The following is a 72089-nucleotide window of genomic DNA, read 5'->3' on the forward strand; positions in this document are numbered from 1 at the left end:
ACCCCTATGCTTGCCGGGCGTGGTCGTTTCCCGATACAGAGTTTCCATGGATTTTATCAGCGACTCCTACCACCTTCTTGGGCGGCTTAACCGGGCAATCTCGTAGAAAGTGTCCAGAGGACCCACAATAAAGGCATAATTGCATCTGTCGTCTTCTTCCCTGTTCTTTTTGAGTTAGGGGTCCTTTAACCTCTCCGATTTGCATAGGCTCTGAGCCATCAGCCCCCTTGGGGTTAGCGTGGGTCTTGGCCAACCCCCAGGTTTCAAACTTGGACCAATCTGCTTTTCTGTTTTGCAGCCTGTGATCCAATTGGACCACTAAGTCTATATATTCAGTGCATTCTTGGGGCAGATTTACAACTTGTGCCAGGACATCTTTAAGTTCTCCACGTAGACCTCGATAGAATAACGTGATTCTTTTATCCTCTGGCCAACCAGTTTCCACAATTAGTCTATTGAAGGTGGCAATGTAGGATAGAAGGTCTTGCTTGTCGCAGAGATAGAAGTTCGTCATCCAGAGCCTGTCCGTGGGAGTGTCGAGCAAATAACCTTTCCATGCTTGTTTGAAATCCTTGAAAATCACGAAGAATCGGGTCATCTTGAGTTACCGTGGGACTGACCAATCGGCAGCACAGCCGCTGAGATATGACAACACAAAGGCTACCTTGGTCTGATCATTAGGGAAGGCCCCAGGTCTGCATAGGAAGTGCAAACGACACTGATTCATGAATACGGCGAATCGTTTGGGGTCCCCAGCAAAGTGTTCAGGTGGGGCCAGCGGCATGTTTCCAGGTAGATTAATCTGCACCGGGTTACTGGAAACCACAGGAACGGGGTACCCCCCGGAACCGGGTAAAGGAGTTTGTCCAGCTTGACCTTGCAAAAGCTGTCTAGCCAGGTCATCAGCTCTATCCTTTATTACAATCACATCCCTCCTGAGGGCACTAGTCTCTTGACGAGCGGCGTGTACTTCGGCCCGTAATTCCCCCAGTAATTGGGCAAACTGGTCAGTTTCTGAAGTTTCCATAGCGCCTGGGTGGGAATTTGTAGGAAGGCTTTGCGTTCTGTAACGCTCACCTGGTTCCCACGGGGGCGCTGGTCTAGTCTGGATTGCTGTGGCCTCTTCTAGCGTGATGCGCAGGACCCGGAACACCGATTGGACAGGACCTCCAAATCGTGCTTGCCTGGCCCGTAGGAATATCCTTCTGCAGATGAGAAAGGGGATTAACAGTCTGCAGAATAGTGTGCTAGCTCCCCCCTTCCCCCCTTCGTTCCTCTCTAACTTCCTCCAAACCCCGGTTTAAGCTCACCTTATGGTTTGGAAGGATGAACTCTCCATCCTGCTTCTGGTGCAGGGGCGCGCGTTCGTCCAGTTACTTCACTGGTTTTCCGAATGGTGCTGGCAAAATCCACTTGACTTTCCTGAGCGATGCGCCGTAAGTATGAAAGTTCAAAGTTCAAGTGAGGCCCCCTTTATGTTGTCTTTCTAATCTGTGATCTGTCCTTTATTTCAGGTGCAGAATGAAGGCGATGCGTCGAGGGGTTAAACTGCTGAGGTGATTAGTGATGAGGGCGATCCCTCTAAATGTCCTTATCATTCCCCAGAAATGTCTCTTGTCCTTTCCCCATAGGGGCCGGGGTACGGTACCTGCCAACGGGGCGGCGCCGACCCGAAATGTGGAAGAAAAGCCGGTAAGTATTATGGCTGTTAATCAGGCTTTCCTTCTGTGTTCCTTCTGCTCACCTTTTGTTTCTTCCTCTCTCCCCTAGGTGCAGAGATGTGGTGTCCGATGCTGACAGCCGCGATGGAGCCGGGAGATGTCTCGAGGACAGGTGAGTGAAGCGTGGCGCTGCAGCGAGCAACGCGATGCTTTTAAATGGAAGTCTTTCTTCAGGGATGCTGGCGAGAAGATTCCGGATGCAGGTAAGAAGTTTGAAATAGTCCTTGGTTTTCACCTTTCTCTTCTCTTCCTTCCTTGCAGGTCTTCCAGGTTCGAGGCGGGCGTGGCTGGAGTCCAGGAGCAGGAGCAGACACAGTGGCCCTCATTACGACCCTGGCGGAAAGTGACTGACCGGACCGCCACAGCGTGAATAGCGTTTCCGCCATTGCACGATGGAGCAAAGTGCGGCCCATTCCGACCCATCGGGCACGAGCACCACGGCATGGCGGAAGTGCAAAGTCCGCGATGGCGGAAATGAACCCAAAACGGCCCACACCGCCGCCGTACGGCGCCCTAGGTGCAATACCGCCACCCATCTTAGCGGACACCGCAGTGAGCGCCTACCGGAAAGTACGGTGACCGGAAATATACGGAAACGGAAGTTAAAACATGGGCCCGGAACGGGAAACATCCCGCCGTACACCTATAAAACCACTAAAACCACACAACCACTAAAATCACTACCCTGAGACACACCCCAACCCGTCATCCACCCTAGTGAAACCAAGAAAAATGGGAAAAGTAGCGAAGAAAGCGTGCGACCGCAAGCGGCAGGTCCAATTCTCCCGTGAGGAACTCACCGTGCTAACAGAGACCCTCCAGGAGAATGCTGCCGTCGTCTTCTGCACGCAAATGACCAGGACGGCACTTGCAAACAAGAAGGCCATATGGGCTCTGGTGGCACAGCGGGTAAGTGCGGTGGGGACCGCACCCCGCACCCCACAGCAATGCCGGAAGCGATGGGACGACCTGCGGATACGCGTCCGCAGCATACTCTCTGCCAACCGCAACATTGCCACAGCCACCGGGGGAGGTCCTGAATCACCCATCAAGTTGACCCCCTGGGAAGAAATCTGTGCCTCCACCATCGGAATGGAGAGCATAGAGGGAGTCGGAGGGATGGAGAAAGGAGTGCAGACATCCGAAGATTCAGGTAGGTGGGCCAAATAAAACAATGCCAAATCCACAAAGTCCATCCATGTGAAGTACCATGCGTCCACATAGTGCAACAGAAACACATGTCCAGGAGAACGGCCACACACATCGGCCTGATAGCGCACGTTAAAACCCACAATAAATACATAAATAATTAAAAACCCCTAAAACACGCACTACACGTGCAGCAGGCACACCCTAACTGCAGGCTGCCAAACAACTGCACCCTCACTCCACACACAAATGAAAGCACCTCCAAGGCCCCGACCCAAATCACCCTCAGGTACCACCCCAATGCATGTGATACAATGTCATTCCAATTCCCACAGACCCATCAATAACCCTCGCCCTCCTTTACTCCACCACAGGGTCCGATCCAAACGACGAGCTTCAGGACACCCCTACCAGCACACCTGCAAAGAGGGCCAAGACCAACGGCCAAAGACCCTCCACCTCAGCTGCACGCATCAAGACACGGCAGCAGCACAAATCAGGTGGCAGCACAGAGGAGGGAACATCAACAGGCACCCCAGCAGCCAGCATGCCCACAACATCACCACCACAGGTCCCCCCAACGGATGCCACAGAAGGCACTGCCTCCGGTGGCAGCAGCACCATAGGTGACACCCCATTGATGGCAGCATGCTCCGACACAGAAGACGGGGATGTCGAAGTCAGATCCATCCATGACCTGTCCCAATCCCCCTGTCTGTCCCATCCCGTACAACATGAGGATACCACGCAGGGGCACCCACAAGACGACGACTGGCCATCCCCCACAAGCCCTGTGGCAGGGCAACATGAGGACAACAGCCCCTCTGTGACACCCCCGCAAATGGCCATGGCCCAGCAGAGGCAACAGTCCCTCGACCAGTTAATCGTGCAACAGCAGCAACTGGCCACGCTCCTCAAGGACCATGCCGATGAATGTGGGGGCACTAAGGCAGACATAGAAACATCAACTGAGACACTTAGGGCACAAATGGAGAGAGGTACAGAGACACTAAGGGCACAAATGGAGAGAAGCACCGAGAGCCTGAGGGGGGAACTGCATGCGACGTCCAAGGACGTATGTGCCGAACTTGCCGCAGTGCGCCGTGTGCTCACTGAGCTCTCGCAAACCCTTAGGGACATGCATGGACGTGAGCAGGCAGAGACATCATCCGTTGCAAGTTCCGTCCAGGGCAGCCCCCAACGTAGATCTGGGAGGAACCTGCGCTCCACAGGCAGGGGTGCCCCTGATACCCGCAGAGGGGGCTTGCAATAGCGACTGCCCACTGACAATGAGCATCTTTGGACACTGGTGTTCGGGGGGGAGGTAGGAGGGTGGAGGGGGTGTGTTGGGCTCACTTGGGTGGCGGGTCGATAGGGTGTACAACATGATATCACATATGCCATAAAAAGTGCACGATCAACCAATGAGATGTGTGGACATTGATCTTTGTGTACTAGGCCATCATAGGCGTACAGTCCATATTGTGCATGTCCCAGACACACACAGTGCCACGAGTCCCGTGTCCATGTATCAGCCACCAGGCGTGAGTGCTAGAAGCATACATCAATGAGATGCTGACGAATGTCACGGCCCTCCGGTGCCTCGCAGACTCCTTGAGGTGCTGCCACATCCCCACCCTCATCATGACCATCATCAGGTGCTTGCAGTTCTGCGTCAGGGGGCATGGGCACATTTCTACGTACGCACATGTTGTGGAGCATGACACATGCCATCACCATCTTTGCAACCTTCTCATGGCGGTACAGGAGTGCCCCGCCAGACCTGCTGAGGCAGCGGAAACGACCCTTCAGTAGGCCGAATGCCTGTTCAATGACTACACGGGTACGTGAGTGGGCATGGTTGTACTCCTCCTCATGCTGGTCCCGTGGGTTCCGGACTGGTGTGAGGAGCCATCTCTTCAGTGGATATCCGGCATCACCTGTATGTGGACGATAAACGAATTATGTGGAATGCCATTGCTACGTACGCACACCCCCCCCCCTTCCTGCCAGGTCATTGCCGAATCACATACCCCACATTATCATGCATGAAATGAGACTCACCGAGTAGCCAGGATCTGTTCCCTGCGTGTCGCTCCATGTAGCGTGGTATTGTAGAGTTCCTCAAGACCATAGAATCATGGGTTGATCCAGGGAATCGGGCACAACAATGTGTAATGATCCTGTTGGAGTCACACACCATTTGTACATTCAGAGAATGAAATTGTTTTCGGTTGCAGTACTGGGCCTCCATGGCATGTGGGACGACCAATTCCACATGGGTGCAGTCGATGGCACCAATGCAACTCGGTATGCCGGCAAGTGCATGGAATCCCACTTTTGTGTTGGTAATTTCCTGCTCCGAGCGTGGTAGGGAGATGTAGTCGTCTGCGTGCTGCAGGAGGGCATCGAGCACTTGCAATAGTGTCCGTGAGAACAGTGGCTGAGAAATGCCATGCAACTGTCCGACTGTGTGCTGGTAGGTGCCTGTGGCCAGGAAGTGGAGTACAGACACCACCTTCAGTAGGGGTGGGATGGCGGTTGGGCTATCTATCATGCTGACAAGGTCAGCCTGTGTCATGTCCACAATGGCGGCTATGGTGTCCCGGTCCAGACGGTAGAGGGTGTGGATCTGCTCATCAGTGAGGTTGAACGGATGTGCTCGGAGGCGTGGGATTGCGGGCTGCCTGCGTGGTGGTAGTGGCTGTGCTGGCGGCCCTTGCTGGCCCTGCCTTGGCCTCCTCCTCCTCCTGCGTCTCCTCCGTGCGGCCGGTTGTAGTTGGTGTTCGTCTTCTTCTTGGAGTTGGAGTACTTGCAGTGCTATCAGGTCCCCCAGGGCCAACATCGCGAGTCCTGCCGGTAGCATTTCGGTGTGGTTGTGGGAGGAGACTGGGTGTGCAATTTATGTGTTTTCAGGCTGAATGGCCTCCACCTGTGGTGATTCATTCCACCTGTGCAAACTGCTCTCCCCTTTGGCCGAGCACGTCCCGCGCACAATGCTGCAATTCGTGGAATGGCATCTTGCTATTGCAATCATGTATTTGTACCCGATGGCCGTGTAACATTGGTTGATATGTTCATTCTGCTGTGGTCCCATTGTTTCACATACTATCTGTGCAGTCGCGAACAGAGTTGTGAAGGGTCAGTGGAACGTAGTACTCGAGTGACGGTGGGCCCTCATTCATCACTGTACCGAGTTGCAACGACGGGCGGGGCGTCCCATTCGTGGGTGAAGGCAGTTGCCATTTTCACACACAGCCGCACTCGATGGATTAATTAGTGTTTTCAAACGGCCACAGATGCCTCTTCGACGTGATGTTGCAAATGAGGAATTCGAAGGGCGGCGCTTTCGGTTTTCAGCTAGCGGCGAGGAAATGCCCACAGGTCTGACTGCAAATATAACGTTCTATTGTTCAATGTCCTTGAGACAGGGGCCATGGCGAGAATGCAATGATTGATATGAATGGTTTGGGATGCGCAATAGCGACGTGGGCGATGAGGCCGGACGTTCCCAAATACATGTTACTTCACTACACTGGAATTACGGGCTGGGGCACTGTGGATTTTGCAGGCTGCATAACGCACAGACTCAATGGATATTTCTAATGTTATGTGAGTAAATATTCAGGCGTTTTAATCCCGGGATGAGGGAATGATGAATGGATGCATGGGCAGGTGATTTGATACAGAGTTTGCCATGTACAGGGCTTCTTGGGATCTATCCGCCTCCCCTACGCTATGTGATGCAGGGCTGCCATAGTGGGACCATCGTCTATCTGGCCTTGTTGAGCCCTCCCTGTCTCGACGCGCCCTCAGACACTTGTGTCCATGCACGTTACCAATCCCATCAGATGGATTCTGTTTTCACAGGCGCATGCACAGGTACACTCGTTTGTGATGGTGTTTACACCTCGATATAGATAGTTATGAGTCGCAAGTGGTTTTTGGGTGGTGATGGACCTTTGGAGTGGGCTAGCATGCATGTGGCTGTGGATTTAGTGTGATCATTGCAGTGAGTTGTTGGAATGTAGTACTGATGGCCATTCTGTTCTTTTTCTTTTCTTTTGGTTGACAGGTATCTCCTCCCCTTTTGCCACTGCCATCTGTATGCCACTCCTGCAGATGGGTTTTACTCCCGACACCTGCTGCTTCGTGTTAATCAGTGGAGCAGCATTACGATCTTATGGGACGATCGCCAATGGGCCACATGCCCTCACGCAGTACTGGTGGCTCGGAGCAACATTTCGGCCTTTCAGCTGGACTAGTGCCTCCCCATTGGGACGGCCCTGCGGTTCTGTGCGCTTCCATGTTGCCTTTTCGTACGTGAATGTGGCTCTGTGTACCATGAGGGAACAGGGCGTCACACAAGTAGTGGCTGGTCATTTCTTGCGGATGCAGCCCACAATGGTGAAATGTGTTTTGGAGTTCATGGCCTGATGGCTGTATGGGCTTGGTGATTTTGATGTGCATTAAATTTCTATTCTGATTTGGCCCGTGTAGCGTTCTTCTTTGCAAGTGATGTGGCATATGCCTATTTGGGGGGCGATGTATTGTGAGGAGATCTGCACTGGGTTCCAGCTTCGGAGTTTGGTTGCGTGGTACTGTACTGGGCGCGTTTGCCTACGAAGCCCGTGAGGTCAGGGATGGGGGCTGCCAATATGACTGTTTGAATGATGTCATGCTCAGGGGCGGGGGATTGGGTTTTGTGTAACAGATGCCGGTCAGCCAGGTGGATTGGTGGAATGATGTGATTATCGGAATATTGCTGGTCACAGGTGCCTGTGTTTGCGTGCGTTTCTTGGTGGGAGACTGAGGTCATGTCCATTGGTATAGCTTCTGTATTCGTGCCATCTGTGCCCTGCAGCTCCCATTGGCCCCTGTTGTGTTTCTATTGTTCGTTGGCATGCATGGGTGACTTGTACATTTCACTGGTTGCATTGTGGCTTCGTTGCACCTACGGGGAGTTGTACTTTGTGGGCAGGGAGCGGTGTACGGGCACTCAGTGGGGCCGTTTACGGTTGATTCGCGATGCCGTACTTCTCACCATGGCGGAATGGTGCATTCCGCCATGCTTGATGGCGTTAGGTACATGTCCGCTAGGGTCGGAATTGGCGTACCGTTGCGCCATGGTGGTGTTTACGGTTTGGCATGGCGCGCGCGCGCGTGCTTGGTGCAGTTAGCGTTGGCGTTCACTACGGTGTCGCTAATGGCATCGTACTTTGCGGTGACGGGTCATAGTCGCACCGAGCGCTATTCGATGGCGGTATTGCATTTCCGCCATCGTTTTCCGAATTCCGCCAGGGTCGTAATGAGGGCCAGTGAGTGTTAAGCTGCAGGAAGCAGAACAACGCGAAGCATGAGCTGCTGTCTGGGCGTGGCTTAAATAGCCTCCAAAGAAGTCCCAGGTATGCATCCTTCCCCAACTAGGTATGTATCCTTCCCTGGCCACGCCCGAGTGAAAAAATAGTCCCTATGAAAAAATAGTCCCTTTCAGGTCTCAGGGAGGCCTGAAGCGTACAGCATGGTCTGCATCAGGTAAGTGCACAAAACACCTCCCTTTATGAGCCTGGCGCCTATGGCGCCAGGACTGATGTCCAACATGAGCCTGGCGCCAAAGGCGCCAGGACTGAGCACAAAGAGCCCCTATAAGGGGCCGCTGGGCTTTTACCTGAGGGCATGATGCCTGCTTCCGGGGGTGCTGGGCCTGGCCTGGTGCTCCGGGGGTAGGCATCCTGACAATAAGCAATTTATTATTAAATTAGCATTGACCCGTACTGTATTTCCATCGTCCAACTTAACTCTAAAAGGAATTAGATGTTAGCCAGGGTGGTCTACCATGCCCTGTGCAAGGCACTCTTGCAACAAAGGTTTTATTTATAAACCAACATTAACATTAGCTGATCAAGAGCCCTCCAAAATTGTATGAAATCACGCCCCCACTGCACAACCAAAGGCAAACGACTGGATCTTCCTGTGCTTTACCAAGAAAATTAGACAATCATCTATGAACAAAAACAGTACATGAAGGAAAAGGAACATGAATTTGGAGCAACCATTTTGACAAATGCACCCCCCTGTGAAAATGCATCTCAAACGCACCCCAAACTCCCCAATTCAACCATTCTCCTTGATCCCACCTCTCTCCCCAACCAATCCCTTCTTCCAGTGGTTCATCACCCTCTGCAGCAAAAAGGCCACAGCATTGGCAACAAAGTTGTCCAGCCCACACTGCCTAGCCTACACTCTCCCTCAAGGTGCAATTGTGCCAGTGCCCTCAGAGAGGTCCGACCACCCAGTAGTTGTCTCTTCCAAACATTTGGATAAACAACATTACACTGATAATGAGCCTCTATTGCCAACTTAACATCTAGAAGGCAACTCTGGATTGGCTCTAGGAACAAGCTGCTTTTCGCCTACAGGCATGTTCTCAGATGTTTCAACAGTGCTATCATCCCTGTGGCATGAGGAGAGGTCCTGACAACCACAGGATCGGTCATCCAATAGCTCTCCTCACTCAAAAACATACCACTTTGTAAGGAAACAACATGATCTGAAATCCCCTACATGCCAAGAGATCAATACCCCTTCTGATCGCCTAAAGGTGAATGACACGAGATTGCGCAGGCACCAATGTTTCTGTTTGTATCTGTCTAAAGCACAAAACAATGGCAGACCATATGCCACTTCCTCTGAAACCTCTGCAGTCTCCACCTTGGCAACTAATCCGCAAATGCGAGCACCACCTCTATTCACAAGGGAAACAGCAACTGCTGCAAACACACAAAGTGGGAAAAAAACACTGAACAGGTTATCATGCAACGTTTTTTCTGGAGAGGGGCGCATGCTGCCATTTTGAAAAATGTTGCAAGGAACTTGGGGATGGTCACCCTGAGTTACCTGGGGGAACCCAGACGTGTACTCCCTGCTCACTGTGCTCAGAGATGCACAGCTCTACCTCACTGATGAGGCCCAACAAGGCTGCAATACGTGTATGGGGTTGCTGTTGGTACTCTTGTTCAGAAGGCGATTGCTATAGCATTTTCATGCTGGACTGCCCATTTGGGTGGGACAAAGACTGATATGCAAATGTTTTTTTCCCATCTGGTACAGTGAGCAAAAAGCAATGGCTGCGAACTCTCAAAGTGCGAAAAAACCACAGAACAGGTTATCATGCCATGTTCTTTCTGGAGAGGGGCGCATGTTGCCATTTTGTAAAGATAAATCCTCATATCTTACAACATTAGGGAGGCATTCTGCAGCCAAACAAAACATCAGCAATCTGGGCGAGAGTATCCGAATGGGAACTGATCATGGCGTTAAAGTTGTGACATTTTGTTATTACTTCCCTTAACATGGCCACAAAAGCCACACATTGGGAACAAGAAGAATCCGAATCTAGAGAAGACAATAAAGTGTTGGATGTGTACTCAATCAGAATATTGCTTTCACACAGGGTACCAACTCCCCTAATAGTTGATATCAGCGATGGAGTAGATGATGTGCCTATTATGCTACCATTCAACAGTTCAGCACTAGGACCGTGGATTTGGGCAATGACAATCACGGGGTCCTTGATTGGCAAAGGCCCCACAGGACCAAGCAACGCCAATTTAATCTGCTCTGTTGGGATAAAATAAGCAGCAATTACCTCAGAGTCTGTTAATTCAGCACCAGGTACATCCACAGCAATACATTGTGAGTCAGTTAATTCAGCAATAGGGACATCCGTTAATGCAAAACAAATGTGTTCCATCATTTATGTGCCAAGACAACTTTTTGATGGCACAAGTTGAGTATTCAAGTCAGTAGGGAGGTCAGAATCGCTTGCTGCTCGGGCCGGTAAGAAACAAGTGATTTTGGAAGAAGCGTTTCAGCCCACAGTCAATGTAACAGAGGGAGCTTTGATTATTTTAGGTCGGCCTTTTGTCATGAGGTCATATGTATGCCCAATCTAGTATTAGCTGCGTAATTCTGTGTGCTTACCTGGTCATCCGCAGCCAAGAGGGCCTCTTCGGAGGGAATGCCCAAGTTGGGCTCCTGGTACAGAGTGTAGCAGCCGCTAAGCCCAATGATGGTGTGTTGGGGACACACTTAGTGTGCCCCACGCGCAATGCTGTTGTGCCACTTCAGCGCCGGTGACATGCTGAAATAGTCCTCAGGCGGGTTCAAAGGGCAGGAGGCCCAACAGTCTCCTGCCAGGTATGCTGGTAATAGTAGTGTAAAAAGTCTGACACAGCGGTCCGAATACAGCATCAAATATCAGTTTGCGAAGTAGAGTGCCACCCCCTTTGGAACTAGGGAGGCAAGGCTGCTAAAGAGACAATCCCCTAAGGGACAGGACACATGGAATATCACTGGGGGTAACACCCTCTGTTGGACATACAATCCCCAGAAAGGGATTTTGTTCATCCTCGTCCATGCAAAAAAGTTCCAAGTGTTTGTTGGCTGTATGGGGATTAACACATGCAATTGTACTTACGAACCTTTAGAAATGGATGTTGTGGTTTCTGGACTGCTCATCAGACACCTGTTATGAGAAACACAGAATCAATGGATCACACAATCTAAATTCAGTTTGGGACGTAAAGATGCCAAAGGAGCAACACAGAAGAGGGAGGAGCAGAACAAAAAGGAAGCACTGCAGAGAGAGAGAGCATCTCCTCGTGGGTGGCAGAGACATGTGAGAGCTTGATGCAGAGGAAGCAAGGAGTGGAATGCTGCTCACACAAGACCAGCCTTGAGCCAGTTTAACACAACTGATCGAACAAAGGAGAACTGCACGGACCTAAAGCAGTTAACCGGCACCCATAGTTCACGACGCCGACAAACCAAAGAGTCTACCACTGACGAAAAGGCCCACGCAGGAACACTGGAATAAGTTGAACCGTAGTTCTGTAGCCCCAGGTGAGACCACCTCCATTGACTAAAACTGCCACAACACAGAGGTATCAGCCGTTCTGGGGAGCAGGAAGGAGGTTGGAGAGAGGCAGCAAAACCCCACTGCAGGGTGAGAAACCAAGAGACTCATGGTAGGATAAAAGCCCTGCAACCACAAGTAGGGGTAAGAGATAGAAATCACCATGGCAGGGTGAGACATAGAATTATCCTTGTCAGGGTGAAAGCCATACTACCAGAAAAAGGGGTAAGAAAATGAATACCTGACAGCGGAGTGACAGACCAAGAAACCCTTGGCAGGGAGAAAGCTCAAATACTCCAATCAGGGGTAAGAGAAACACATTCCCATGGTGGGGTGAGAAACAGGAAGGCTCACAGCAGGGTGAAATCAATAAAACCACAAGTTGGGGTAATACATACAAATACCTAAGGCGTGATGGGAAACATGAAGACCCTTGGCAGGGAGAAAGCCAAAAGACCCCAATTAGGGGTAAGAGACTGAATAAGCCACAGCAGGAGTGAGAAAGCGGAAGACCCTTGGTAGGGTGAAAACCACAAACCCCAATAAGGGGTAGAATAAGTATGACAAGAAGGTGGCAAGAGAAAGACAGATGACCCCTGGTTTTGACGGAAACCCATCATGCTCCAGAGTGGAGGAATCCACATTTTATGAACAACGTCATAGAATGTTCAACAAGAAAAAAAGAAAGACTTAACTGACATTTATTTTGGAATTCTGAACTAATCTGCTTGGCACAAGACCTGGAAACTTACAGAGTAGCATTTGGAAGGGGGTCTTTTGCCAACCACCATTTCGACTACTAAGGAAGAAATCCTTTCGAGAACTGGTCTGGTAACATTTTTGTTAGAGCGTTGTATTAGTGGTAGCGTGAGTTTGGTTAGATTAGGCTTTTGGGACATAGGACTGTTTTAGGTTTGTAAGATTTACTGATGAACACTAGTTATTCTTCTTTCTTTTTAGATAGTGCCAAGATACACTTTAGAAACAGGGTTAGAGTAGGCATTCTTCGTAGGTTCAATAAAATACAAGTATTAAACAATGACCTCTTGTCCACCTCCAAAGTCTGAACTACCACAGGCTCTACTTCTCTGCCCATTATAACCTTATGCACTCTCCCACTGCTTCCTTTCCTGTCACCTGACCTTGTCCAAAAACACTGCAGATCTATAGTACATCATTTTCTTTGTATAAAAAAGAATGTACAGTAGTCAAGGGCTATTTTGAGGAATTGTAGACAAATTTGAACCATTTTTGTGGCTGCAGATTCACATCTCAAATTGACCAAAATTCATTAAAATAGCCTTTGACCACTGGCAATTATTTATCAAAAAGATTGTACCATGGATTTTTTTGGTCTCTTTTTGCTTCCCCCGATCCTCTTTTTTCCCCTCCCTCAAATGTGGGGTTTGAATAAGACATGCCCAGACACCATAACATGTATAGTGCATGTTTATTTTTGTAAAAGAAAGTATCTGTCAGTGGGCAGATGTTATAACCAATTGTAGCCAATCCTGGACTTCTTTTATGTGACCATAATTTTTCCTCAATTCCTCAAAATCGCCTCCAACTAGTGACACATATTTTTTTAATCAAACAAGGATGTGACATACATTTGTCAGCACACATATTTTTGCACCAGGCTGTGTTTGTGGCTTTCCATGATACCACCAAGTATCAAAAGCCTCACATCACTTCCTGTAGCATAATTTTCTGTGATTTCAGAATGATGTCAATACCTAGGAAGCTTAGGGACCTCTGCTCCTTCTTTGTCACATAAGCCCTCATACATCATAGAACCTCACCTGGATATTGATGAAGGGCATATTTCTGTATCCTTTCCAGGGGCAGCATCTCACTGACATCCATTACCATCATTCTCAGCAGACGCGTGTTGGCTACCACTTTTGAGAGACTGTTCCCCCAATACCCTGTCCTTTGAGAGCATTGTCGATCCCATGATAGTTCTACTCCAAAAAGTATGTATGTTCATAAACAAAACATGTTCTCCATTATAGAAGGAACTGTTCCTCTTTACAGGGCTATGATGCACAAGCAGCGGACCTAACTCAGCAACTACCCACACGGGGTACCCCAAGAAAGTAATACACCATGCTTGAAAACGATCAAGACACATTCCTAGAGACATCTCCCTAGCCTAGCATGCGGAAACAGAGATCATTCACTAACTGTAACAACAGTGACATCATTTATCTTATCACATGCCGATGTGGCCTTAAATATGTGGGAATGACCACCCACCCAGTTAAGATCAGAAATGGGGAACAAATATCTTGCATCCGCACACAAAAATTGGCAGCACACATGGTGAAACACTTTATGAACCAAAAACACACATTTTCAGACTTAACATGGACTGTGCTGGAAAATTAAGATGCCTCAATGTGGTGGAAATATTGCAGCATTTCTTTTTTAAAAGGGAACAATTGTGGATTTCTCGCCTCATAACACATTCTATAGGCCTCAATGAACACACTCGTTTGCAGGTCCTTCGTATATTATGATTATATATGGGTTGCACTGCTCTGGCATATAACCATCTGACTATCAGCTAATCTCACACAGCAGACATGTATCTTATAATGCAGAGGAGTAGCAACTCGAGCCTTTGCATAATGCATCAAGTGAATGATTATATGCAAACCGAAATGCAAGATTATGTTGTGAATATTTTCAAAATCTTGCCATTAAAGCCTCTACAGAGTCCTGCAAGACAGCTTTCTAAACACCTCATTTAAAAAAAACTGCCCATGTGAGTCTTGCTCACACTGGGAAATATTCAGTTAACCTTTGCACCATATGGCACTTGTTCAATATGACTTGCCTTGCACTCAGTAATGGTGACCACCACGACACTAGGGATTGGACCCCGCTACTCTCTGAGTTTACTAGCCTTCATCAGTAGGTCTGCGCAAGGAAAGCATCACTTTACCACTTGCAGTGTACATTCATCACAAATTGGCAGTGCAGTATGTTTAAAAAATACAGCGGAAAAAAGGTTCTGGGTTGGAATAAAATACACATTTTTGATAATACATGACAATATAAAAAATACAACCTTGTTGGAAGAAGCCCATGCACCGATGCACCTAGGATGGTGTTCAGAGCAGAGACGAGTTGACATGCACTCCCAAACATGAACTTGGTGGTCTCTATTACCACGTAGACCTGTTAATTTCAAGAATGAGCACACTGGACCAGTGAAGCTGAAGAGACCCATTTTTCAATTACGTCTCCAGTGCACACGGCAAGACCAGTGAACTGTCACAGCACCAAGCAACGATGCTAGTTACATCAGTAGGACATTGCGGGATTACACTGAGGTAAAACGGGACCGCCATATTATATAAATAAGGGCAGGTTGCTGTTAAATACTTAGCAGGATATAATACATTAAAGCAGGCCCAATCAAATAAAACACGGAGCCATCAGATGTTTGTGTAATCTCTTTATTACACAAACGGCAACTGCCGAAACTTTGGCAGTAATCCTGCCTTCCCATGCCGAGCCTAGGCGATTGTCATGGACAGAGGACTGTGTCCTCTCTTAATGTGAGGGATAAAGAAAGAGGACGCTACATGTCTCCTTCACTTTAACAATGAACTTCTAACTTTAACCCATTTCTTCCATCCATCTTTTGGGTCTTCGTATTGGTCTTTTAGATGGACTGCGAGTCTCTAGGAGGTAGTCGTCCCTCTCAGTGTCACTGTCTGTGTCCACATCAGCATGATATGATATGATATGAGATGATATGATATGATATGATAGTTTATTTATATACCACCTATACACAATGGGCCTCATTACGAGGTAGGCGGTAAGGGATTACTGGGACCAGTAAGGGGACCGGTGCTGGTAGGGCGGTAAGGGATTACCGGCACCGGTGCCCTTACTGGTGCCAGTAATCCCTTACCGCCCACGAGTTCCCTTTGCGGGTCCTTCCTTAACACCTGTTTTTTTCAGGCGTTAAGAACGGGACCCGCAAAGGGACTCTAGAGCTAATAACGGTACCGCAATTTGCGGTACCGTTATTAGCAACTTCCCCATTCCCATTGAGCCCTATGGGGGCTCAAATGGAAATGGGGAATGGCCCTGGTGAATGGGGAATTACCGTTCCCGCCAACCTTGGAATGGACCAGTAATTGCTCCATTCACCAGAGCGGAGTCGGAACGAGTTTGGAGGCAGCCATGGCGCTAATAGCCTCCAACCTCGTAATGAGGCCCAATGTGTTTCAAAGCGCTTCACGGCAAGGGAGGGAAGAAGGGAAAATACGATTACATTTTTACAGGACATGGACAACAAGAATGTGAAATTAACTATCGTACTCGGCCGGGGGGGCGCTGTTGTGCAGCCCGAAAATGGCTGCCTAGTTGCTGAGCTCCGTGAGGTGTGGAAAGGAATCCGGCCAAATCGGCAGTTTGCTTTGCTGACATTGGCCTATATCTGGTTGAGCTACTCCTGAACGATTGCTGCCTGCATTGCCCGAATTTCAGACTGAACCGGGCTCCGGGCAACCCGCTACGTTACATCCAACTTTGTGGCCTGACCGCGCGCGGTCTCTGGCGCGGCTCTGGGCTTCGGCGGGCCTCCCCGGCTGAGGCTCCGCCCCAAACCATTTACTGGAGCGGGCTTGGCTGTTGGCCCTCATCGCCCTGTTACTGGGCTTCGGCGCATCGCAGGGAGTGGATTTCCCCCCATCGCTGGGAGTCGCGGCCCCTCCTGTCCCTGGCTGCGAGGGGCGGGGGACTTGGATCTCGTCCGCGGCCTCCTTGGAGAGCTCTCGGCGTGTGTGCTGTGGCGTCGTGCCCCGGCCGGGCCGCGGCGCCGGGGGAGCGGCTGCAGCTGCTCATCGCCCTGCCGGCTGCCTGCGCAGGCTGGGAATACGCCCGGGGCCCAGTGATCGTGGTGCGGGGCACCGGTGCTGGAGATCTGCATACCGCGAGCAGGTGAGGAGTTGACGGGGCAGTTTTGAATCACATTGCCGGTCCATTCGGGCACTCTCCCAGCCGCAGTTTGTGCCTCCCCACCCTCCCTGGACTATACCTGCTTCTACACGGCCCGCTCCTGCCACAGAGACATAGCCTCGCATTGGGGCCCTTACACCTCTACTGGGATCACCTCGGCGCTGGGGGCTCCGGGACACGGCTAATCTGCCCAATAATCCTTAAGCAGGCCTTGTGTCACTGGCCTAAAGGCACTCACTCATAGATGTCCCGCACCTGCAGCGGCTGCACATTTCTTGCTGTTCCTGTTGGGGGCCCCAGCGGCATCACTTCTTCATCATTCCACTGCCCGACGGACAGGCGCCCGTCCAACTATGGCCCCTGATTTTACCCTGGCTGCTGCATAGTGTGACCTTTCACTACCTGCTGTATTTGCATTGTGTGCTACATCCTCAATCATCATACTGGCATCTAGGCGCTGTGGCATCCCTCTTGGAATCTCATTCTAAAGCAGCACCACAGGGGAGTGTGGGGCTGACTATTCCTCCTGGTCCTTCAGTTGGGAACTGCACCTGTTGCAGCGCGCCTGTGGCCAGCGTGGTGCCAGGTCTGAGCTAACGGGCCCCCTCCATCATATCAGTAATGCCTAACAAATCTACGGGGTCCAGCAAGATGGGCACCATGGATAAATTTACAAAAGCAACCCCCGTGCAGTGACTGGACCAGATGCACCCATTCATGAGGATCCTGACTGGGTGCCCTCCTCCAGCGCATCTGCTCCGGATCTCACGGCAATGATGGAATCTATGGCTAAAAATGTTGCATCCTTCCATGAAAAACTCGATGACATCAACGCTAATGTGGCGTCTCTCAAATCTCGTGTCGACCAGGCGGGAGCCAGGATCACGGAGGCCGAAAATCGCATTGGGGCAAATGAAGATACTTTAAACTCACTGCAAGGCGTGGTGGCCACTCTGACCCGGGACATGAAAACTGTAAAGGCAAAATGCGATGACCTCGAATCCCGCTCACGCAGGAACAACCTTCGCATTATCGGGGTTCCTGAGAACGCCCTTAAGGGGTGTTTGGAATTGGCAGTTGAGACTCTACTTAAGGATCTCCTAGGTGACCCTGCCCTGTCACCATACTTTACGGTCGAGCGAGCCCACTGTGCCTTATCACCACGCCCCAAGCCTGGGGACCTCTCCAGGCCTATAATTGATAGGATCCTTAATTATAGGGATAGAGACCTCATCCTCTGCCTGGCCCGCGAGAAAGGAGACCTTCGCCTTGATTCACACACTATCAGGATATTCCCTGACTTTTCCATCGGGGTGTAGCAGGAGAGACGCCAGTTCCTTGGCGTCAAGAAACTACTATGGGAACGTAATGTTCCCTATGCAATCCTTTTTCCGGCTCGCCTCAAGATCACCTTCAGGGACAAGCTATACTTCTTCACGGTCCCGGAGGAAGCTGTGAAATTCATAGAATCTCAAATACCACTACATAATGCAAACAAGGATCCTGATGCCTGTGACTGAATCCTAGTTGATACCTTATCATGTAGCCTAGTCATTGATGTTTATTCTTGATGTGCCGATGGTAACAACGTTACACCGCCCTAAGTGCGCATTTACACTAGATCTTCACATCAACTATGCCCGGCACTGTTTAATGGGTGGCCATCTGCGGTCCTTCCTTGGCCCCCGCGGGTTTGTCCTCAGTTACTCACGTCAGGTCTCGCATTTACCCCAGTGCTCCTCTGCTAGATGTGGCATAATGTGTCTAACATGCACACTAATGTTTACTATACCGCCTGATATTTTATGTCATCCGTATCTGTCCTGGTTCTGCCTCACGGCAACAGCGCACCCCACTGCGATTGCAATGTTCATTCTTGTTCTGCACCCCACTGCGAGTGCATTGTTGTGCTCTATGTCTTTAGTAGTTGTTGGCCCCGGCTGGGCCTTGAGGCAGGCTGGGCCAAGTTGGGGACGGCTCATCTGCACGCAGTTTAGGGTGGGTGGCGTTCGCACTGCTGATCCATGGTTGGTGGTGAGGGTGGGGGGCGGGAAAGGGGTGGTTTTTCGAAAAGGCACACAAGGTTTTGCAGCGCGCACACTGAAAGGCTGCATGCACGCCAGCAGTTCTAACTTTGGGAGCTCACACCATCACTGGAGGTGGGAGGTTCACTGAAACATGGTTATTGTGGATATTGATAGCTGCACAGGAATGTCTACTGTCATAATGTCCTGGAATATCCGGGCACTGAGCAATTACACTAAGGCCCGTAAAATTATGGCCTATGCTAGCAGACACAACTGCAAGATACTGCTTCTGCAGGAAACACACTCCAACGGACTCATTTCAAGGGCTGTTGCTCCCTCCTGGGGTCCTGCCAGATTCTTTACCTCCTACTCTACTCAATCCAGGGGCGTCCTCACGATGATCCGCAAATCAATTAAGTTTGAATTACATAAAAGCTACATCGACCCTGAAGGTCGCTATGTCATACTACATTGCACATTGGTCAATACAGAATATCTGTTAGTCAACACTTACTGTCCCAACGTAGATTCTCCAGAGTTCTTCGACACGGTAACCACCATACTGCTTGGATTTGTGGCAGTGCGGATTATATGGGGGGGAGATCTGAATCTCATCCTGGACACTGTTCTGGACAGGACTGGTACCGCTACCAGAGCTCTGTCTGGTGCGGCGCGCAAGCTGCATGGCCACATGCAATCGCTCAACATCTGTGACGCTTGGAGAACGCTTTATCCTCAGCAGAGGGACTACACTTTTTATTCGTCTGATCACGACAGCTCGTCCAGGATAGATTTGTTTTTGGTCTCCAGGGAGGTCATGGGTAGGGTGGAGGGTACTAGTATCTTGCCCCACACACTCTCTGATCACGCTCCGGTCATACTATCCTTGGGACTGGGAATTTCCATTCCGACACTCAGCACCTGGCGTTTTAAGTCCGAAGCCCTAAAAGACATTGTGTTTAAGTTTGGCATACTCGCTGACATTGAATCGTTCTTTGAACTCAACTCCCTTCAGGACACGTCCGCCGCGGTTAGATGGGACGCATTTAAGGTGTACATTAGGTGTATGTCTATCTCTCGGGAGGCTGGGGTGTTGAAATCTATTAGAGCTGCCCTTGATCGCTCTGAGATCAAGCTAAAACGGCTGGAGCAGCTATGTGCCGCGGGTGCTGACCCCAATATACTCGCCCAGATCTCCGATGAACTCCAAGTATACAACACACTAGCTACCAATGAAATTCAATACTTCAGTCGCCCACAGGCAGCCAGGAAGTACGGTGAGGGGGACAGACCCGGGAAAACCCTAGCGACACTTGTGAGAGGGGAATCGGGCCGTACGCAAATCACTTCCATTAAAGATCAATATGGCAATGCTCGATGGGCGGACCAGCAGATATTGGATATATTTGCTGAGTTCTACAGGTCCCTTTATTCTCAGCCCGCTGAGCATACCGAACATCATATGCGCAAGCTCCTTGATCAGATCCCCACTACAGAGATCTCTTCTTCTACCCGAGACCAACTAGACTCCCCGATTACACTGGACGAGATAGTGTCGGCCATCTCGGACTTACCCAAAGGCAAGGCGCCTGGCCCTGATGGCCTCACCACAGCCTTCTATCAAGAACATGTGGCCATTCTGGCCCCCCAGCTGTTTGAGGTCTGGAATGAGGCACTTCGTGCCTCTATCCTTCCCCCTTCCATGCGTGAGGCTGTTATGACGGTGTTGCTCAAACCGGGTAAACCTGATGACGATTGTGGGTCATATAGACCTCTCTCCCTCATCAATCTTGACACAAAGACTTTTGCTAAGATCATTGCTAATCGCTTTCTGCCCATTATGACACATTTGGTACATGAAGACCAGGCAGGCTTTGTCCCCGGCAGGTCCACCTCTCATAATATCAGGAGATTGTTTAATGTCATGTCCCGTGTGGATCAAGACATCCAGGCTGTAGCAGTTACGTTGGACGCTCAAAAAGCCTTTGACATGGTCTCTTGGAAATACATGTGGCTGGTGCTTGAAACAATGGGTGTTGGCCCGAACATGATTGGGTTCATCAAACTACTGTATACCTCCCCCGTGGCGCGAGTAAGGGCTAACTCACTGACGTCTGAGCTTTTCACGCTATTCAGGGGTACCAGGCAGGGTTGCCCCTTCTCCCCGATCCTCTTTGCGTTGGTGATAGAACCAATGGCGGACTTTGTCCGTGCACGGCACTCCAGTAAAGGGTTAAGGCTGGTAGAGGATCCCGAAATTATATCCGTATATGCGTACGATGTCCTATTATATGTCAGAGATCCCAAGACCCACCTTGATCCCATATTAAGAGACATCACCCGCATTGGCACCCACTCCGGATTTACAATTAATTACTCAAAATCTGAGATCTTCCCGCTCACTAAATCTACCCTACAGCCCACTACCGAATATCCCCTGCGCTGGTCCCCGGAGGGTGTTAGGTACCTGGGTGTGCAGATATCCCTCACCAAATGCACTCTGCTTGCCGATAACTACACAGCGGTGGCACGGACGGTTGAGACTAAAATCTCACGATGGCGCCCTCTTCCGTTGTCCATTGCTGGTCGGCTATCTCTTATTAAAATGATTTTGCTCCCCAAGCTCCTCTACACTTTTAGTAATATACCTATATGGCCTGGGAGGGTATATTTCACTAAATTGCATACGCTATGTGCACAATTCCTATGGCACTCTGGTGCGGTGCGCAAGAAGTGGGCTGACATGGCGCTCCCGTACAAACGGGGGGTATTGCGGCTACTGACCTGACGCTCTATTGGATTGCAGCCCAGGCCCAGTATGCCACTCATTGGTACCCCGGCTCCCCAGTGTGCCCACATGTCGGGCTGGAGCGACTAGCGTCTGCTGGTATCAACATAATGTCCTTGATTCTACATCAACACTATTCACCTGAGTCCCCTATTGACCCCGTTGCCGCGACCCTGTATGCCTGGTCACGCTTGCTAGACTCGACAGGCGGGCTTCCTCTGTACTACAAATGGCTCCCTGTGTGGGCCTTCCCTGGCCTGGAACCGACGCTGGATGAAGCTTTGGCCCGACACTGGGGCGCGCTGGGATATCGGGCACTGTCTGACTTCTATCCTGAGGGTCGATTCATAGATCCCCAAACTTGGAAACCGGGGCACACCAGATCCCCCTTAGAGATTCTCCAATACTACAGGCTCCGTGCCGCATTCCGCACCACATGGCCCTCATTTCCGGATGAACCCCCAGATATCCTGGCAATAGCTTATATCGCCAACTCAGGCGGTGCTCGGGGTGTCATCTCTTCACTGTATCAAATTCTGCAGGACACCACCCCCACTCCATCTCTGGGGGCGCGGGGTGGATGGGCGACAGAACTTGGCCTAGAAATACCCGATGAAGTCTGGGAGAATATGTGCCTTCATACCCAAAAAGTCTCTCTCAACTTCCGTTTTCGCGCCATGCAATATAAGCTCCTTAATAGGCTTTATTATACTCCACGTAGGACTTCAGGGTTTACTCGCTCCGAGGTACACCTCTGTCCGCGTTGCAAGGCGCCTGAAGCTGATCATTTACATATGTTCTGGTCCTGTAACAAATTGTCTGACTTTTGGGACGGTGTTCTGAACACACTCACTGCAGTAACTGAAACTGTAATTGACCCCGATCCTTTAGCAGTACTGTTTGGGATCTGGAAGACTGATGACACTAAGCGGTTTAAAAAGTTCTTAAACATAAGCTGTATGATTGCCAAGAAGTGTATACTTCAGAGCTGGAAGTCCTCCTCTCCCCCGATCCATAGGAAGTGGCTGGGTTTGCTCACATGGTCTCGAAACTGTGAGGAGGAATATTTGACTATACTGCCCACCCGTTCTCGCCCCAAGAACATTTGGAGCGAATTTAACACGTACCTCAACAATCAGTGTGGGAGCACGCCTGGGTCGGGCTTGTCTCTGGCATCTGACCATGCATCGTGATCTCCTTTGTGTTCTCCTTCCCCCCGATGCTCTGAAATTACTGTTGTAACTAATGTATTGCGATCATTGTGTTGCTTTATGATCTGCCTGGTTTTTGCTTGTTGCCTTGATGTTTGTGTCTTGTGAACCTCTGCCGACAAAAATAAAAGTTCTAAAAAAAACTATCGTACTCGGCCTGATGAGATTTCAGATAGTGCAAGAGCTAAAACACAGATAAGAAGGAAGCGGGAAACAGACAGGAGACTATCGTACTAGGCCTGACGATATTTCTGGTAGAGCCGGAGATTAACAAGAGGTGAGGGGGGGGACAAAGGAGGGAGAGGAACAAAACAATCGACTATCGTACTAGGCCTGACGACATTTCAGATAGTGCTGGGGGGGACAAGTAAAGGGAGGGCAGAGGAGACAAACATTTGTTGCTATCATACTAGGTCCATACTAGGACAATTCTGATAGAGTAAGTGCATAGAAAAAAGTAAAGGAGGGTAGGAAGAGAGATGGAGAAGGGAGAAGGGAGAGGGGGAGAAAACAGAGAATATAACAGTAAGAAAAAATATACATGAATATATACAACGCAGGTGCCAACCTTGAAGCTGTATTTCTGTGAAGCATCAATTCACCTGAACTTCAAAACTGCAATGTTCAGCCAGTGGGTCTGCATCACTGTTCTCATTTGAGGCTGTTCCTGGTATGGGATATGTGGAAGAAGTGCATGCCTCATTATCCCTTGAATGGCCCTCAAGGCACCAAACCATTAAGTAGCTCCTCCCACATTTTTCCAGCCATTTTCTGAGCTTGCTTAATGAGGGTTTTGAAAGATGGTTTTCTGTAGGGGAAATATTGCAACAATTAAAGTCAACGTCAGATGGAATGCAAGCTTCATTCTGCAGTGTTGTTTCATCCTCTAGCTGTTTTAAAAACAAATAATTTCTGGTGCAGTCACCATGGATTCTTTGATGTGGGTGACATTCATGGGTGTTGTGCTGAATGCTGGTATCTCTTTTGACCCTTGTTCCTGACACACAAGTACTCGATCCCCATGCATACTGCTGGGTGTTTTGCCATTCTCCTTGCATATGCGTATGTCTTCATTTTTCTTTGCTCTCTCTGTCTTTTTCTCTTGCCCTCAGTTCTGTGTCAGTGGTTGTTTCATTCGTGCTGGAGTGCGGGATGTTAGTTCTGACGATTCTGCGAAACCTATGTTCTGACGGGCACACTCCCGTAGAGCTTTGAGTGGTGTTCCAATAGTCCTGCAATACATTGCAAATCGCTCGTGTGAGTGATCCTCTGGTGATGTGACATGTTTGTAAAATGTGTTTTAGATTTGCCATTAAGTGTTCTACAGTGCCGTTTGCTTCTGGCCATAGCAGGGTGATATTTCTGTGTTGAAATCTCAGGTGTTCTGCGAACATTCTGAAGTCTTGTCCGCTGAACAGTGATCCATTATCAGACTTTACTATTGTTGGTATGCCATAGTCAGTGAAGGTTTTGTCTAGAGCTGCAATGACGGCATGCGCTGCCATGGAGTGTTCAAATGCACCTCTGGAAACCGTGACATCTCGTCCATGAAAACTAATACATGCTTGCCATTGGAAAGGGGTCCAAGCATGTCGACTGCTGCTTCACTCCATACTTGAGCCGGCATGGCTGTCACTTTTAGTGGTTCTGGGAATGTGCAGGGAGCAATTGCCTTGCATATTGTGAACTTTCCCAGGTTTACTTCCACTTTTATGTCCATTTGGGGAAACCACACTTTTGTTTGCAGTAGTCGTTTAATGGAGACTATTCCCCTGTGTCCAGTGTGAGCAATGTCAATGATTCGGTCCTGCAATGTGTGTGGAATCACTATCCGGTCTTCCTTTAGTAGCAGGCCTTCCAGGGACAGACACAGGCAATGCTTCAAAAGGGTGAATGTTCGTAGATGTTTCAGTTCTTGTTCTGACAGGGCTGGTTCCATTTGCTTTGCATCGTGCCATCTGCCACAAAGGACTCTTTCTGTCACCATAGAGAGGACTCGGTCCTTGTGTAGGTTGTGGAGTAGTTCAGGGACAGTGTGGCTTAGGCAGGCTTTGTCGATGAGATAATTCACATATTGATCTTCCTTGAGAGATTGTGATTCATCTTTTGCGGGCAGAGGTTATCTCGAGAGGAAATCGTGTGGGTTGTTTTCTTTCCCGGGTCTGGGCAGTATTTTAAAGGAATATTCTTGGAGGCAGAGTTGCCACCTGAAAATATGTGGAGGCATTTTTGCTGTTGGCTTTCCGTATATGGTCATGAGAGCTTGATGGTCCGTGATGATGAGGACGTTTTGTCCATACAGAAATAGGTGGTTGTGCTCACAGGCCCACACTACCAACAACCTCTCCTTTTCTTGCAGAGAGTATGCACAATCTGCCGGTGATAGGCTGCGGCTGGCATATGCTACAATGCAGCATGATTATGAAGAGGGAGAGCCAGGCTTGACTTGTGCAAGGATTACCTCTAAGCCGACTGGACTTGCATCAACAGGCAGTTCTGTTTCCAGGTTTGGATCATAGTAATCCATGCACGAGGCTGATGCTATTTGACATTTTATTTCCTGAAAGCAAACTCACAGTCATTTGATCACACAAATTATTGTCCCTTTCCTGTAAGATGTGTTAGCAGTGTGCTCATTGATGTGAAGTCCTGTATATATCTGGTGAGCAACTAGCCATACCCAGGGAAGAACGGATAGCTGACATGAATTTGAGTGTTGACTTCTTGAGTTCGTATTTGTCAACATTCAGGGTTAGATTTGCCTCTTCCAATGCCATGCACACATGCCATAATGCGTTGTCATGCATTTGCTATAGTTGAGACATTGTGGAATGTGTTTTATTGCCTGGTGTATCTCATTCTGGAAAATTTCCGTGGCCGATGACACCCCAAAGCTGAATCGCATTTAGCGAAATAAACCCACATAGGTGGAGAATCTGGTTATGTAACGGGATTCGGGATGTAGCTCAAGCTGATGACAGCCTTTATTGAGGTCTAATTTTGGGAATATTTATTCTCCATGTAGTAGGTGCATCATGTCCGCCATTCTCTCTGACATGTGCCTCTATCTCTCTCAATGGCCTTGTTTGTGCCCTCATGTCCAGGCAGTTGTAGATGATTTTTTCCGTTTAGATTTTTAGGGACTGGGTCCAGTGCGTACTCTATGATATCTTGATGCAGGAGAGCTTTTATTTTGTCCTCGACTTTTTTCTGGATGTTCAGGGGTATTCCTCTGTAATGTTGGGCCACAGGCTTTATGTCACGATTGAAGAGCAAAGTGACTTGTTGTCCATTAAGGCAGCCAAGTCCTGTGAATAAAGCAAGGAAGAGTTTTTGCATCATGTCTTTTGAGCTCGTGGTATATGCTGTCATTATTTGGTACATGATGTGTACACGGGCCATCTGTATAGCAGCCTTGAAACTGAGGATGCTGCCATCACGTCCCTCTCTTTGTATTACGTATATTAATATTTTTGCTATCTTTTCCTTCTATTTGCAGGTGGCCTTGAACATACCTTTACATTTTAGAGGTGTGTTTGCTCCATACGGATAAATGTCAATATCAGCTTGTTGGAGCATTTTCTTGTATTCAAGTCCTTGGTATGTTGCTTCGTTGACTACATTTTCGGCTGCCCCGGTGTCAATCAAAAATTCTCGGGGGCTGCCATTGAGTTGCAATAATAGTGTTGGGCTATAGTCTGTCGCTGTCGTGTTGCCTAAGGCGTGTACATAGCCTCGCTTCTGGTGAGCCTGATGCAGTTCTACATCTTGGTGAGACTTCAGTTTAGCGTACTTTGTGTCTTGTGGATCTCTTTTCTATGACTTCAGGAGAGAGTCTTCTTCTGGTGTCGTTTCTCCTGCCCCTTGTTTGTCTGGATCTGCACAGGGATTCCCTCCTCCTGCTTGGAGATCATTGATTTCTGCATGTCGATGATGGTAGCTAGCTGGAGCGGGGGTTGTCCCGTCTCCTGCTTGGCCCACTGTAGTGTGTAGCTTCCTGGTAGTGGCTGATGTTTGTGGAGACGGACTGGAAATAGTTCTCACCACCACACTTGTCACACGTGTGACCAACTGCCGGACACGGCCCTACATGAGGAAATTGTAGCCGCATCTGTAGCATTTCTTTTGTTCTCTGTTGCGGTCTTGGTCTGATGTTAGGATCTGGTATAGTGGTCCAGTGGACGATGTTTGCGTGATACTGATGTTTCCTAGTAATTCGTTTGCATGGAGACAGCCATGTCTGCCCTGGCTAGTTGTAATATTTCTTCTAGTGATCTGGTCCTATGTAGCAGTTTTTTATGAAATTGAGCTGACTCGCACGCAGCAATTGTTTGGGACTTTGGTGCTTCTTCAGTCGAGTAATGTTCAAGCTCACAATATTTCACTCTTTTGCTGTGTCTCATGACAAAGTTGTCATGGGTTTTCCCTATTTCCTGTGTGGTCATATGAAAAATGTGGCACTCATAATCTGTGTTGCAAGTGGGGGGAAGTAGTTGTTCAGGGCAGAAGGAAAATGTGCAATCTTGTAGGCATGTGTAGCATGTGCCAGTGAAAATATTCAGTTCTGAAGGCATGTGGAGCATGTAACATTGCAGACGAGTGAGAATGTAGGTTAGGGAGCATGTGGTAGCATGTGCCAGCGTGGCTGCAGCAGCTCAGTGTCATACGTTTCCAGATGGGTGCGTGCACATGGGCTGTCCCTCAAAGCATGAGGAATATGCCACGCGGTAATATAGCAAGATGAAAATTGCAGGCGGGGTGTTAATGCGCTCACCGTTGGCCCATAAGTATGTGTGCTGACTGTGCCCAGGGCTGCCGGTACTGCAGAGCACAGCGGCAGGACTAGTCACAGGATCTCCGTTCATTGGTGTAGACCACTAGAGACTGGGACACTGGAACACGTGTCCTCTGATGTTGCACACGTTGGATCTTGAAGAAAATTCTTGTCGCCTGTGCTGAATACAATAAAGCAGGCCCAATCAAATAAAACACGGAGCCGTCAGATGTGCGTGTAATCTCTTTATTACGCAAATAGCAACTGCCGAAACTTTGGCGGTTACCCCGGTTCCCATGCCGAGCCTAGGCACTCGCCATGGACAGAGGACTTTGTCCTCTCTTACTGTGAGGGATAACGAAAGAGGACGTTAAAGTTGCAGAAGCTTGATTTAAAGCAAAACAATTTCTTGTATGCAGGATCTTACAAAAAAAGCTGTTTTTAAACCCTTGAGCTTTCACCTTACACCTAGCCATTTGCTTTGTTTAGGTGTTTTTAAGCAGCCTGAGTTGAGATGGCTGTCTCTTTCATACAAAATTAAGCAGAGCTACAAGCAGTTGGTGAGTTAAAACCACATATCGAATACAGATGTATGCGACAAAATACACAGTTCATATAACAGTGATACAAGTCACACGTATATTGTTATTATATGTCTTGTTACAGGGAGTCAACACTCTTGTATTTAAGGTTTGGAACATAATGAGACTTTGTGGCCCAAGCCTTTGAACTATAGACCAGCTGGGTGGTATTCTCAATCTTAATTTGTACTAACTACTCATTGGGTTCTGAAAAATTGGAAAAACAAGACAATCCACTGTACCGGTCGACCAGATACGCCATGGGATGCCCAGTTTATAACTGGACACCATTGATAAAATACAGATTTCATATGTTAGTCTTGGGCTTTATAAGTAGAAGCATTAAAATAGATGGTCTTCTACTTATTAAACCTACAGTCTGGGCACTTTGTGTTCCAGACTTAATCCAATTTGACATAGACACTGTTGTCTTTGGACTTTTTCAGCCATTGTCTAAGGAGGGCTCAGTCTCCTTTCTGTCCCATAACATAGACAGGCGGCTCACCAACTTCAGCTAGGGAGAGTCCATTATACAGGGGTCAATTAGTCTTGGTTGGATCGCCATACATGCTATTTGGTAGCATCCTTTTGAATGACACAAGTACGTATATTGGTCCTGTACTTTGTGTGTGTGTGAACATATTTGGGATAGTGCAAAGGGTCTAGTTACCCAATCTTTGATTCTTTTGTGTGTTCATTGATCTGTCATAGATCCCAGGAAAGAATCATCCTCTGGCGGTTGATGAAAGAAAGGATAATGTGTTATTACTTGGCTACACTGGCATTTTGGGGCAGACAATTTAGCTATTTCTTATTGTGGCATGACATGTTTACTGCATAGCTATGATAAAACATGCTTGTTAAATGTCAGATTCTGGCTAGATGAGCATTTTGGGGCATTTTGGTGCAGCCAGTCTAGCCATCTCTTACTGTGGCATGACATGTTTAAAGAAAGCATAATATATATTATTACTTGGCTAGACTAGCATGTTGGGGAAACCAGTCTGGCCATTTCTAACTGTGCATTTATTTTATTCTGGGCATCTATGATAAAGCAAGCATGATATGTGTTACTTGGCTAAACTGTCATTTTGTGGCAGTCATTCTAGCTGATCTAGCCGTTACTTACTGTGGCTTGGCTTTTTATTCTGGACATTTATGATAAAGCAATTACGTGTCTAGACTGGATTACATTGTGCAGCCAGTTAGGACATGTTTTCTTACTTTGTCATGACATTTTTAAAGGCAAAGCCAATATGAGTACTTTGTTTTCTGAGGATATTGCCATATTTTGGCTTAGCCCATGTTTACATGTTTTCTTATAGTATCACTGCTGCCCTTATGTGCAAAGCAAACAAGATTATGTTCTTGAATAGGAGTTCTGGCATATAATGGTGCTCCCGGGATGGACATTTTTAGACACAGACAGTCTGTAATGTTTTTATACTGGCATATATTGTTGGCGACGGCATCATGAAAATGGGTTGGGAAAAGCTCCTGGGCACTGTTGGTGAATTGTAGCTATTGCATTTTTGGAGTGGGGTTACCGTACAAAACCAGTCGCAAACTGTTTGGCTTTTTATCCATTTGTTCACAGAAAGTGTGTTGTATAATCATCACATTAATCGAATATCAAAAATAAATATCGGCAGAAAACCCACCCTGGTTTGGTTGTGCTTCCTTGCTATTCTCGGTCAATCTGGAATATTTGTGTGGTATATTCACCACCCTCCAATTAAACCCCAGGAGACTCTCCCAACAGACACTTGACATCTAAATACATCCGCATCTGGACATTAGTTAAAAGGAACACCAGCCAAAATCCCCCTCGCACGGCATTCCCTGATAAAGAGGGCCACGTGAAACATGCACCCACTAGTAGTGTATCCATGCTGACGGAAGAGAGTGGCCACCAAATGATGCAAAGGAGCAGCCAGACAGAGCAAAAAGTCTGTGTCTCAAAACAATGAGAATCCCCTGGGCCTTAAACTCCCTCCTAAAACCCTTTTTTAAATTGAAGAGAAAGCATTTCAAACATGTAATTGCATGGTTTCTATTTTATTCACACCTCAATGTTCCACACATTCATTTACCGCAAAGGATAACTAGAACGAGGTATATTAAAAGACATTAATGAAACAAGCACATTTATTTTGGCTACAATATCTGTTTTACATGGCTTCAGCCAGCGTCCTCTTCACTTAATGGGCTTGATTCATAGAATTATCTACGCAGAAAATGTGGTTATTTGTGCACGCAACTACACGCAAATCCGCCTTCATCGATTCATGAAATTGAATGCGTTGCACTTTTCTGTGGCGTTTGCGGTGGCTCTGCACGTCTATGCGAGCTGTCAAGGACCTTGCGCAAGACTCTAAGCAGAGCATGGCGTGGCTTGCGCAGATGGCTAGGAAGTGGGCGTAACACCAAAAATGGAGATGAACATGCAAGAAAGTGGGCGTTCTGAGTGACAGCCTGCAGGCATACCTTGCATGCCCACAATTGCGTGGCATGGGACATATTCATGGATTCTATAGCGCAGCATCTCGGCCGGGAAATAGCCACGAAAGTCCTTAATACGATCCGCCACCCGAAGGCAGGCGTAAGTACACTTGCGCAGAAGATTTGCAGCATGCACGTGGGCTTGCAGGTCAGATTTGGGTTTGCGTGTACTCATTCGGCGTTCTGATGTAACTTATGAGTGCTCATAAGCAGTGCAGCAGGGTGCAGGAACGGTTTACGGGAGTTTGCACAATGATTTTGTGCGTTATTGCTGAGCTATGATTTTTTATATGCATGTTGTCGGGGTGCTTGATACAGTTACGGGGGACCCTGCGCAGGATCCCAGAGTCGCAGGCCTGCTTGCATTGGACACCATGCACTGTTTGAAGGGTAGATGTATTTGCGGACGGGGGAGGCGCACAGTTAGCTGATCCGGCTGTTTATGCTTTCCATGTGGGCGTGTCGGGGCCTTCCGGGGGGACTTACAAATATGTTACTTTGTGCTGTGAATTCCATGAATATGCGGTGTACGCAAATTTCTTTCTGCGCGCAGGCTCGTGCTTTGTCCTTCACGGCACGTGGCCCTTACGGGATTCCTGCACACATTTCCATGAATCAGGCCCAATAGCTCTGCAATCACATACCAGGTGAGGAAAAGGCTCTCTCATGTGGTTGAAAAGCAAGTCACTGCAAGGCATATGTGGAGAGAGGAACCATGCATGCAGCGCCTGATAGAATAATGGGTTGACAGAAGACAGTACCCAGACTTGGGTACACCTATTCCAGCAAACTCTTGAATTCTTGTATGTGGGTATATGACAATATGTGTATATTTTTACGTATACCTGTGCATGTGTGTGAGATGATAAAATGTTCGATTGGTGTGTAACAAAGAGAGCCTAATGAATTGATGGCATTTCATGTATTTCACCAAGAATGCAAAGATATATATGTAGCCTAATTTAAAAAGGGACAGTCTTTTTTTAAAGCAGCGGTCTGTGGCTGTGTAAGGGAGTAAAACCTGGGAGAGATAACTAAATGCAAAAGAGACAGTTTGCCAGAGAGGGAGACCAACGCTCTGTTAGGATTTGCACTTAAGTAAGCCATTTGCAAAACCAATTTGATTTTAGGACATTTGCAGAATATATAGACAGGTTTATTTAATGGAGCCCATGCTGAGAGAAAAACATCTGGAAAAGAAAACGTAATCATAATGACAAACCAGCTGCTTTCCACGCATGCAAAGTGGGGTTCTCAAGGACATGGGCTTCACTAAACTTTTCAGGAGCTGGACCATCATTTGCGGTTATTCGGATGTGTGATCTGTGATGGTGTACCACTTGGGAAAAGCATTTGGATTAAAACTCAGTTTAGATTGAGTAAAAAAAGATAGATTCCAGGGTTGAATAAAGGAACATAAATTCGAGAGACAGATTTGAAACATCAAGATAAATTAATATGTGTAGAGAGGGATGTGTTTGCCAGACATGATTTTCCAGCCTCTGTGAGAGAACATATAACTAGAGTATGAGAAATGATACCCCATATCTTACCTTCAAAAGCCAAGTGCTGGAGAAGTAGGAGAAAGAGTGGAGAGGGCCAGTGGTTTACTCTGCATAGAGCTGAAAATGCATGCCCTTGAGATGCATGGACTGTGTGTGGTGCTGCCAGATTGTGAATGCACTGTGTAGCCAACAGTTCATAGAACACAGATTGCAGTGGCTGCTACATTGAACGCCATAGATGAATGGGTATCTATGTAAGGAGTGGAAGAGGAATTTGCTGCTTTTTACTTTTATTTTTTATTTGTATACAATTATATAGTGCACTGAAACCCTCAGGCATCAGAGCACTCAAACCAGTAACACGGATCCCATAGGCAGAATAGCTCTTCAATTCATATTTAGACAGAGGTGCATATGGGTAGGTAAGCATGTAGGTACAATATTGACAGTGATCATTCATAGGTTACAAAGACGTGTACAGTTTTGACACTGAAAACTTAGGCAAGTGATTTATGTGAGTGATGGCAGGGTCACAACAAATGTAGGTGAATATCCAGGTTTTTAAGGCTTTTCAAAAAGCGCAGGAGCATTCTTCTGCCCTTAGTGGCTGCGGGAGGGCAATCCATTGTTTTGCCGCAACGACGGGGAAGCTGGAGCCTCCTGCTCTGGTTTGCTTGAATTTTGGCTGTACTAGTCTGCAGGTGTAGGGGGTTCTAGTTGGCCTATCTGTTTGGTGTATAACAATTCTTTGGGGTAGAAATGGTGGGGCCATTTTGGATATACACCTGTGTTTAATGGTGAGCGTCTTAAATAGGATTCTTTACTGAATAGGCAGCCATTGTACTGCTTTCCTGGCCTCTGATATTTGGTCCTGTCTGGGTAAGTTCAATGCAGCTCGCAAGACATTGTTTTGAATTGTCTGCAGTTTGTGTAAATTGTGGGAAGATATGCCAGCGAAGAGGACGTTACAATAGTTCAGCCTTGCACCTACCACCGCTCGTGCAATGGTTAAGCAGCTATCTTCAGATAGGTAGGGTCAGGCCACGATAAGGAGTACAAAAATAGTGCTCCCAGCATGCCGATCACTGACCATAATGTGAAATGGCAGATACAGTTTTATTCAGGCCAGCAGACAGAAAAGGAGGCAAGTACAACTCCAACGTGCACTGTTGAGCCAGAGGGAGAACCGCCTTTGATGGTCAGATTCAGAGTTAACGCAATTAGACACCAAACTGAGAGATATGTCTGAGCAGCCTGACACACGGGCAGGCAGGTCGAAATATGTCTACACTGATGCTATCCAAGCTATAAAACAGCACAGAGCTAAGGTAACTCCGAAGCGCGTCCATCTACACTATTTTGACCCTGAAATCAAGGTCCGTAAAGCACAACTCAGAGCTGATCTTAGGCACTTGAGGAATGCGCCTTCCCCCCAATATCAGAAATCAACGAACACGCTTAAAATGCACTACAGAAATTGGCTAAAGTCGCACCAAGCTTCCATGTTACAGGAGGATGGTTCTAGTATGTTAAAAATGCTAACCAGTTAGAATATTGTGAGAATGTGGGAGATGATAAATCAATCTATCTCTCCCCCACAGCTAGTTAGACAATCGACGGCGGTTTCGTCACAACTATGGGCTGAACATTTTAGCATGCTGTATGCTTCAGTGAAGGGAGATATATCAATAGATAATATGAAATGACTCCCTCCTTTCCATCTAGAATTTGAATGGTTGGAAATCTTAAACCTCATTAAATCTGCAAGCAATTCAAGAGCTAGTGGTCCTTATGGGTTGTCCAATTTCCAGCTAAAAGAGAATCCGGATATTTGGACGTCAATACTGTTTAAGATCTTTTCCACAGAGAATTCGACTCAGTACCTACCCGAGTCTTGGACTCAAGAAATTATAGTCCCGAAATATAAAAAGGGAGCGAGAGCGTCACCTTCGAGCTATAGACCCATCTCCCTTTTAGACATCCCGGGGAATCTATTTGCTAAAATCATCCTTAAGCAGTTACAGACTTGGGTGAGAGAAAAAGGGCTGATTGACCCTTTTGAAGCAGGTTTCATGGCTGGGCTAGGTACTATCCCGAATATTATTGCGATAAATATGATCCAAGCCCAACAATCGAATCAAAATAATCCACTATACCTGGGGTTTATTGACTTTCGAGCTGCATTTGATTCAGTGGATAGAAATTTGCTGTACAAAAAATTGAAGAAACATGATTGCCCAGACTCCCTCCTCTCATTGGTAATCTTACTTCATTCAAACACGTCAGTGAGAGTCAGGATTTCCCTCGATGGCAAATTAACTCCTGTAATTAAAACAGAGCGAGGCTTAAAGCAAGGGTGTTCCCTTGCGGCTTTTCTATTCAACTTTTTTTATTTTAGACCTGGGGCTCGAATTCAATAATTGTATTGGTGACCCGCCAAAACTAGGTGGCCAAAAAATTGCTTATTTGCTATATGCCAACGATCGTGTATTATTGTCGCAAACACCACAAGGTCTTCTAAATACGTTTACAAAGCTGGGCCTCTATGTACAAGCAAATAGGTTGGAAATTAACATCGCAAAGACCCAAATTCTAAAGTGTGGAAAACAGCAAACCACCAGGAGTAATATCTTTTCCTGTAAAATTCAGAATAAAAGCGTCTTAACTACGACCCAATATAAATACCATGGGGTGTTAATCAACAATGTTGTATGCAAACAAGCTGAAGACCTAGTAAGGAAGCAACATTTTCAACAGCTTGTTTCGCAATCACGATTGTTGATCAGGAAGTATGGGAAGTTTTCCATGAAACATGTGTTATTTTATAAAATGAAAGTTCTCCCGATATTGCTGTATGGTATTGAAGGGTTTTTGCCAAGAGAAAAGTGCTACTGGGATCAATTAGAGTCAGGTTACTGGAAACAGATCTTATGCCTGCCTAACTATGTGCCGATGGCTATTTTGCGTTATGAATTGGGATTGACATCCATGTATGCTCAAGTATCCTGGAAATAGTGTGCCATGTTAACGCAAATGCCTCCTGGAAAAGGGAAGTAACAATATACTGAAAGTGATTGCGCATCATTTGCTGAAATCTGTAAATCCCTTTGCTGTTAAATGGAGGAAACATGTATATAATGAATTAGCCCATGCTGATATCACAATAGAGTTATTACTATCAAATCCTGTTAGAGCGAAGGAAAAAGTACATCTGGCTGATTGGGTAGCAAATATGACAAGGTGCCCCCAATACAAGGACTTTGACATCTTATTTGGCATTAAAAATATGGGTTGATGTCAGATTACTTGCTGAAAAGCCCTTCTCCCAAAGTAATAATGGGATATTTAAGATTCCGGTTAAACCTATGGTACACAAGGGATGTCCTTTGTAAAAGGAAAAAGCTGGCAAAAGAACAAAACTACTGCAGATATTGTATTGTGCCTGAACAAAGAGAGACACTACAACATCTGCGCGTAGAATGTGTAGCACTCTGCGATGTACGAACCAAATGTTTTGCACACACCCAGGTAGTCCAAAGACAAATGGAGAGTGACGAAAGATGGCATGAGCTGTTCTCCAGTACCCGCCCGAAAATCCAGATTGCCAAAGTACAATTCTTTCAAATTAGCTCCCCGGGTTAGAGGTGTATAACGGGTAATGCATTATCTATAAGGCTATTAGGTAACCGGTTGGTTGAAAGAGGTAAGCTTAGCCAAGTAACCATCTAAGTGGAACCTTTGTAAATAGTATGAATTGGCATGATCATGCGTATAAAATGAACTGTTAATAATTATGTGATAATATGGGTATTGTAAGAATGTATTATCTTTTAGCCTTGTAAGATTGAAAATTATTGTAATATTGAAAATTATTGTGTTTTGTATATGAATGTTATTTATATGTTAATGAAATTTGAAAAGTTGTAATACAACTATAACAAACAAAAAAAAATAATAATGAGCCGTATGTTCCAATGCCGGCCTCACTCAAATTACGCTTAGTTACTAGAAACGAAATGTGCTTTAATAATGACCTCAAAGCGTGGAGGAGGCTTCAGCCGACAATTCTGTTGCATCATCACAGTGGGCCGGCGCTCGAGACGCATACCGTATGAGAGAGCCATAATAATGTTATGTCACATTTATTCAAAGCAGACAAGGCAGGAACAAAGTGCGTTACAACATGCACAAAGCTCCAGGTCTCTCTCTGCGGCTTCATTAGTTAAAATAAAATGATGACACCTATTTCTGTGCCTTCTGTGGGTGCAAATGGAACCTGTGCACAGAATGACGCAGAACCATCTTGTTAGGCAGTTGTTCCCTTCTTTGCCTGGATGCTAGATGTTTCAGTTACAATGTGCAAGTGTGGTGGGGAGTTGCATATCTAAATGTAGAGCTCTTTTACACATGGGGACTGTGCTTAAAGAAAAGCACTAGGAGCCACCGTAGAAAACTTCTGCTGCTAAAAACCAATGCTGATAATACCCAGTAATAACTCACAGGCCGATTCATGGAATTAATGTGCGCCGAAAATGGCAGCGCAAGTGTGAAAATCGCAGCGCAAGCGTGCCAAAGCCTTGCACATCGATTCATGGAAGTCAGTGTGCGTGTAAATCCTGGGATGTGCGCTAAAATCGTGGGTGGCGCACGCGGGCACACACGTCATCAAATGGCGTGCGCTACACACACAGCGAAAGCGCACATAGCGCAGCGCACACAACAAAAGTGGGTGGAACACGGGGCGTAACACGCGGAATGGGGAACAATGCGTGAAAATGTGGGTGTTACGGGGGAAGTACAGGAGGTAAATGCAAGCAACGCCCACACGTGTGCCTACAACACGCATTCATGGAATCGAACAGGGAAAAGGCGTGCACCAAAAAAGACGTGCTAATCCGGAAACACGTACGCCAGCAGGAAGCAGGCGTACGCGGCCCTGCGCAGCATAAACGTGCACTCAAACAACAAACAAGCTCAGACGCTACGATGAATATACCGTTCCTCGCAACAGTGGTCGTGGGACACCGCAGGAGGAGGAGGATAGCCAGGCCCTGCATTTTTTCAACCAGGACCAGCCTTTTTGGGATGCCTGAGGACCAGGTGCATGGGAGGTATAGGTTTCCACCACACATAATACTCGACCTGGTGAGTGAGTGGGAGGATGACCTCACATCACCCACTCTGTGCTCCCAAGCACTGAGCCCCTTGGAAAAGGTGCTCAATGTACTGCACTTCTTGGCTAGTGGTTCATTTCAGCTGACAAGTGCCATAATGCGGGGGGGTCACAGGCTGCCTACACCAGGTGTTGGCCATCATGACTGCACGCCCCTCAGTCCGTAGGCACATATACATGCCCAGAACACATGCAGAAAGGCAGGCTGCTGTCCAGGACTTTTACGGGGTGGCACACTTCCCCAAAGTGCTAGGAGCCATTGATTGCACTCATGTGACTCTACGTCTTCCCAGGGCAACTGAGCACATCTATAGAAACCGCAAGCACTAGCATTCCATCAATGTGCAGATAGTATGTGATGCCAAGGGAATCATCACCTCAGTATATGCCAACTATCCAGGGTCCACCCATGATAACTTTATTTTCAGAATGTCACCCCTAAACCGGGTCCTAGAAGCTGGGCGGCATGGCGATATATGGCTGATTGGTGAGTATAAATGTCTCTGCACATGCATGCATGTCAGATACTGAGTAATGTGACAACCCCACTAATGATACCCATCATCACCTCCCCAGGGGACAGTGCCTACCCTCTGAGCATCCACATGATGACGCCAATTCGGAACCCCAAAAAACCACCTGAGGTAAGATACAACACAGCCCATATTGCAACCGGGGGCATAGTGGCGTGCACATTCGGAGTGCTCAAGTCATGCTTTCGCTCCCTTGACCATTCTGGTGGGCAGCTGCTATATGCGCCCCCAGTAGTGTGCAGGATTATAGAGGCAGCATGTGTCCTGCACAACGTTGCAACTCGCCGGGGCCTGCGGGTGGACATGGTGGTGCCCCCACATCCCCAACCACATGCACGGCCGCTGCGCATGGGAGGTGAAAGGGCCTGTGGTGAGGCAGCCCGTACCCAGCTGGTGGCTAATTACTTCACCTAAAATCCTACCCCTGTGGAGTGCACACAGCCCTGGCACATACCAGCTGACAATCAATGATGATGACATAAGGGACAGTCAACTGTCACAACCATACCAGCCTGAGATAGGTCACCTGGAAGTGTTACATTGTGTGCATCCCTACCTACTTAAAGACAACCAATGCTGTGTCACAAAAACACACACGTCATGCAGCATGAATGACTACCTCCTTGCAAAATACCACAAGAAAATAGTGCCATGTCACCCAACCTCTCCCCATCTCCGCTACCCAACACATCATGGAATGTCATGCAATGTGAAAGCAACCAAATGAATGCACAACACAAGTGTCAGAAAGTGGACTGTCCCAAATGTAAACGGGCCACAGACTTGGCCTTCTTGTAAGTGACCACAGGTGCATGCCGCTAGGAATATTTGTCGATCTATTCTCCTTCTATATAGGCAGTGTTGTCACATAGAAATACTCTGATATTTGGAGCGCCTGGTGACTCCCTAATGCGTATGGGTGACTTAAAGGTCAAAATGGTGTGCGATATGCACATGAGGCTGCTATAGAGGCCATAGTGGTCGGATGTTAATTGACAGTGAGGTTTTTCTAAATTTGATTCTTACAACCCATCCTTTCCTCCACATAGGCTACTGGGTATCCCCAAGTTCGACATAACTCTGTTGCCGGACACAGTGAAGCACTGCGGTCCTGTGAGCCTGATCCTACTACCCGACAACTATTTGTTGATGAGTCACAAGGTTGGTGGTCCTCTCAATAATATAAGTGATTTAGCTGCGTTTAAATTTCAAACTCTTAGTGATTGTATTTTCTGTTACTTTTTAGAAACAAGAATTGTGGTATTCTCTAAAGAGTTTGAACAAATAGCAACCATAGCCCTGAGGATGGATTCTGTAGTAATCCGAAACGTGTTGGCAACTGTTTGAACTCAATGGTGCTGTTTGGAATTGTCTAAATGGACTTTTGATGATTCACCCAAAAAAAGTTCTAGTGTGAATGTTGTAAACACTAGCTTTTTGAAAATTGTTTTGAAGATGTCCTTTCTTCCTTTTTGAAAAATGTTGCAATTAGCGACCCTTTGTTTTGAGTTACTTTGGAAAGTGGAATTTAGAGATTCCTGTAACAAGCGTGGAGTACCTTTTGGACTCACTATTGTACTCCTCATGTTTTACTTTTCTGTATTAAAAATACGTTTGCTATAGAGGGTGCTAGAGCGCAACCAAGATGGCCGCTCTGGTGTGAGCTCCGACAGCGCACCTTATAAATCCTGCTAAAAATCACGGATCCGGGTGCCATCCGACCCCAGCGGTGGGATAGACGTCCCAACTCAAGACGCACCAGCCATCACCCCCCCCGACGGCAGGGGAAACTCCTGTGACTGCCTGCCGGAGTGGAGGAGTGGAGTGGGGAGGCCCTGATCGGCTGCGGCCCGTGGTGGCACCTGAGTCGCTGTGTTGCGGGTGTAAAAAACCAGCATCACACGCGGTCTGGAGATATAACACGGGAGGACAGCCATAAGACCCGCGGCCCCTCCCAGAGCCACCCACGAGAGCCTAGAAACACGGAGCGATGGCCTGCAGCGACCGCACTCGAGGGAAGATCCGGCGAGCTCCAGACTGCACTGTGACCCGCGGAGGCGGCCCAACCCGGCGGCCCCCTCGGCAGAGACAAAGCCGGCAGAAACAGCGCTGACTTTGAGTGCCGAGGAGGTGTCCCGACCCCCCCCCCAATGTGTATTCAGCTGATTCGGGGGCCATCCAGCCCCCCGGAGGTGAGACAGGCCTGCAGCGACTTGGCGGGCGGCGGCACAGGGAGAGGGAGGCCCGCTCCAGCTGCATTCCGCGACCTCCCTGAAGCGGGGAGAAACCACTCAAAACACAGCACGGCGGGGCAGCGGCCTTCCGGACCAAACCGCGTGGGCTGGGCGTCCACCACCGACATTCAGGTCAGTCGGGGGGACCAGACTCAAGAGGGCGCCATACTGCACTCAGCGGGCCCCGGGGCAGCAGGATGGTGGGCCAACTCTGACGACCACTTAGCGACCAAGGAACCCCCACCTTGCCGCAGGAGGACAAGAACGGGCGGCGGCGACTCCCAGCGTCCCAGGTTGTCCCCCCCTCATACCCTGGCAATTCAGGGGACAGGCAGCCCCATTATCACAGGCAGAGCGCAGAGCAACAACGGCGTGCTGACCAAAGCCTAAGGATCACCAAGCACACACCCAGGAGGGCCGCAAATAAAGGGAGAACATTTACGATCACCCCAACATATTCAGCCTAAGCACAAAGATACCACTGCTATGGGGAAACCAGACATATCTCAGCGGAAGCTAACATTCGAGGCTGGAACCATAGTTAAAACCCCAAAAGCACATGAGCGACAAGAGAACCCGGAAGAAGCCATGCCCTAGGACGATGTACCTGCCCGCGACACAGACATTAAAGAAATCCTTCTCGAATTAAAAGCGGGGATTGGCAACATAGACAGCAAGCTTGACTCCCTTTCCACCAAAGTTGACCAGCTACAACATCGTCTGGACAAACATGGGGACAGGCTCGACACTGCTGAACAACGAATTTCCGATGTAGAGGATGATGTGTCTTGCATGGCCAGCAGGGTAACAACATTGGAAACACAAATGAAATCTGTCATGGCCAAAAACAAGGACCTCGAAGGGCGATCACGCCGGAACAACATCAGGGTAAATGGGGTAAGAGAGCAGCAAACCACGAGGAAAATGGAAGACTTTATTGAAAATCTATGCAAGGAGATATTTGGAGGCCAAGCGCTGTCCAACCTATTCGTGGTAGAGTGGACTCACAGGGTGCCAACCAGCCGACCCGTTCCTGGAGTTGCCCCCCGCCCAATAATAGCAAAACTGCTCAATTATAAAGACTGAGATAAAATTCTCTGCCTGGCCAGGGAGAAAGGAAACTTGCAGTATGACGGAGACCACATCAAATTTTTTCCCGATTTCTCCCCCTCGGTCCAAGCACAGCGCACACATTCACCGGTGTGAAACGCCGACTACAGGACAACAAAATGTTGTATTCCATTCTCTACCCAGCCAAACTTCGAATTCAACACGATGGCAAGTCACAATTTTTCAACATTTCCGAGGAGGCAAATTTGTTTCTTGATAGGCTGGGGTGCAAACAAAACTTTGACAATCCAAGACCACAAAGGAGAGAACGAGCAAACGGAGACCCACCGTGAAGCCCATCTATACCCAGAAACGAGCTGCCTGCGCCGCTCGAAATGATTCCCCAGATTCAGAAAGTCACATTAGAGTCTAAGTTGCGCTGGACCTTGGAAGGTCCCTAGCGCCCCAAGCGCAGCTAAGTTATGTTAGGGGATGTTGGGAGGGGAAAGCTGATGGGCAGGTTGGTGATTGCCCATGGTTGGGAGGGAAACTGTTTAATGTTATGGAAACGTGCTTGCCAGAGTCCCGCACCCCCCCGCCGCCTCCTGGAGACACCCAACAGAAGCACCAAAACCGGCCCACATCGAAGAAAACGAGAACTCATGAACAACATAACTGGGGCATCACTCAACAAAAAAGGTCCGACATCCCGGCCAATAACCGATCAAAATTCAACTATCCACAACATTCAAACTAGCCACGTGGAACATTAAAGGGGGCAATAACCTGACCAAAACCAGGTAAATGACACAATACCTCCAGAGACACAAAGTAGATATCGCCCTGGTTCAAGAAACTCACCTCCTCCCCGGAACTGAGAACCGATGGGCCCGTGACAGGGGTTGCCACAGGTATTTTGCGTCCTACTCCACATACGCCAGGGGAGTGGCAATCCTAATAAACAGAACTCTGAAATTCAAACTGCTCACAACCAAAAGCGATGAAGAGGGGAGATCACTTCTGGTCCATGGGACTCTGGAAAACACAGAATTTATCATTATAAACTCCTACGGACCGAATATAGACGGATACAATAACTTTGATTGGGTAATGACACACCTGGGAGATACAAGATCCGCAACAATCGTATGAGCAGGGGACATGAACACCACTCTCGACCTTCAGAAGGACAGATCACACCCAATTTCCACAACTACCCCCAAAGCAGCTCTCCGGGTTCTCGAGGTCTGCAAGGCATATGACCTCGTGGACATCTGGAGGCGCAAACATGATGTGTCCCGAGACTACTCTTTCCACTCCTGGGTCCAACAAACTAGCTCTCGCCTGGACTACATCCTTGTGTCTGCACACAGCCAAGATCAATGGACAAATAGCCAAATACTGCCCAGATCCATGTCTGACCATTCAGCCGTCACAGTCGAATACACCCCACCAGACCCATCAGGAGGGAGGAGGCACTGGAGGTTTAAGCCCGGGTCCCTGCAAGATTAGGTCTTTGCCGATGAACTCCATACAGAAATCATATCCTTTCTTGAAATCAACCAGGGCTCAGTGACATCCGACGGGACCCTGTGGGAATCCCTGAAATGCTACATCAGGGGGGTGTGTCTCTCCAAAGAATAAGGTATCTTGAAACTCATTAGATGAGAACTGTCACAGAGCGAGATTAAACTGAAAGAGCTCGAGCAATTACAATTAAACTCGCCAGAACCTCAAGTGCTAGCATCTCTAACAACCGAACTCGACAAGTTTAGAGCGGCTGCTGAAAGAGAACTAAAATTCCTATCACACGGCCACCGAGTCCGCCAATACGGAGAGGGTCAGAAACCGGGCGCCCTTCTTGCGAGGCTGATAGCAGCAGACCGTAAACCCACGCAGATAGAGCAGATCCGAAACCTCCAGGGCACCCTAGTGTATACCGAACAAGAAATAGCAGAAACTTTCCGCATTTTCTACCAAAACCTATATGGAACCAACTTCAATGCCACCCAGGAGGAGCTGTCCCACTAGTTAGCAGATATAGAATTATACTGGGTGGACAGCATGCTAAGGGAACCCCTAAGCGCACCGGTCATGACAGAAGAAATCCTCCAGGCCATTAAAGACCTACTAAGCACCAAGGCTCCTGGCCCCGACAGGCTGATAGGCGCGTTCTACAAAGCGTTCACACCCATTCTCATCCCGTTATTACAACAGGTCTAGGAGGAGGCACTCAAAGCCGGATCACTACCCCGACCCTCCGAGAGGCGAACATGATATTACTACACAAAGCCGATAAACCCCCAGAGGAATGCGGCTCATACAGGCCAATATCTCTGATCAATTTAGATAAAAAAATATTGGCCAACATCCTGGCTTCAAGACTCATTCCCCTGATGCCCGCATTGGTACTAGCAGACCAGGCCGGATTTGTGCCAGGCCGCAATACCACGTTCGACATAAGACGCATGTTCGGGATCATGAAGGAACTAGATCCCTCGCACCAAGCAGTGGAGGTCCTCCTAGGCGCCGAAAAGGCGTTTGACTCCATTGAATGGCCATTTCTCTTTGAAATCCTTCAGAAAATGGGCCTTGGTAAAAGGTTCCTCCAACTAACATCCCTGCTGTATAATCAAGCCGCTCCCACATCATCCTGGGGAAAACCAGATCAATGTCAATCAGCCTCCAGAGAGGAACAAGGCAGGGGTGCCCACTTTCCACCCTGCTCTTCGCACTGGTGATGGAGCCCCTCGCCTCTGATCTTCGAGCTAGGCACTTACAAAGAGGTCTGTCCTTCGGTCCCCATGAACGAATAATATCACTATATGCTGATGATCTTGCCCTTTATATACGCGACCCGACAACAAATCTAAACCCAGTAATTTGCGATATAATAAAATTCGGCAATGTCTCCGTCTTAAAGATCAATCACAGTAAGTCAGTTATATTCCCACTCACTCCAGAGACCCACGAATTCCAAGACGATTATGGCTTCAAATGGGAACGCACAAATGTACGCTACCTAGGCATTCACTTAGCCAGAGACCATCAGACCCTGTTCCAAGACAATTACGGTAAAGTAATCCAGTCACTACAGGGGAAAGTAGACAGATGGAAATCCCTACCGCTCACCCTATGGAGCCGAGCATCGCTGGTAAAAATGGTGATACTCCCCAAACTTCTTTACTTATTCGTAAACCTCCCTCTATTAATACCCAAAAAACAATTCCAACAGCTGAGGAGCATAATCCTGGAACTACTCTGGGCGGGCAAACCAGCCAGAATGGCCTACAAGATGCTAATCCAACCAGTAAAAAAAGGCGGAATGGCACTCCCCAACATGGAACGCTATTACTGGGTGGCGCAAGCCCAATTCCTGGAGTACTGGTACGCCACGCAATTCATTCGTCCCCTGTCCAACTAGAGCGAGCTTTGGTATCCCCAAATCTGCTTAGAGCAGCTATTTTAGGCACAACGCAAACCCTGCACCAATCCCTAAACCCGGTACTCTCCACCATAGCAATATGGAAAAAATGTGCGCTGAAATGCAGCATTCAGACAGAGGTTCTCCCCCTTACTCCCGGTAAAATTCATCCCCGGAGTCCCTCTAACCGCAGAGAAAGTCTACCTGAATTGGGTAGACAAGCTAAAATTTAAAAACATAGGCGACCTCTTCGTTGATGGGCACTTCCTCACCCCCCAACAGGCCAAAACTCTCGGAGCCTCCACCGCCCTAGACACGTTCATTTACTTCCGCCTCAGAGGCACCCTACAAACCATACTACCCTCGTTTCCCCAACAACCTGCGACTTGGCAACTTCTCCACGAGGTCATCCAATCACAAGGAGAGGGTAAGCTGGTCTCAGTGCTAAATCCCTCCTAACAGACACAGCCCCAAACCCAGCAACATCAAAAGTGAGATGGGAAAGAGTCCTCCAGACCTCAACTCCAGAGGAAGATTGGGATTATATTCTAGCAAATACGCAGAAGGTATCACTAAAGGTATCACTAAACACAAGGTACAAACTAATCCACCTAAAATTCATCTCTCAGGCATACCATACCCATGCCAGAATCCACTGCTTCCACCCCTCGATGCCCCCCCCCACAATGCGGCCGCTGTGGTGCACCATCGGCGGACTTCCTCCATCTTGCATGGGCCTGCCCAGCAACACAACATTTTTGGGCATCGATATTGGAAAAGACAGCTGCAATAGTAGACACGCCCATTGATCCTGACCCCAAGATCACTCTATTGGGTCTCACCAAACACCTTCCCCCCACAATGCGCAAGCTAGGAGGGCTGCTGCTACTGTTGGCATGCAGAAGAATTGCAATATCTTGGGGAAAGGGTCCCACACCGACCACGCAGCAGTGGCTGAAAGACATATCATACTGCCAGGACACGGAAACAAACTTCATCGAGTTATTGCCCCTGCACGCTCGACCACCTGACATCTGGGGCCCGTATATCGCATACTTGCTGTCCACTGAAGTCAGTGACTCCTCCAGAAATGCAACCCCAGAACCCCAAAGGAGTCCCACGGACGCATGTCCCAACACGACCAATGCAATCGCCTGCAAACTATTACTAACTCAGGCTTGGGTGTGATCCAGTAGAGGGTGGGGGGCGGCGGGAAGGGGAGCCAGGACTAGAAGCACAGTTACTTCCATGTATGTCATTTTATGTTTTTGTTTTTTTGCAAATACCAAAAAAAAGTTTTAAAACAAAAAATATATATATGTTTGCTGCATATTTACACTCTCTTTTGAAAGTTATTACAGTCAAAACACTGACCTAAATGCCAGCTTCCCAATTGTACCACTGAAACATACCCACTCTCTGTTTGAGAGTAACACCTATTGATTGTTTGTGTAACATTTGTTCTCTAAAATAAATTGACTAGGTCAGAGTCTATACTCCCCTATACATATCCCATCATTGGGTTTGCCGGGTTGATTGACTCTTGAGTGATACCTGGGATATCTTGCCTCCTGGAGTGCATATGGGGCTATCGTGTGGCAACACACGGTGTCATTTCTCCACAGACAATATGCTCCCAGTAATCAATGAGAAACAGCACACATGAACAAATACTTACCAGCAACACAGAACAGCAACACAGGATGAAACAATTGCAATATATGACAGTCCAAAATCAAAGTAGTGCAAGTCTCACATCCTGACTAAGCCAGCACACCACCCCTTCCAACTGCAGAGTGTTGCTGTCAGACAAATGTGTCAGTGTACTGCATACAAAATGAACTGCATCTGCAAAGGAGACAGCCTTGCGAAGACATGATGAAGGTACATGTGAATAAGTTTAAAGACATAGATGCACACGCACATATCAATACACCATGCAGTGTTCAATCCAAAAACAATCCCCACTAGGGATGTGCACAGTATTGACTACAGACTGCCCACACAGCTCATGGGAGCCCAATGTCACTGTGTAAGTTACTGTCACTTGGTCACACCATTTGCAAGCCCATGGAAAGGGGAAGCAGGAGGGGTGTGTGTGTCAGGAACCCAAGCATCTAACCCAAAGACAGGACAAGCCTGCATGTGCCCAGCTGGAATACACAGTAGATGCCCATGGGAGCCACACAAGGCAACACACTGTAAAAAATAAATACAAAATAAAATAAAATAACAGAAAAATGGCCATGTGTGGACCGGGGGGGGCGGGGAGAGGCCACCCAGGAGGTTCGAGGACAGGGTGCACCCCAACACCCATATACGTGGATGTTGAGAAAAAAAAATACCTCCATGGGCTCATGACCTGCACGGCTATGCTAGAGTGGGAGAACTGCTGTCGCTCTCTTCACCCTCTGCTGCTACATCAGGAGGTGGCCGTGATATGGGAGGCAGCCCACGCAAAGCCCTGGTATGGTCCTCCACGGCAGCAAGCATGCAGGTGTGGAAGGTTTCGTTCTGCAGGATGAGGGTATGGAGATCCCCATGCAGCACCTCACGGGTAGCCCACATTTCTACCTGCATGGCCTCGCGTGATGCCCGGATCTCCGTACGGGTTGCCTGGAGCTCTGCTGAGAGTGAACATGTGAGCTGCTCCAGCTGCTGTTCTGACCTAAAATTTCGGGAAGTCTCAAGTTCACCCAGAGTATCCCTGAGGAACCTGTGTTCTAACCTCAGGGCTTCCCTGTGGGCCTGTGACTCTACAGATATGGCTTCGCGCAGAGTCTCCAGTGCCGCCCTTTGGTCCCTGTTGGACGCCAACATGTCCTCCCTGTGTGAGTGGCAAATGAAGTCTGTTGCATGCTGCTGGAGTTCCATCTGCCTTTCAGGGGGGAGAATGGAAGTGACCACCCTATCCATTGCCTGAGCCATCATTTCACACGATGCTCCCTGTTGTGCTGCTATACCGTACATGGAGTTTTCCCATACGGCATTGCCTGGTGGTGCATGGCGACCGCGTCGGCAGGCACCACACCTGTTTGGGGCAAGGCGATCTGCACTTTGCTGTGCTGTCACTGCCTGAGGCTGCAGGACTGCATTCCCCCTTTGATCTGCTGGCCCAGGAACAGGAACAAATTTTGTGGACTGTGACCCTGCATCCGTAACCGCCAAAGGCGGAGTTACCAACACTGACATCCCCATAGAGGGGTCTACCCCCAGTGCAGGTGGGTTGGACAGCACAGCATCCCTGCCAGAAACACTCACCTGCGACGGCAGATATGTCTCACTGTCCGATTCAGCACCTGAATCATAGAGGTCTCCGGAGGTGTACCCAGAGACACACGTGGACAGTATGGTCTGCAGGAGGATTGGGTTTTCACCCACCACCACCCCACGTCCTCCACTGGTGCCCGGTTGAGGCTCAGATTCACCCTGGGTCTGCACCATCTCCTCCACCTCAACAGCATCAAGTGCCTCATCAACTGCAAAAAACATGAAAGACAACAAATGGAAACAGGCATGAGCACCGTAGCACACACATAGGCCTGACAAGCCAGAGATCCAGTACATGAATTACACATGTCCCACATGACTATAACCCTGACATGCATGCACTGTCAATGAGTTGGAAGGGGAGGCAAAAAGCAGACACTGAGGACTCCAAGATGGAAAAGCAGCACATTTTCTGCATGCTGGATAGCACTGGCATCACACATTAGCCTGTGAGTGGCATGTCCAATACACATACATGACACATGCCAGCACACAGATGGCACGTAGCATAGCCATGGTACATTTGACAACTACAGCCATATGTTAGTGAATGAGTACTGTCACCCATCCATGTGAGATGGGCATGATGAGATGAAAAATGCAAAATAGTGTGACAAAATGTGCATCTGCCACACACTGCAACACACCCAGTGTTCAATTATCCAGTGATGACAGGCAGTTGGATACATCAATGGTCCCACATTCATACAGGCCCAAAAAATTAATGTGAGCAGACCATTACTCAATCAGCCTGAATGGTGAAATCATTCCCATAACAAGGTAATAAATGTGGGCCATTGTGGGTTGTAATCTATGACAGAAGCATGTCACATATGTGGCATTGGGGCAGAAAAATGCATTGTAAACATGGGAGGATTGAAACAATCAGGCTGAATGAACACTGAACATTTTGAACAATGTTGTTGCAAGATGACAGTTCAATGGAAACTGCAGTAATGTGGTGCTAATTGGCTACTGTGGTTAGAAGGGATACTGTCATACCCAAATCCAAGGCCGGTGAATGGCTGGAGGATGCACATGGGTGACCCATGCCACTCATGAGTACACACCCTCACCTGGCACTCAATCAGAACACATCTCCTAAGCAACATACACATGGATTACACACATGCATGGGCACTCACCAGACAATGCTTCATAATCTGATAGGTCTCCCATGCCTTGGATCTGTTCCTCTGTGATGAAGGTTCCAGCAACAGACTCATGTTCAGTGAGTTGGTCATCCTCTGGTGGAGACCCACCGCCAATCACCAGAGTAAAGGCATGATCGGAAGCCAGCTTGTTCTTTGCTCTGCGTTTCAGGTCATTCCATTGCTTGTAGCAATCATCAGCTGCGTGCCTCACAAATCCAAGGGCACTAATGGGGTTCACGATGGTCTGCCAGTGTGCCCTACGTTGAGCAGGCGTAGTCTTGCTGCCTGCAGTCACCACCATTTCGCGGCTACGTGCCAACACAAAGGCCACAAGTGCATCAAGTTCAGCATCATTGAAGCAAGGCTTCCATGACGTGCGGGAGTGTGTAGCCATGTCTGGGGTTCCAGCCTGTAGTGCAAGAGCACCCTTCTTCTTCTTGGAAGGTTGTGCGGATCCTGAGTGGCTTACGCCGCTCTGATCAGTAGGGACAGAAGCTCTGGTGGACTGGGTACTTGAAGCCTGTAAAGGCACAATGACCAAAGGTCTTGGTGCAGGCATTGGCTGCAGGGTGATGTTGGCAGGGCCAACGTCGGTGTGATGGACCTGGACTGACACTGTCCCGGCTGGGAGACTCGGAGCTGGGGTGGATTGAGCTGTAGCTGCCCCTGCAGCCTCCTCACCCTGGCTACTTGGGGCAGCAGATAACATTGCTGCCCGAGATCCACGTGGCCTGGTGACAGCAACTTTCACCGCCACACGTGGCTTAGACTTGGTGACCTGGAAGTCAGCCTGGGAGTCATACTGTGCTGGTTCAGATGACAACATGGGCCGGTTCAACAAGGGCTGAGCTGGGATGGTGTCAGCTACATTTCCCACAACCATTGGGGGGGCATAGGTGGCCCCGATTGGTCCTCCACACGCCGGGCTCTAGGGGCACCCTGCAAATCCTGGCCATGTCCTCTAGCGTGCCCACCACACCCACCTCTTTGAGCTCGGCCACCTTTGCCTCCCTTACTGCTTGGTCGCCTCCCAACCATGGCACTGATGTTGTTGTGCATATGGGAGTTGCAGTAAACAATTGTCCTGGGCAATTGGAGAGAAAGGGGTAGGGTACTAGATGGAATGCATACCCTAGTGCTCGAGCAAGGCTGTATGTGACCCCTGGGGGAAGATGACGGATCACGCAACTCACAGGCACCCCAAAAACAAAAGTACACGCACATGCAACCCCCGGTAGACCAAAATGAACCCGTTGTGGCACCCGGAAACACAAAAATAAGCGTATGCGTGTTACACGCAGCCTACAATGATCTCTGAAGGGGTACGCGACACACGGGTGCCACCACAGTTGGAAAATACATGCGCGACTCACCTTGAAAAAGAACGTGAAAAAGATGCGCATGTGCGCGTTGGCAACACCCCCGCCAAAAGAAGAAAGGAACGCAGTCTGAGGAAACAGGGAGTACGAACTGGAAACATTGTGAATTAATCGCGTGTGAACCGACAAGAAGTACAAGAATCACCCGCTCGCTCTCCACAAAAAGCATGTACAAGAAAATAGCGTCATACTCGTACCTTTTAAGCCAGCCGACACATGCAACGTCACTTACACGCTTACGCGCTAAGGCCCTTTCCTCCAATAGCATAGTGACGTGCAGTTTTCTCACGTGCTAATTCACTCCGTATCAAGCTGGCCACGCAACAACACACAGAAGACCATGCTCCTGCCCAGAAGGCCATATTCTGGCCCCCCAGACCCCTCAAGCATGCTCCCACCTGCCATCTGCTGCTGCCTGCCTGCTGCCCACGTGCCCTGCTATTTGGTGCCTGCATGTCAGCCAGGGGTGCAGTTGCTGTGACCAACCTGCTGGAACTGAAGACTCCCGACTGGGATACCATCGCTCCACAGCCCAGCCCCAGAACCCAGTTGCCCACCCACACCTGCCTCTGGGGTTGCCATGACGGACACAACACCATCTGGCACCACTGGCAACCCCCAGGCAGAGAGGCATGTCAAGGGTTTTGACCCATGTTGAATTATTAGACGGGGTAAATGTGGGGATGAGCTGTCACCGCCCATCATTCTATCCCAGAACAAAACTAAATCAATATACTGGGTGGATGTGGGGATGAGCTGTTGCCACCCATCATTCCATCCCAGAACCAGGGAAACCGCGCGGTTGTGCGCACACCAAAATGGTTGTCTAACCTGCCACCCACCAGTGCCAGCATGATGGACCGGAAGCGCCAGGGGTGAAAGGTGGTGTCAAAGGAAAAATAACAGTGTTGTTAGACCAAAAGCGCCTTAAAATCACCTTTGTTTTCCTGAATGCAAACTCAAAGTGCTGATTCAAACATTGCAGGATATTCAAAAATCTTACTGAACTCCAGCAGACATCTGGCAGAATTAAGTGTTGTGTGCATACAAAATCTGGGAAGATGAAGAGCCCAAAACAATGTTTATAACAAAACTGGCTGAGCTGTGGATGTCAGCAGCTTAATTGAAATTGGATTTAAAACCACTAAAATCAAAATGTTTAAATTAAATGAGTGACCTACGTTTGAGTGTCACATAGTTTGCAACTGTTAAATGTCATGGTTTTTAACTTAGAATCAGCATTCTAGCTGCATGTGTAAAAATTGTAAGTTTGATTTAAACTGGGAACAAACAGGACATTTAGCTGAAGCTTGGCTTAAAGAAATTGAATTCTGCCTGACAACTACCCCCGACAGGAGTTGAACTGGCTCAACAACTCTTCCCAGGCCTGGCTGCATCCTGCTGCCCTCACCAAAGGAGATCACACCTCTCTGATTGAATTAAGGGAGGGGTACCTGCAGACTGCAGGAAGTTGAACAAAGCCCTGTTCTGGACTCAGGCAAATGTTATATTGGGGGGGTCGTAAATGGCTTCCTCTTGGGAGAAACTGGGAGGGGCAGTGCCTGTGAGAGCCAACTGAGCTTGGGGGAAGTGGATAAACCAGTTATTCCACCATGTGATGTGGGAAGCCACACCCCTTTTTGACCAGGGCATACTTTTTAAAAGATAGATAACTCATAGTGCGGACTGGTCAAAATTATATAAATAATATCATTATTCTTGGGATTTTTCCGTGCACATTTTAAAAGGCATTAGGACTCTGTACCATGTTCTGAGGCAGAACCCCGCTATTTATTGGTATTGCAGACACTGTGTTTAAGCTAGACAAATGAAAATTTACTGGAATGTGTGTAGAAGGGGGGTGTACAGTTTTGTCAAATCTGGAAAGGTTTAAAGGTCGTTATCTGGATGAAAAGGGGCAGAATTCTGTCAAAAGTGGACACGACATCGTACAAAGACAGGGATCGGATGGTTTGGTACTACAGAAAATATGTTAACTGGACCTATAATATTAGAAAAATGGTACATAGATAAATGTGTGTTTGGATCAAATATACATTTGTGTGCAATTTGACAGGGGAAGGATCCTCGGACCATAAAACCTACAGCATCACTCTGACTCACATTTCCTTCCCCCAATCAAGGGAGAGAGGAGGAATTGGCCAATGATAAGTGAGAGGGGCAGGTTTAGTTATGACCAACGCACACACCCACTTTCTAAAGACATAAAAAAGGACCACTGAAAGACAGGCAGGATATTCACTTTCCACTTTCTTGCGGGATGCTTTGCCGGGAGACTCCAGACTTCAAATCCATCAACCTCCAGAGGCCAGAGATCCAGAGAGACCAGAGATCCAGAGAGACCGGAACTGTGCAGGGCTGAGAGCAGAACCAGAGACCAGACCGCTGTGAAGAACCGCTAGCAGAAGTCCAGCCAATCCTGACCCGATCGGTGACGAAACCATTCCTGTCCAAAAGATAGTGTGAGTACTCTAGGACTGTGCCAGACTAATCTCTTAGTTTAAAATAATCTAATTAAAACTATTTTAACCTATTTAGAACTACCTCATAGGAATCGTGTGTGCCATTCTGTCCTTTTTAAAGCTGAAAACTGTCACCTGTCATTTTGAACTTTTAAATTTCAAAGGAACCTAGAATCGACTTCCTACTCCTTATAGTGCCTCTGTTATTACGCTCGACGCACGCGATTATATTTGCCGCGATTTGACATTTTGCACAATTTCAGCCACGTGTAAAAATCAGCAGCTTCTTGCTTTCCTTTGCTAAAATTCGTTTTAACCTGCTGGTTACTCATAGAGCATTGCTAAAGTGAGCCTGAACTAATATAAACTAGATATTGCCCACCCTGAACCTCTAGAGGGAATTAAAAGCATTTTTAGCACATTTCTCACTTCATTGTCATCACATTCAAAGCATTTTGGGCCTGTGTTTTAAAATCATACATGTTTTTCTCTAAGCTTGCTAGGGGGGAACTGCGTTTCGTATTGCATTTTGTTGGGATTCTTGTAGACTGTGTGCTCTCCTTCCATTTCTTACATTGCATAGGAGGGGGGGGGGTGAATTACCAGAGAAAAAGTCATTATATTATCTTTTGCTAAAATAATATCCAGTTATTTTCTGTACTGCATTTCATTCATCATTGCATTGTCCTTGAAGCCATTAAGACATTCTCTACCACCTTATTTTTCTTTTCCTATTCATAAGTAACCAAGAACTGTGCTACTGTAGGATTACCTATTGATGATTACTGCTCCTATTCACAAGTGTGCTATGCATTATCAATTTATTTATAGAAGTGTGATATATATATATATATATATATATATATATTGTTTCATTTTTCAAATAAACCTTTTAAATTTGCAAAACAAGCCTACTTCTAGGCTCAGTGGGGTCAAGGGGGATTCTAGGACAGGGGTGTTATACAAGGGTTCATCATCCAGATTATAACTTGCCATAAAAATACATAAATAAGGGCTTCCCTTGGGCATCCCAGACAAGGCACTGACTTAGTGGGATTGCTTGATCGGAGTCACTTACAGGCAGAGGGCCACCAGCTTCAGTGCCAGTGAAGTTGGTGTCCTGGTGGAGCACGTCCTGGGGCAGTATGATGTCCTCTTTGGAAGTTCATGCGCCGACACTGAAGGACGGAAGAGGATCTGGATGGACATTGTGACTGCCATCAACGAGGAGGGGGTGGCAGTCTGCAACATTCCACATGTCTGGAAGTGCTGGGAGGACTTCAGGTCCAGGACCCTCAACAAGGCCCGGTGCCTCTTGAAGGCAGCGGATGCCAAGGGGTGCCAGGTCCGCCTATCCACCATCCAAAATAAGGGTCCTGGAACGTATACGCCCAGCGCTCCACATCCAGGTCCTTGAGAGGCGGACCCGTCTGGAGTTGAGCGGTAAGTGTACATGCCTACTGATTGGACGCTGTGCGTGTTGTGGTGTGCCAGGAGTGTGCAGGTTGAACATGTGTCTATGTAGGGCCATGTATCGATGCGTATGTACAGGGACGTGAACCTGCCACATGTGATTCCTCTCATGTGTGAGACACATCAATGGTGTATGTGTTGGCAAGCATGCTGGGCAAATGCATGTGTGGGTGCACACATGTGAATATTATGTGCATGTACTGAGGCATGGTTGTGGTGTCACACATGGATGCTGGTTCCTGCTGCATGTATCTGCACTATGTACATGTGCATGTGTGTGTATTTGACAAGTGTGCATCAGTGATGCCACATAGATGCGTGTGACACTGACATGTCGGTGGCTAATTGCCCGTTGTGACATGGATGGTGACATTATCACTGCAGTGGTGCTGATGTACAGATGCATGTTAGTCCGGTAGCGTGTGTGCATGTTTTATGCACTCCCCGTGTTGCATGTGATGTCAGGCTCACCTTCGGCTGCTCGTGCTGTTGTTTGTCTATGGATGGTGCTGCCTGGTGCAACATTCCTGTTGATTTGCTCATGTGTGCGAGTTAAAATGACATGTGTGTTGGGGAGTGCGATGCCGTGTCTGAAGTTTGACACTGCCACTCATGTACAACTGTCATGTGTGTATCAGTCCATTGTACAGTGCCCTGATGCCTGTGTTCTATCTCTCCCTGTCTGCAGCATCAACTGATGAAGAGGGCGGAGAGGTTGCTGTGGAGCAAAGCGACAGGGATCGCACCACCAGCCGGAGACGCAAGGCCCGGCTCCCCTCCCAGGTTGTTATCTCGTCGGGGAGTCTGGTGCCGCGTCCCAGGCCGCAGCTGCTCAGGGTAGGTCCAAGAGGCGGAGGTCGGAGTTGGACTCCTCGGCAGCAGAAGGGGCAGCTGAGATCCCACAGGGTACAACGGAGGAAGATTTCACGGAGTCATCCAGGTTAGTGGGGGGTTTGGTGGAGGAGTAGGCCGTGGAAGGGACAGACACAGGGTCTGGAGGTGGGGATTCCACTGGTGACACTGGTGCAGTGTAGGGGCAGGGACAGGTGGCAGCCCAGGCTGCCGCGGAGGTGCCTGTGTGTAATCCTGTCCCCGATCCTGTGTCTGGATCATCCCGCACCAGTAGGGATGCCTACGTTCAGACCCGTTTTCAGGGAGGGGATCCGCTTACAACAACTGGCCTTCCTCTCCCTGTGGACATGGCTATCCGGGACCGGGTTGAGCCTGTCCTGAGTGGGATGGCGTTGCGTCGACGGGGCATGCAAGGTGACCTGCAGTGTTTTCGTGAGGACACTGCACGTCATCTCGAATGTCTCATTGACCACATTGACCTACTGGGACGGGTCACCAGGGCCGGATTCCTCCGTTTGCTGGACCTTGTTCCAACCCCCTCCTCACCTGAACCCCCTATGCACCAGTCGTCCTCCATGCCATCTTCCCACCCATGTATCACCACAGGGTCCAACGGAGGAAGATGGCATGGAGTCATCCAGGTTGGTGGGGGGTTTGGTGGAGGAGGAGACCATGGAAGGGACACACATGGGGTCTGGAGGTGGGGATTCCACTGGTGCTAGTGGTGCAGTGCAGGGGCAGGGACAAGAGGCAGCACAGGCTGCCGCGGAGGTGCCTGTGTGTAATCCTGTCCCCGATCCAGTGACTGCATCATCCCACATCAGCAGGGATGCCTACGTCCAGGCCCCTTTTCAGGGAGGGCAATCCGGGACCGGTTTGAGCCTGTCCTGGCTGGGATAGCGTTGCGTCAACGGGGCATGCAATCTGACCTGCAGTGTTTTCGTGAAGACACTGCACGTCATCTCGGATGCCTCTTTGACCATGTTGACCTACTGGGACGGGTCACCAGTGCTGGATTCCTCAGTGTGCTGGACCTTCTTCCGACCCCCTCCTCACCTGAACCCCCTATGCGCCAGTCGTCATCCATCCCATCTTCTCACCCATTTATCACCTGGGTACCCTGTGGAGCTGCCTCTGACCCAGCAGCCAGGCTGGTGGAGGACTCATCCCTGCCACAGTCGGGAGTCAGACGTCCAGCAGGGGTGGCCACCACAAGAACTGCACCCCAGCCAGAGGAGGACGTGCAGGCAGCAGAAGGCAGGGCACAGTAGCAGCAGCATCAAGGTGGGAGTGACGATGGCTCAGGGCCATCAACATCCGAGGGGCAGGCATCGGCCAGAGGGCAGGAGGACCCATGATTGGGAGTGTCTTCCGTGTGGCAGCGGTTGGGCCAGGCCATGGGTGCAGAGCAGTGGCGGGCGGAAGAGGCACGGCTCACAATGGTCAGGGCGGAGAACTCCATGCGGAGGGCACTGAGGCGGGCCAAGTGCCTCGAGGCTATTCGCAGGGAGTTGGAGTCCAACATGGCATCGTCCCTGCGAACCCTCGGGGCCATGGAGAGGACCGCCTCCAGGACATTGAGCAGGAGTTCGATGATGCCCTGCCCCGGGACATTGTAAAGTGAGCCGTCGGACTAGCCCGCCGCCATTGTAAATAGTTTTTAGTGTTAGGTTTCATTTTCGTTTTCCTTCATTTTGTGGTGATTGGACTATTCCCCACACTTTTGTATATATTTATTTCTTAGGTAGTTTCTTTGATAGGTTTAATTTCTTTTGTTGGGCTCATAGACCCTTTGAACATTACTTGAACATAGTTGGACATTGGATTTATGTGCACATTTTCTTTGGATTTCACCATGGAGTAATGGATTTTAAATGTTCCGTTTCCTTTGGATTTGTTTTGGTGGACGGAGAGTTTGGACCATTTTTCTTTAGGATTTCTTTGGATTGGATCTACATTTCCTTTTTCATATTTTTGGACATGCATTTCATTTCATGTTTGTAATTTTTTTATGCTTTCATTTCATTACATTGATTTTGTTCATAACACATTTTGATATTTTACTTCCATGTGTGGGATTCGCTCATTGGGTTCATGCATGTCAAAATGTGGGTTTACACGATCTATGGCAACCAGTGTGTGTGTGTGAGACGGACATGTGTTGATGTACATGGTTGACTTTTGATTTGTGTCATGACATAGGCATGTCAGTGTGTGGTGGATTGGTAAAATCATTGCATATCAAGACTGGGCTGGCATGCTGTGGTATTTTGGTGCACATGAGGCCCATGATTGTGCAGCTTCATGTCGTTTTGCTGGGGGTCATGAGTCGGGGCCTGGTGGCAGGTGCCCGTCAATGCTGGGGGGTGGGGGTGCAGGGGACATGAGTCGGGGCCTGCTGGCAGGTGCTCGTCAATGCTGGGTGGAGGGGAGTGCTGGGGAACATGAGTCGGGGCCTGCTGACAGGTACCTGTCAAAGCTGGGTGGATGGGGGTGCTGGGGGACATGAGTGGGGGCCTGACCCTCAATGCTGGGTGGATGGTGGTACTGGGGAACATGAGTCGGGGCCTGCTGACAGGTGCCTGTCAAAGCTGGGTGGATGGGGGTGCTAGGGAACATGAGTCAGGGCCTGCTGACATGTGCCCGTCAATGCTGGGTGGATGGGGGTCCTGGGGAACATGAGTCGGGCCGGCTGGCAGGTGCCCGTCAATGCTGGGTGGATGGGGGTGCTGGGGAACATGAGTCTGGGCCGGCTGGCAGGCGCCCGTCAATGCTGGGTGGATGGGGTGCTGGGGAACATGAGTCGAGGCCTGCTGACAGGTGCCCGTAAATGCTGGGTGGATGGGGGTGCTGAGGGACATGAGTGGGGGCCTGACCCTCAATGCTGGGTGTATGGTGGTGCTGGGGAACATGAGTCGGGGCCTGCTGACAGGTGCCTGTCAATGCTGGGTGGATGGGGGTGCTGGAGAACATGAGTCGGGGCCTGCTGGCAGGTGCCCGTCAATGCTGGGTGGATGTGGGTGATGGGGAACATGAGTCGGGGCCTGCTGGTAGGTGCCCGTCAATGCTGGGTGGATGGGGGTGCTAGGGAACATGAGTCGGGGCCTGCTGACATGTGCCCGTCAATGCTGGGTGGCTGGGGATGCTGGGGGACATGAGTCGGGGCCTGAGCCTCAATGCTGGGTGGTTGGGGGTGCTGGGGGACATGAGTCGGGGCCTGCTGGCAGGTGCTCGTCAATGCTGGGTGGAGGGGGGTGCTGGGGAACATGAGTCGGGGCCTGCTGACAGGTACCTGTCAATGCTGGGTGGATGGGGGTGCTGGGGGACATGAGTCAGGGCCTGACCCTCAATGCTGGGTGGATGGGGGTCCTGGGGAACATGAGTCGGGGCCGGCTGGCAGGTGCCCGTCAATGCTGGGTGGATGGGGGTGCTGGGGAACATGAGTCTGGGCCTGCTGGCAGGTGCCCAGCAATGCTGGGTGGATGGGGGTGCTGTGGAACATGAGTCGAGGCCTGCTGACAGGTGCCTGTCAATGCTGGGTGGATGGGGGTGCTGAGGGACATGAGTGGGGGCCTGACCCTCAATGCTGGGTGGATGGTGGTGCTGGGGAACATGAGTCGGGGCCTGCTGACAGGTGCCTGTCAAAGCTGGGTGGATGGGGGTGCTAGGGAACATGAGTCGGGGCCTGCTGACATGTGCCCGTCAATGCTGGGTGGCTGGGGATGCTGGGGGACATGAGTCGGGGCCTGACCCTCAATGCTAGGTGGATGGGAGTGCTGGGGGACATGAGTCGGGGCCTGCTGGCAGGTGCTCGTCAATGCTGGGTGGATGGGGGTGCTGGGGAACATGAGTCGGGGCCTGCTGACAGGTGCCTGTCAATGCTGGGTGGATGGGGGTGCTGGGGGACATGAGTCGGGGCCTGACCCTCAATGCTGGGTGGATGGGGGTCCTGGGGAACATGAGTCGGGGCCTGCTGGCAGGTGCCCGTCAATGCTGGGCGGATGGGGGTGATGGGGAACATGAGTCGGGGCCTGCTGGCAGGTGCCCGTCAATGCTGGGTGGATGGGGGTGCTAGGGAACATGAGTCGGGGCCTGCTGACATGTGCCCGTCAATGCTGGGTGGCTGGGGATGCTGGGGGACATGAGTCGGGCCTGACCCTCAATGCTAGGTGGATGGGGGTGCTGGGGGACATGAGTCGGGGCCTGCTGGCAGGTGCTCGTCAATGCTGGGGGGATGGGGGTGCTGGGGAACATGAGTCGGGGCCTGCTGACAGGTGCCTGTCAATGCTGGGTGGATGGGGGTGCTGGGGGACATGAGTCGGGGCCTGACCCTCAATGCTGGGTGGATGGGGGTCCTGGGGAACATGAGTCGGGGCCTGCTGGCAGGTGCCCGTCAATGCTGGGTGGATGGGGGTGCTGGGGAACATGAGTCTGGGCCTCCTGGCAGGTGCCCGTCAATGCTGGGTGGATGGGGGTGCTGGGGAACATGAGTCGGGGCCTGCTGACAGGTGCCCGTCAATGCTGGGTGGATGGGGGTCCTGGGGGACATGAGTTGGGGTCTGACCCTCAATGCTGGGTGGATGGGGGTGCTGGGGACCATGTGTCGGGGCCTGCTGGCAGGTGCCTGTCAATGCTGGGTGGATGGGGGTGCCAGGGAACATGAGTCGGGGCCTGCTGGCAGGTGACCGTCAATGCTGGGTGGATGGGGGTGCTGGGGAACATGAGTCGGGGCCTAACCCTCAATGCTGGGTGGATGGGGGTGCTGGGGAACATGAGTCGGGGCCTGCTGACAGGTGCCTGTCAATGCTGGGTGGATGGGGGTGTTGGGGAACATGAGTCGGGGCCTGCTGACAGGTGCCTGTCAATGCTGGGTGGATGGGGGTGCTGGGGGACATAAGTCGGGGCCTGACCCTCAATGCTGGGTGGATGGGGGTCCTGGGGAACATGAGTCTGGGCCTGCTGGCAGGTGCCCGTCAATGCTGGGTGGATGGGGGTGCTGGGGAACATGAGTCGGGGCCTGCTGACAGGTGCCCGTCAATGCTGGGTGGATGGGGGTGCTGGGGGACATGAGTTGGGGCCTGACCCTCAATGCTGGGTGGATGGGGGTGCTGGGGAACATGAGTCGGGGCCTGCTGACAGGTGCCCGTCAATGCTGGGTGGCTGGGGATGCTGGGGGGCATGAGTCGGGGCCTGACCCTCAATGCTGGATGGATGGGGGTCCTGGGGGACATGAGTCGGGGCCTGCTGGCAGGTGCCCATCAATGCTGGGTGGATGGGGGTGCTGGGGAACATGAGTCGGGGCCTGCTGACAGGTGCCTGTCAATGCTCGGTGGATGGGGGTTCTGGGGGACATGAGTCGGGGCCTGACCCTCAATGCTGGGTGGTTGGGGGTGCTAGGGAACATGTGTCGGGGCCTGCTGGCAGGTGCCTGTCAATGCTGGGTGGATGGGGGTGCTGGGGAACATGAGTCGGGGCCTGCTGGCTGGTGCCCGTCAATGCTGGGTGGATGGGGGGGCTGGGGAACATGAGTCGGGTCCTGCTGACAGGTGCCCGTCAATGCTGGGTGGATAGGGGTGCTGGGGGACATGAGTCGGGGCCTGACCCTCAATACTGGGTGGATGGGGGTGCTGGGGAACATGAGTCGGGGCCTGACCCTCAATGCTGGGTGGATGGGGGTGCTGGGGGACATGTGTCGGTGGTCACTTGTGCGTGGTGACATGTGGGCTGGCAGGGGGCTTTGCCAGGGCGGATGGGCTGCCTGTGGGGCATGGCCAGGGGTGCAGTGTGTTCCCCTGTGTTGTGGTCTGCCACAGGCCCTGGGGAGGGGGGAGAGGGCACACCTGGGAGGACACACACTAACGAATCGTTGAGGCACCCCCGAAATACACGTACCCCACTCGCACAGGGCCAATCGCGTGTGATTCTCCCCGCGCACCACCGAAATACATGTAGCCCGCTCGCACAGGGCCAATCGCGTGTGATTCTCCCCACGCACCCCCAAAATACACGTACCCCGCTCGCACAAGGCCAAACGAGGGTAAAACTTCCGACGCACCCCCGAAAAACACGTACGCCGCTCGCACAGGGCCAATCGTGGGTAAAATTTCACGTGCACCCCGAATTACACATACACCGCTCGCACAGGGCCAATCGCGTGTGATTCTTCCCGCACACTCCCGAAATACACATACCCCGCTCGCACAGGGCCAATCGCGGGTAAAACTTCCTGCGCACCCCGTAATACACGTACCCCGCTGTCACAAGGCCAATTACGGTTAAAACTTCCTGCGAACCCCCGAAATACACGTACCCCGCTCGCACAGGGCCAATCGCGTGTGGTTCTCCCCACGCACCCCGAAATACATGTACCCCACTCGCACAGGGCCAATCGCGGGTAAAACTTCCCGCGCACCCCCATAATACACGTACCCCGCTCGCACAAGGCCAATCGCGGGTAAAACTTTGTGCGCACCCCCGAAATATATGTACCCCGCTCGCACAGGGCCAATCACGTGTGATTCTCCCCGCGCACCCCCGTAATACACGTACCCCGCTTGCACAAGGCCAATCGTATGTGATCCTCCCCGTGCAGCGGGGTACGTGTATTCGGAGGGGTGCGCGGGGAGTTTTACAGGCTTATTCGTGGTTGAGGGCTGTATGCTGGTCCACTTGCCTGTGGGTCATGTACGGGATTTGGCGCTGTTCATGGTGCACGGGGAGGGGTTGGGGGCGTAACTGGCGCTGCTGCAGGGTCTCTGCGCCACTCTGCGCCATGGCTGTTTATGGATGTTTAAATCCATGAATACGCTGTGCGCGGAAATGGATTTTGGTGCACGCGGCTGGCGCAGACTTGTGCACTGAATTCTATGAATTACCCCGTAAATGTTCTCAGCTCAGACTCAAGTAGTACAATTGCCTGTGACAAAAAGTACTTTTAAACAGGCACCTGTGAGACAAGCAATTCTAGCTGTAATTGTAATTGTTTATTTGTAGAGCACTTATACACAAGTGAAGTGCTTTAAAGTGCTTCAAGGCGGGAAGGGAAGAAGGGGATATCATCTTCATTCTTAGGCCTTGAAGATTCTGAATGTTTGTGTTTAAATCTGAAAGTAGTGCAAACCAGAGTCTAGTTGGTGAGACCGCAAGTTGTGCCATGTCAGGTCCGAAGTGATCAACCAATGCTAGCTGTTATGCTCATATTAAATTTCATTCTAGTACATACAGGCTTGCATGTATAATGTGGTCATGAGTACAAAATGTCATGAGGTAGCAGCACCTGGACTTACAGGCCATGCTTTGAGAGCTCTATCTCAGCATCTATTTTTAGAAACAGGAGTGGGCATTAAGTGGTGAAGTCAGATTGGAAAACTGGATTGGGGATTTACCACATCACTAGCTTGAGCAGTGTTTAGAATGTAATTTTCATCATTTAAATGTGCATGTAGATTATTGTTGTCCATAGAAGAGAAAACATTTACGCATGACAATTAATTGAGTCTACACATATGTACATCTACAGAAATCATGGTGTATCCTACATGCAGACATGTTTTAAATCTGAGAGGGCAATCTCATGATTTCATATTTACAAAGTCAAAATGAAAACCTTTGAGCTCGGTAAGATTTACATGTATTATTCAACATGTGATGAAGGTACTGGTACTGTGATGGAATGGGCTCCTTTCTCTGTGTAGTCCTTTGTCTGCAGTTTGTCAATTATTATTTGAATATTATGCTCTCTAGTAAATGGTACAACGGCAGAAAGACATCATCCACTGAAATATCATTTAATTAATGCTAAACATAAGAAGACAACATAAGAAGAGAAAATGTGCTATCTTGCAGGCTTCAATGTGAGTGAAATAAACTAATGTAAGGGAGTTTCTGTGCTTATCATGTCATGAAAAAGGGGAACATGGTGAATTGTGAACCTTGAATGTTAATATTCTGTAGGGATATGATACAGAGACAGATGTAACATATCATAAATAAAGCATATTATATTTATGAACAGAGCAACATAATATATGATTGCTATGACAAGTGAAAACAGTTTAAATTATACATTGTTTCTGTTGTATGGGATGGATCACATCTCATGTAGCTTTGACATTCCGTTATTCTAAGTTGTGAACTCTAGTTTACTTGACATGATATGTTTGTGCATAAGTCAGCTCTTTTTAAAGCAGGAATTTCCAGACCCCATCACATTAACTTTGAGCAGCACACAACAGATTCAATGGCCTCTTTTGTTTACTTGAGGCAATAGGCCTGTTTTTGAAATATGAAGGAAAAAACAAGGCAACTTCAAATCCTGGAGTATTCATGGTCTTATATCTGTTATCTAATTTGGAAGGTCACCCTGGGAATAGATTCATGTGTGTTGACCATTAGATATGCATACAATAGAAGAAGGGGGTTACACAATGCATTTGAAAAAGCCTGAAAACCCATGCCAACTGAAATTTGACAGAGGAATATATAATTTCAGCTAACAAGCCATACCACTGCACAACCCAGTGGCCATCCCTGGAAGATCCACTTCAGTTTAGAGCCACCAAAATGTGATGAATTGCCATCTGGCAAGGATGTGAATGCCCTGTCTTTTTCTGATTTTTATTAAATAATAAAATGATGCGGGTAATTAAATCTCTGAAAGGGAAATGTGCTAATCAGATTCCCGTTTATTAAGCTCCATGCCAAAGCATAGTGTGTATGTGTGCTCTGGTGCATCAGTATCCTGATTCACAGCACCTGCTCTACCAGTGGCATTGGGCAGGTTCAGAGGATGCAGGTGCCCTCTTGCCAGCTGCAGTGACACACAAGTTTCTGCAGACCGGGGGCTGCATTTAAGATACGCACCCCTGTTCCAAAAACTGCATAACTGTAGAGATCCTGTCCTGGTGGCACACTAAACTGTAAATATAAGCCATTCCTGAGTTAGGGTATGGTGTGCAGCATCTGCCCGAGTTATTCCAACCACATTAAATTGATTTGGCATATGTGTCAGCCATGTGGGTCCAGTTCAACTGTGGAAGGATTATGTGTATTCCTCCCAGACACGGACAACCCCTGTCCTCTGACAGGACTGAAGCCTTGGGAGATTGATTCTTTATGTTCCTTTGTAAGAGCATTTAACACCCATTTCCCCAGGAATGCCACTCCACAGGGTGCGCCTAGGAACATAAATGAAGAGGCACATCCATTCACAGAGAGCCAGGCCTCACCCCAGGGGGCTACATTTCTAAAGGTCATTGAACTGATTGAGAATGAAAGGAGGTGGGGTTATTGTGAACTTTTGGGAGGGTTCTGCCATCTTGATTCTCTCTCTGCCTCTCTCTTTCCTGTCCCCTCCACTTCCTCTGGAGCAAAGCACTTTGGGTGTGGTTAAGGGGCAGAAGGGCAAAGTACACACATTCCAAGAGTAGGAAATGGACCCTGATAGCAGGCTAGGTTTAGTCCATTCACCTGCAGACTTTTGCCTGTAAAACAAGGGGCCTCCCACCAATTATTCTAATCATCTTGAAGCATCTTTGGATCCTCACATGAGGAGAATGTGATGAACCCTACTGGGAGAGCAGTCCTTCCTAAGTTCTTCCAGCTTTGAGACAAAGACAGGTTTTCCAAAGGCATAGAGGAGTTCTCTCCCCTAACCATCCCCGGGGACCATTGAGGGTGAACACTGCTGTTGGACCATATGCCTGCCTCTCTGCAGCAATCTTGTCGCCTACGAGCTCACCATGTCCCAGGTTTCCTGAAGGCATGTACCCACAGTGCAAAGTCTGTGCAAAGTCAGTGCATAGTCATTTATGCAGTACAAAATGACTTTGCACTGTAATAATACACGTTGCACACTTCCATGAATCAGGGTTTGTGTCTGCCATACAAAGTCACTTTTTCGCAGTGCAAGGTCACTTTGAACTATGCAAAAAATTCCATGAATTGTGCACATAAAACAACTTTGTGCCTACATGCACGTCAAAGTTTCTTTGCAAGTTCCACGTGTTCATGGATTTCTAACCGCAGAGTAACTTGAGGTGCAAAGAAAATCAAGTTGCTGCCGGGACACACACAAATGCCCCTGCGCAAACCAAAACCAGGGTAAAATACCATCCTTTGTGCCTCCCTTATCCCCACCATCCAGCACCCTGGCGATACTGAGGGGGAAACCCGTAAAACTCAAGGCAGCACCCCGGCAAAACTGCATATGATCCCCCTGTAACCCAATCCAGCACCCTGCTAATCTTCATTCCATTCCTTGTAACTCAAGGCAGCAACCGGCGGATCTGTGTACGAACCACTGTAATTCAAGGCAGCACCCAACTTATCTGCATACGATCACCTCTAACTCCAGTCAGCACCACAACTGCGTGCCGTCACGCCTGAATTGCAAAACAAAAAGTTACCTTTTCCCCTTGTTTCATTTGCGCTTAGTACGTTGGACCCCAGAAAAGTCCCGGGAAGATATGCAAGGTCCTATCCATGAATCAGTAAAAGGAGTTTTGCATGCTGAAAAGTGTGCAAAGTTACTTTATAGCAATTAAAACATTCAGTGAATCAGGCGCTATGTCAGTGCATTAAAATGCTCACTGCGTCAGTTACTGTTACACAGTACCTTTTAATAATAAAACAGGCTATTTCTGTTTAAAGGCCATACACACACAGTGCCACCTAGAAGCCATCAAAGGAAGTTCACCTCCAGTTCCGAGACAGATAAAAAAGCATTATGGGTATGCACATTAGATGAAAATCTTATTTTGTGCCCAATATGGGAACATTTACATTGCCTTATAGGGTAGAACTATTTTATACATAGCTTTATCACCAAGACTGACAGCTTTAAAGGATGCAAACATTAACCACATATGAATGACACCCTCAATTGGATTGTTCGCGCAGTGTTTGCTGACATCCTTGAGATTGGACCATTTCAGTTTTTCAAATCATTTGAATACCCATAATCCATTTCTGTGTGGGTATGATCCGGAGGTGAACTTCCAGTGATGGCTTCTATGCCGTGGTGTGCATGTGAAGCTTTTTAGCTGAAATGGCTTATTCTACTATCACATTGCAGGTAGAATAGTATTTAGATTGCTTTCCTTTTTTACAAGTCCTCCATACTAGTGGTGAATGGAAAATAAACCCAAATACTTAAATTACAAATAAGTCAGCTATGCTGGTTATTCTGAATGAGTGTGCAATTTGAATCTGGGTGGTTGTGGTGGCTTTGGATGCTATCAGTCTTTGGATGATAAAGCTATAAAAAGAATTGCACTATGATAATCGACCAATGTAAGGCAAAACATTAACTTTTAAGAAAGTGTTCCTATATTGATGGAAATGTTGTATGGCTTTTATTTGGAGGTGAATTTCCAATTATGGATACTTGGTGGTGTTGTGCATGTGTGAGTTTTTAGTTGAAACGGTATAATCCATTACCCTATTGTAGGGCAAAGGTTTTTTCTTGCCTTTTTTCAAATCCCCTGTAATGTTGGTGGTGAATGATAAACATTCCCAAATGCTCTAATCTCAAGATGTCAGCCTACACTGTATTGATGGAACACAGTGAGGGGGAAACATGTATGTGGTTGGTTGTTGCATCCTTCAAAACTGTCAGTTTTGGGTTGACAAAGCAATGTATTGCCCTACAAGTCAATGCAATTTCTTACTATCGAGTGAAAAAAAAAAAAAAGGTTTTGAGTTAATTTGTCTACCCCAAGTGCATTGCTGTGTGGCTCTGGTCTGGAGGTGAACTTCTACTGAAGGTTACTAGGTGGTGTTGTGCATGTTAGATGCTTTACCTGAAATGGCCTATTCTTCTAGCACATTGCCGGTAGATGGGGTTTCTTTTCCAAAACCCAACATAATATTGATGGTGAATGGTAAACAGTACCTTTTGGTCATATGGTTTGAACAGATCAGCTTTGGTTTCTTGTATTATCTGGATATGTTGCTAACAACAATGTGCAACATCAGGATATAAGAAAGTGTTAATGTTTGATTGTGTCATGCTGTTAAAGGCAGTGCTCTGTGTTTACTTTTCCAGTGTGTATTTGTATGTTAACATATGTTGTACTGTATTACCTCTTCCGTTTTGGGGGGTATTTTTTTGGTTTGACTGCTGCATGTGCCCTTTCTTTGCTCAACATGTATAGCTGCATTGCTTTGTGTAACTTGGCATTCCTGCTCATTAGTTCCACTGTGGATTCATCAATGGGCCTCATTACGGGTCCAGCGGTAACCCTGCCGGTGCTACCCGCATGTCGCCACCATTCCCGGAATAATTTACTGGTCCCTGACTTCCCAGTGCCACCGGCTCATTACGAATCTGGTTGCTTGGGAAGTCAGGCGCTGGTAAAATGTAAGTCCCCATTCCCATAGAGTCCTATAGAAGGTCTATAGGACTCTATGGGAGTGGGGACACAGACGCACTGGCACCGTTAGCAATGGTGTTGGTGCTTCTGGGAAAAGTCTGCCTACCGTGGCCTCTGCACCCGACAGGGTCAGACTTGTCAGGCACAGCGGCCACGGCAGGCAGACTCAGAGTTTGCCAATCTGGAAACAAGGGTGCTGGTGAGCAAACTCGTAATGAAGCCTAATGTATTTGTGTGCTGGAGTGATTATTATAACCAAAGGCCTCAGTTTAATACTTATGTTGTGGAATTTTGCCTATTTATTTTATAATGGCTTTGGACTAGTTTGATGTGTTCTGGGTGATTTTGATGTTGACCAAAAATTTAAGTGTTTTCATTTGGTTCTTCCAATTGCATTTTTAGCCTGATTTTGATGTTGGTCTGTAACATGCACCAATTATGGGCCAGAGTGATTTCCTATGGGATTGCTCCGTTATAAAACACTTCTGTGAATCAGGCCCTATATCTGTACATCGCAACCACACAGTGCATCATTCCGAAGGTCGTTTTCATTGTACCAAATGTGCTGGAAATCTCTCAACATGTTCTAATCACAAACAAGCAAATCCTCCGAAAAATTGCAGACTCTTCACCGTAACGATGCTGGGCTCCCACAACTTCAATCTAATATTATAACTGGCAAACATTGAAAGAGCCTGCCCTTTGGATACTAACAGCGGCTATGCCTTGCACCCCACCACAGGTCCTTCAACAACCTAAGGTAAAATGTCGACTACTCGACCAAAACAGCAACCCGCTGTGCGCCCCAAAACGAGGCTAAGAACAAAACTTAACAGAGCGGCCCTATCTGCTTTAGATTCCTCGCAACTAACCCTTGAACAATCACTTTCGAGAGCGCACCCCAACTCTGACTTGAATCAACAGCAACAGCATGTGGTTCCGGCAACTGACCATGTCCTCAATACAGATGATCGTTCAAATCCAGAACTCACTCGACACTTGAGCGAGCAAACAAAGCTATTGAACCGGACTAATATAGAAGCCCAAACCCATACCACCAACACCTCACCTGAACATTACGAAAGCCAAGCTACCAATATCCACACTGATCTCGAACTACCACCAGCTGATCAAAGAAGTCTTCCTACTCAGTCACTCACTGATGCCCAACCAACAGATGTCAACCAACGAAACGACATCGAACACGAAGAAATAGTTTCACCGACGCCCCGAAACCAACAATCTCTTCACCAGCAAAACACTATTGAAAACGTAGAAAAGAGAAAAACGGAACCCATTACCTCTGAGCCTCCGAACAACCCTATCATAATAACGGACTGTAACAAGAAAGATCCGACCCCACAAGAACAACTCGTACCACTACTAGGAGCCACTCCGGCCCCGAACCCTGACTTTCCAACAACAGATGATACAGAAAACCCAGAGGCCAACTTTTTCACTGGCACACATCAGGGACCCTCTGCTTCATTTTCTGAATCGCATAAACAGGAGAATGCAACTCCTACAACCATCAAACTAACAAAGGAATATCACACTCATACTCTGCTACCCACGAAGAACCACGTGCAATCATGAAAGATCTTAACAACCAGGAACTTACCAAACCACATTCAGATCAATCAAGACCTACCACCACCTTACAAAAACCACCATCCAGTATAACTCAACAAACAAAGAAAGAAAAAGCACGACTAGCCAAACTTGCTTGGCTCCACACACATAATTCTATCAAACTCGCCCAAATTCCAAAGAACGATGCCAACCAAACTATAACTAAGGCAAGAAGACTCTCAATGGACATCACAGAAATTGAATCAATTATGCTACGTCTCGACAAACAAAAGGAAATATTTGGCAACACAACAGGAAACCAACTGCATTTCACCTCAACCCCATGTATGACACAAGGAACTGGTCAAAGACTCATCAAAAGAGAAATTGAAACAAACTCATCAATAAACCAACCAATTCCTACTCGATTCAACTACGACACAGACGAATCCTACTACACGCCTGATCTTACAAACAAGAAACAGCCTACTCCCCAACTGAGTGCACCGGAAACCAACAATACTAACACGACACCCAATAACCATGACCACGAGGACCACACCAATCCTAGGATTCCGACTACTATGCTGGATTTACAAAACATGCTTATTGCAGTGCTGTCCCAGTCAATGATCCCCTTTATGAAGCTACATGAATCCATGAACGACAACATCAAGGATCAAGCAACTCTACTAGCACTAATACACTTTAAGCAGATCTACATATAGAACTTCATAACCACAATTGAATCCCGTTTGAAACTGGAAGCAGAACAATCCAACCGATGGCAACAACGCCTGTCAGAAATACCAAGAAGTGATCGCCAAGAAAAAACCAACCTAAACACAGAAGTACTAGCTCTCCTAAAAGCACACCATCAACACCAAACAGCACAGCAAATAACCATAACAAACGAGCAAGCTATATTAGCTCCCTCTGCTACTGTTACCTCCACTCAGCAAAGTGGCGGAGATCGAATCACTGCTGTAACCCAGACACAACGAAAGATGGAACAAGCGATAAGTCAGCAACCAGACACCCAGGATTCCAACCATTCAACTAGAAATACCACAGAGCAATATCAGATCTTCTCTAAGGATAAACAAGCAACTGCCAGCAAACCAACACAACCAAAATGCAACAAAAAACGACAAACAGGCTCAAGAGCATTCTTGAGAACACTGAAGATGACGGACCAAACATCTACATTGCCAACAGAGAAGACGACAAACCCGCTTAAGCCATTACTAGCAGAGAAGACACGCTGCCATCACACAACGGATTCCAATAACCAAAACCAGAAACGACATAATGGAGCCCTACAGACCTACGGCCCGACAGAGCCACCGTCTGAATATCCCACCCAAGATGAAGACCTCTTCAATCTCTCAGCCCATGGAGATCACTCAACAGATGATACACCACCTTCCAGCCTACCCACAGTGCCTTCAAGCTTCATAATAATAGATGAGTTAACTCCTAATCATGAACCAAAACCATCGGACATGTATGAAGAAATTTCTGATGACTCACTACAAGACACCTCAGATATAGCTTACACACCTGACTCTTTCGCCTCATCAGCATCAGAATCATACAATCAAATTTCAAATGATTCTTTCAACTCACGAGCATCCAGCAACACTGATTGCACACTTCCAAAATGTGTCAATCCGTTACACCAAAATCAAATCTACGAAATCCACATTGAGAGCAAAAACAATAGATCTGAACCACTAATACTCAATAGAACTAATACCCTGTGCCTCTTTGGAGCTATTCCGCAACTGCAAAAAATAACAACAAAAAAATAAATCTAATCACTTTCAAAGATGACAAACATCTAGATAAGATCATTGCTGAACTCTCCGACCCAAATGACCAGGAACTGATTCTATCAAAGCGTGCCCAGCTCCACAAACTTGGCTTTAACTGCTGGGCATCTACATCAACAAGGAAATATCAACCAAGGACGAAGATGAACAAACACACCCATGACTACACAAGAATTGCTGCTACTTGGACTCATGCCCAACAATCGGAAGAATGGGATAGAACAGATCGACCATTCAAAATAATCTATGGCTTTGAAACCTCAATCACAGAAACTGTTTCCTCAAGAATTTCACTTAACTCCCAATCATAACAATCACTGAAACCAGAGCTCAAATGGTCACTCTGCTCATGTAACACTAGAGGAAATTTGCACTTGTTTACCCATCCCTCATCTGACTTAGAAAACTATCAAATCATATGCCTACAAGAGACTTGGATCAGCGAAACACCAGCATGCAATGGATTTCTCACATTTCTCAACCCAGCAATAGTCAAAAAACAAGGAAGACCAGCATCCAGATTACTCACTCTAATCAAAATAAACCCTCAATGGGCAGTACTGACCAGCGAAAACATCAATCCATGGATTCAACTAACAATAATAAAGACGACAGAGACTCACCAGACAAAAAAACTTGACGAAACAAGAATTGCAATACTAAACCTCTACTGGAACCCCGCAGCTATAACAACCGAAGCATTCATTGACGGAGTGTTTATCACAATTGACAAATTAGCTGGAATACACTACCATCTAGAAATAATACTCTGTGGGGACCTTAACATCAACTTATTCACACAGAATGGTACTACCCGAGCTCAAACTCAACTCTCATCAAAAGCAACTAGATGGATGAATGACATTTTCACCCGGGATCTCATCCTCTTAAACCGTGCAAGAGACAACTCCACTCCGTACATGCCAACATGGGCCAGAGGATCCTCATCTGCAATCATTGACTATATATTTCTATCACAAACCTTGCATGAATTGGTCAAGTCAGCACAAACATTAATTTCATTCAAAAGTGACCACAATAAACTAACAGTCCACTCACACCCCATCGTCAAGCAAGATTCAACTCCAAAAGTCTGTGCACTAGAACACGATGGAAAATCTTCAA

This window comes from Ambystoma mexicanum, chromosome 1q, assembly GCF_040938575.1.
Source record: "Ambystoma mexicanum isolate Mex_15411 chromosome 1q, UKY_AmexF1_1, whole genome shotgun sequence".
NCBI lineage: Eukaryota > Metazoa > Chordata > Amphibia > Caudata > Ambystomatidae > Ambystoma > Ambystoma mexicanum.